A 72,089-nucleotide genomic window follows, 5' to 3' on the forward strand; every position below is an offset into this window, starting at 1 on the left:
TGCTCTAGAGTCCAGTGGCGGTGCTTTACACCACTGCATTTGACGCTTTGCATGGTGCTTGGTGATGTAAGGCTTGGATGCAGCTGCTCAACCATGGAAACCCATTCCATGAAGCTCTCTGTTCTTGAGCTAATCTGAACGAAACTGTAACGATTGACTCTGCAGAAAGTTGGTGACCTCTGCGCACTATGCCCCTCAGCATCTGCTGACCCCGCTCTGTCATTTTATGTGGCCGACCACTTTGTGGCTGAGTTGCTGTCGTTCCCAAACGTTTGTTATAATACCATTGACAGTTGACCGTGGAATATTTAGTAGTGAGGAAATTTCATGACTGGACTTGTTGCACAGGTGGCGTCCGATCACGGCACCATGTTGGAATTCACTGAGCTCCTGAGAGCGACTCATTCATTCACTAATGTTTGTAGAAGCAGTCTGCAGGCCTAGGGGCTCGGCTTTATACACCTGTGGCCATGGAAGTGATTGGAACACCTGAATTCAATGATTTGGATGGGTGACTGAATACTTTGCTGAAAACTTTATCCACAGCCCCCCTGCCTTACCTAATTTTTCTTTAAAAACTCTAAAAAAAAATGTACTAATTTTATTGACCTTAGTCTTTATATTACATTTATAATACCTATATTTTGCTATAGCACCATATTTTCTTACCTTTGATTGAGCATGCAACATGCTGTGAGTATGCACAACATGACTTCATATTACTATACTGTATTCAGCTGGCTAAATTTTTTAAATGTTTTTCAAAAGCAGCTGTCAGAGCAAAACTTTATAACTGGAAGGGTTACCGAATGGAATGTGTTCTAGCTTAATTCTGTCTGTTGCTTAAGAGCTTTGGCAGTGTTTGTAAACATCTGTATTATTTCTTGTAAAATCTCATTCTGAACTCTAGCAATATGGATCCAATCCTCCAACCATGCTAAAGATCTTGTAGTGTTTTTTAGGGGCTATATCTAGGTCTCTAAATATCTTCATCTTTTTCAGGGTCATTCTGGTTTACTTTTCTTGGTCTTGTAGGTTTCTAGCTGCAACAACGATGAAGAGACAAGTCAAGTCAATTCAAAGTTCATTTACACAGCACTTTTTACACCAGGCGTTGTCACAAATCAGCTTTACAGAAAAATTCAGGCCCAACACCCATGAGCAAGTCAGTGGCGTCAGTGGCAAGGAAAAACTCCCTACAAGCAAGAGGAAGACACCTCAAGAGGAACCAAGAGTGAAAAGGGGAACTCATCCTTGTCTGGCTGACACTGGTTAGCAAACAATGCTGGTATAAAATATTAAAATACAGAAACGGGGAAAAACGCGTAAAGCAATAGTTATAATTAGTTTGAGTCTGTGCAGCAGCAGCATCATCAGAAAGACTAGCGATAGGAGAGCACAGTCAGAGTTGCAGCTTGCCTATGAAAATGCTGGCAGGTATTCTTAATGACGCAACTGAATACTATGAACTGATGCGATCGGAGCTGAATAAAAGCAGAAGGCATTTTACCAGTGAAACTTGCACATTATTTAATTATAGCACTGGTGCTCACTGTGCCAGTTAGAGATATTCTGCTGCAACTCAAGCCTCTAACTGGCACAGTGAACACCAGCGCTTAAACAGCTAACTTGCATGTATCAGCAGTACCTGGTTAACTAATTGTGTGCAGCGTGCAGCACTGAAAGAAATACTTCGTCTAAAGCAGTTACCAGCCTTGGTTACACTATAGCCTTGATGAAAATTCATCTGATGACCAGGTGGTGCAATGGCCAAAAGTTACAACCGACTTTATGATCAGACATAAGCCCTATTGGTGCAATCAGTTCTGTGTAGTGCAATATTCCTGATTCCTGATATTCCTTTCACAGTCTTTCACATTTTTTTTGTGCTGTTCTGAAGACCAGAGTACATGCAACACTAGCATGAAAGTTTGGGCTGTACTCATACCTCAACCATGTGATGTCCCTCTGCATATATAGACACAGATGGTCTTATCATCTGTCACAATCTCATGTCTTTAGCCAGTGAGAAGGTCAGTTTCTAATGCATGCTCATTAATATAGATGACAATGCCATCTGAACAGATAGTGATACACAGTCCAGCTCAGAGGCGCTGGGAGCATCACAACTTCAAATTAATATTGTAATGATAGTGATTTTGTTAACTATCTATTTGTGTTGTGTTATTGTGTTTTTTTATGACGTGTTCTACGTATGAATCCTTCATTAGCCAATAGCATGGTTACACGTTTCTTTGAGGGGAAGAGTTTTCTTTTTCAGTTAGTTGAGTGCTCGTATTCCTCGGTGCGGTTGGGTTAGCCGATCCTGCTGCACCGAGAAAGAGCATTTACCTATTTTTGTATTGTAGCGTCGGCCCAAAGGGGGACGGTGCTACTTCCCATGAGCCCCTGCGGCTCCGGTATTGGTTCCTGTTATGTGTAATGTTGGCGCATGTATTTATTAGTTATGTGTTTGGTTATGTGTGTTATGTAGCTTGAGTCTTCCCTTACCGGTTTATGTAGTTGTAATGTATAAGTTGTCACCTGCCGTGTGCGTGTGTTGTATTGTTGTTGATGTCATTCCCTCGTGTGCTGCGTGGGAGAGAGGTCCATTTACCCATTTGGGTGATTACGTGCTAAGGCATCGAATTAAAAGAGCCTTTTTCTGTCAAAATGGATCGGTTCACTGTCTCCCCCTTCTCCACCACGCCACAATTGGTGTCGGAAGTGGTCCTGCGAGACGAAATAAGACGCATCTCGGAGGAACTCGAACGGCTGAGGAGAGAGACGGAGAAACCGGGCGGTGCGACAAGGAAGAGGCAACAACTGGACGGCCCGAATGACAGCGACCTACAGCGCTCAGCACGGCGGGCGACAGAGGCGGTGACCCCGCCCACTCCTCACGCGCAGGCAACGGGAACGGCGACTAGCACGGCGGCTAGCACGACGCGACGGCTTAGCCTTCCTTGCTACAACGGCGACGCCGACTGGGTGGCTTTCGAGGCCCAACTGGAGGTCGTGGCGAGCTGCGAGGGGTGGTCCGACGCGGAGACGGCGGCACAGCTCTGCTTGGCGCTTCAGGGGCCGGCGCTCAGGGTCCTGGTGGAATTACCTGCTGAGTGTCGGCGCGAGCTCGCGCCGCTGAAAAGAGCACTGATGACGCGCTTCAGGAGACAGCCTGATGAGTCGGCGGCGAAACTGCTACTTGCCAACCGGAGACGGAACCGGGGCGAGCGGATAGGCGTCTTGGCCTCTGAAGTGGCACTGCTGGTGCGGCAGGCCTACCCGTCCTTCCCCCGGGAGGCCCAACAACAGCTCTCCCTCGATCACTTTGTACGCGCGCTGGAGCCAGGTGAACTGCGGATGCACGTCCGGCTGGCGAACCCAATCACCATCAACGCTGCAGTGGACGAGGCGACCAGAGCTGAGACGATACTCTCCGGAAAAGGCGACGGGTGGGACACGATGGCGCGACCTCGGGTCGGACCTCCTGACAAGAAGCTAACCTGCTGGAGATGTGGCGAGATCGGTCACAAAGCAAACACGTGTAAGTCGTCGGGAAACGAGACGGGAGCCGCCCGGTGAGGGGCGCGGCGACTCCACGACGTCTCACGGAACCCCCCAGCATTATCTCACGAGTTACGGGGCTGCCGGGCTTCTACATAAAATGTGAGTTGAACGGTAATTCTTTTCTTGCGCTTATCGATTCGGGGTCGTCGGTCTCTCTGCTTAGGCCTGACCTGTTGCCGGATGACGTGGGGGAGGCCTTAGCACTTTCGGGTAGGCGCACTGAGTTGACTACGGTGACGGGTAACCGATTTGAGCTTGTCGGGTGCGTTTCCGTGACGCTCGATTTCGGACACGGGCCGTGGACTCAGTCCTTCTGGGTTGGGGGCATCATGGACGCATGCATTTTAGGCGGCGATTTCCTGGAACGAGTGGGGGCGGTGTTTGATTTCGGCAGCGGTAGCCTGACTCTAAATGGCCGCAGGGTCGCCGTTCACGGGGGTACTGAGATGGCAGGAACGCCGTGTAATGTAGCCGTGCGTCAGGCGGGGAGTGACACAACAGCGCCGTTTAGTGTGGACCCGGTTCGCGATCTGTGGGAGCGTAGCCGCGCAGGGCTGTCTGAAGGGCAGGGCCAGTTGCTGTGGGCGCTACTCGACCGGTTTAGAGGGGTTTTTGCGGTCAGTGAGAGTGAGTGCTCGAGGACGGGACTCGCGGTTCATGCGATTGACACGGGAGACGCGTTACCTGTTCGGCTGAGGCCGCACCGTCTTCCGCTCGCCAAGCGCTTGGCAGCGGAGCAACAGATTAACGAGATGGCCGCCGCGGGGGTAATAGAGCCGTCGAGCAGTTCGTGGTCCGCGCCGGTTGTGCTGGCCAAGAAAAAGGATGGCAGCTGGCGGTTTTGCGTTGACTACCGTCGGTTGAACGCGGTGACGAGGGCTGATTCGTACCCCATGCCGAGGGTTGACGACACCTTGGAACGGCTAGCAGGTTCGGACTGGTTCAGTTCGTTAGATCTCCGCAGTGGGTACTGGCAGGTTCCCTTGGCGGATACTGCGAAAGAGAAGACGGCCTTCTCCATCGGCACGGGCCTGTGGCAGTTCACCGTCTTGCCCTTCGGGCTCTGCAACGCACCGGCGACCTTTGAGCGCCTCATGGAGCGTGTTTTAGTGGGGGTCGCTAGGGAAAAGTGCGTTGTTTATTTGGACGATGTGCTGGTACACGCTGCCGGGTTTGAGGCTGCGTTGGCCAATCTGGAGCTGGTGTTGGGCCTTATTAAAGAGGCGAGTCTCTCGCTTAACCCAGCCAAGTGTAACCTGCTCCAACGACGGGTTAGTTTCCTTGGGCACGTAGTGAGCGGGGAGGGCATCGCCACTGACCCAGACAAAACGGCTGCGGTTCGCGACTGGCCCACTCCCCGCACGATACGTCAGGTACGCAGTTTTTTGGGGTTCGCGTCGTACTACAGGCGGTTTGTGAAGGGCTTTGCGGAGATTGCTGCGCCGTTGCATCGCTTGACGGGTGGCAGTGGTACCAGGCTTCGTTGGTCCGACGAGGCGGATAGAGCTTTCCTCACACTGAAGGAAAAATTGTGCAGCACGCCGGTCTTAGCCTACCCCATACCGTCGGGGCAATTCGTGGTTGACACTGACGCCAGTGATCACGGGTTGGGCGCTGTACTGTCACAGATGCAGGATGGGTCGGAACGGGTGATTGCTTACTTTAGCAGGCGGCTAGATAAGGCGGAGCGCAATTACTGTGTGACGCGGCGGGAGCTGTTAGCAGTCGTGGAAGGACTTCGCCATTTTCGGACGTATGTCTACGGTGTCCCGTTTAAACTGCGCACTGTTCATGCGTCGCTGCTTTGGCTAATGCGGTTTCGAGAACCGGAGGGGCAGCTCGCGAGGTGGCTCACGAGACTGCAGGAGTTTGATTACACGGCTGAGCATCGTCCGGGTCGTAGCCATGGGAACGCTGACGCCTTGTCCCGTCGTCCGTGTACAGAGTTGAGCTGCGTGTACTGCCAGCGCGCCGAGAGTAGAACTGTGGAGGTAGGGCGTTGCGCGGCGGTTGGTCAGGCCCCCTTCGCCCCACCAACGCTGTCGTGCGTCTCCGGGGAAGAGCTGTCTGCGGCTCAGAAAGGGGATCCCGAGTTGGAGTGGGCGCTACGCGGTGTTGAGACGGGTTTATTACCGGACTGGGACGTTGCAGTGCGGTTGGGCCCCATGGCCAAAGCCATTCGGTCAAGCTGGAGCAACATGAGGGTCGTGAGGGGCATCCTTTGCCGCGTGTGGGAAGACCCGAGCAACGGGCGTACGCTAACTCAGGCGGTAGTGCCGCGATGCCTCCGTGACGCGGTGCTGCAGGCGGTTCATGGGTTGCCGGGCTCGGGGCACTTCGGAATAACAAAGACGCTGGGAAGGTTACGGCAGCGCTTCTGGTGGCCGGGATGCCGTGCTGACGTGGAGCTCCACGTTCACTGCTGTGACATCTGCGCCGCGAAGAAGGGCCCTGCAAAGGCCGCACGCGCTCCTCTTCAACCGATGCAGTCTGGGTCCCCCATGGAGAGGGTGGCGGTGGACGTCCTGGGCCCATTCCCCGTCACGGATGCGGGGAACCGTTTCATCATTGTAGCTATGGACTATTTTACCAAATGGCCGGAAGCCTACGCTGTACCGGACCAGAGTGCAGTTACGACAGCTGAGGCCCTGGTTGACAATTTCTTCTGCAGGTTCGGTGTTCCTGAGGTCCTGCACAGTGATCAGGGCAGGAACTTTGAGTCTGAGGTGATGGGGGAAGTCTGCAGACTCATGGGCGTCCACAAGACACGCACGACCCCCCTTCACCCGCAGTGTGATGGGCTGGTCGAACGATTTAATCGGACCCTGGCCGCCCAGCTAGCCATTGCTACACAAGGACACCAGCACGACTGGGACAAGCGGCTGCCTGTTGTACTGTTGGCCTGCCGCTCGGCAGTGCAGGAGACCTCTGGTTTCACGCCGGCCATGCTTATGTTCGGGCGGGAGCTGCGGTCTCCCATCGAGCTGGCCTTCGGCGCCCCTCCGGATAGCGAGGACGACACATCACCCGGACCCCCATTTGTCAGGGGCTTGCTGAACCGGCTGCGTGATGTGCACAAACGGACCCGGGAGAACCAGTCCGCGGCTGGAAACAGGCAGAGGCGCGCATATGACATGCGTTGCTACGGCGCGTCTCTGCCTGTGGACTCGGATGTCTGGCTGTACAACCCCCAAAGAAAAAAGGGACTGTGCCCCAAGCTTCAGTCGGCATGGGTTGGGCCGTGCAGGGTCCTCTCCCGAATAGGAGAGGTTGTTTATCGCATCCGTTGGGGTCGGCGGCGCTTGGTGGTGCACCGCGACCGCCTGGCGCCGTACCGGCCTAAACTTATGGGTGCTGGACGTCGCCCGGACTCTCCTGCTCCCATTTCCCCCAGTGTTTCCCCTAATACTGCTCCCTCTGTACCCCCCGTGGCCAGACCGCAGCGCACGCGGAGGATGCCGCGCCGGCTGCAGGACTGCGTTGGACTATCGTTATGCTTATGCCGTTGTGTGGGCCTTGTGGGTTCCTGTGGGGTTATTATGGGGTGTGATATGTTCTGTGTTTTAGGTGTTCAAAAAAAAAAAAAAATAAAATAATAATAATTTTTTTTGGTGTTCTGTTATTCTGGATCTTATGTCACTCTGAGATGCCTCGTGCGCTGTACTTGTTACTGTCGTGTGACTGCTGCGATGCCGTGCCCTAGTGGGGTCACCGAGGACGGCTGACCTCTTAGGGGGGGGCTGTGTAGCGTCGGCCCAAAGGGGGACGGTGCTACTTCCCATGAGCCCCTGCGGCTCCGGTATTGGTTACTGTTATGTGTAATGTTGGCGCATGTATTTATTAGTTATGTGTTTGGTTATGTGTGTTATGTAGCTTGAGTCTTCCCTTACCGGTTTATGTAGTTGTAATGTATAAGTTGTCACCTGCCGTGTGCGTGTGTTGTATTGTTGTTGATGTCATTCCCTCGTGTGCTGCGTGGGAGAGAGGTCCATTTACCCATTTGGGTGATTACGTGCTAAGGCATCGAATTAAAAGAGCCTTTTTCTGTCAAAATGGATCGGTTCACTGTCTCCCCCTTCTCCACCACGCCACAGTATACTGCTTGTTGCAAGCTGTCAAGAACAAGTAAATCCGCCATCCGACTGAAAGTTCGACGTTGTTGTGTGAGTCTTTCCACGCCTCCACTGACACTGATAGACGAACGCGACAAGTGTTGTCAATGCAGGATAACAGACAAGCGACCAAGGTAGCCTGCTATCTGCGGAGCAACGAGAGCAGCCTGCCGCCCTGACGTGCGAGAGAGGGAAGTAGCCGGCTATTTATATATAGTGCTGTAGTTGTGTATTAAGGCGTGATTAGTGGAACTGACTGTTACTAACTCCGTTCTTTACGACACATTTAACAAGCGAGAAAGCGAAAGTTAGTTACGGTGCGAATCACCACATGTGCTGCCCATGTGCTCGCTTGCTGTAGCAACTACGGGGCTAACAACGCAGACCTGCAGGGCAGCTGTTACTCAGCGGCAGAATAGTTCCATTGGACGCTGCGCCAGCGCAGCTCAGCGAATCCTCTGAGCGCTACGTTTAAAAAAAAAAGGCGTAAATTCCTTCTTGCAGCCTGTATTAAACAGAAATTCACTTCAAACCTGAAAGCGTCAATACTGAACTGCTAACACCATTAATAAGGCAGTTTAATTGCAAAATAAATAAATAAAGACATGAGCAACACAGATTTGGAGTTGGGGGCCACAGCACCACCTGAGTCAGACTTACCCCCAAAATGGCTCCAAGCTATATTTGATCAACAAGGTAAACAGATGCAGCAACTCCTAAGCCCATTAGTACAGAGGCTAGAAGCAGCAGAGGCAGGTTTACTTACCCTGGGACAGCAATTTCCAGTCACCCCTGTAAGGGAAGATTCACACTCTTATCATCGCACTGAACCAGTGATTCCAGCCACTATTGCACCTGAAGTTGGTGCTGAAAGCCTGTCGGCTGCTGAACACCTTTTTGCTGCAGAACTTGCAGTAATCAATCGTCACTCACGTGGCACAAGCACTTCTACTCCAGACCCAGTTGTGAGACCCCGAAGTAGAGATCGTACAGCACACCACATAGGAGCTAGCCCGAACACTTACCGCCATGATAGCAGTGCACGTGCAGTTTCACACGCCTTTTCTGATACTCAGAATAACCCTACTCCTCGTGTCAGAGCACCTGAAGGACCAAAGGCTAAACTCAATACATACGATGGTAAAGAGGACTGGGATTCTTTCATCATTCCCTTTGAGCGCCAGGCTACTATATATAGATGGAGTAGTGCCGATCGAGTTGATAAATTGCATGAATGTCTACGTGGAGTAGCTGTCCGGTACTTGTGTTCCCTTCCTGAGCATGTTGGTGAGGATTACTTCCTACTGAAAGAACAACTGGCTCTCCGGTTTGGGCAGAAGGAACCTCCAACTACAGCTCGAAGACGGCTCGGAGAACTACGGCAATCTAAAGAAACAGTCATGGAGTTTGCAGAGGAGGTCTGTAAGCTTATTATGCTGGCTTATCCAGGCGTTGGCATGGACCTCAAAGAACAGATAGCTGCTGATGCTTTTCTTAAAGGCCTCCGAAATCAAAAGATTGCATACGAAGTGATGAACCGTGACCCAACAACGTTAGATGAAGCTCAGAGATTGGTAGCTACCTATGAACATAACTTCAGGCCAACCTTGGGCCGTGATCTGGATCCGCGTGGGAGAACACGACGGGTCTCTTGGGCTGACCAAGACACAGAATTAGTGGATGAGGACTTACCTATGCAGTCACGAAGAGTTCAAGCTCCCACTTATGTTACACAGAACCAGCTACAAACACTCATCGACAAGGTCAATAAACTACAGCTCGTGTTAGGTTGCCTGCCGTCACCCTCTTCAAATGCCATCCTGCCCCCTCCAACTGTATCTCCTCATCAAGAGGAAGCTCATGGAGCTGCTGGGCATGAAGGTGGGAACACCAAGCAGCCCTACTGTGGTATGAATAAAACCAGACTACAGTCCCCTAGTCCAACAAGAAGAAACAAGGGTCCATGTTTTCTGTGTGGGGAGGAAGGACACTTTAGGAGGAACTGCTCACGCTCGCCTAGCCCCTCTTCGACTTCACAGCCAGTGAAAGCAGTACAACCAAAAGTGGTTGACTCTGTACAGCATCAGCTGTCCTGCCTAAAGCCAGGAGACAATGTCTCTGGAGAAAATGTTATCCACGTTGGACGGGTTGAGAGCAGGGGCCCCAGCCTGCTCATTGTAGTAAGTGTGGACGGCATACAGGTGAATGCAGTTATTGATACGGGGGCAGAGGCTAAAATTATGTCAGAGGAAACCTTCAACACACTTCCAGTTAAGAATCACACAAGCCTAAAGAAAGTGTTGCTTAGCAATGCAGAGACAGGCAAGGAGATGATAGCCACAGGTGGTGTTACGGAGGAGTTTAAGATTGGAACAAAAACACTACAGTGGGACATATGTGTTGCACCCATTCATGATGCACTCCTGCTGGGCTTGGACTTCCTCAAGGCTGCTGACTTTACTATACATGCCTCCGGTAAGGTGTTCATTGGGGCAGAGCCTATACCTGCTTATCTAACAGAAGGAAGTGGACCTGAATATGCAATTTCAAGAGTAGCGCTAGAGAGAGATACCACAGTTCCTCCAGAGTGTGAATACCTGGTGTGGGGGGTAGTGGATAACCCGAAACCAGAAGTCCCCGCGGTTTTGGAGCCTGTTTGCCTGGCCGATGGACTCTCCTCTGGAAGTGTTATGATTAAGATGGAACACCGGATTCCAGTACGGCTGTGTAATGTGTCTGCTTCTAGCAAAACCCTGGCAAGAGGAACCTTTTTGGGGCTGCTGGTGGAGGCCTACCCTGATGCAAGTCAGAGTAAGGAGGAAAGTTGCATGGTGTCCATTGAGAGCCAGCCCTACATAGGAAGTAACGAATTGCTGCTCAGCCAGCCCGGTCTGATACATGAGACAGATGGAGATACCCAGTACCCAAGTCATGAGGTCATGGATGAGCACAGCATTAGACGAGTAATGACTATAAGTGCTCTTGATCTTCCTGAGCACCTCAAGGAGCTGTATACTGCCTCCAGTGAAGCTCTAACGGAAACACAGCAACAGAAGTTAATTAATTTACTAATAGAGCATCAGTCTGTTTTTGCAGCCACAAATGATGATCTGGGAACATTCTCAGCAATTGCCACCCCAGGAGTGAAGGAACCACCAGCGTTTGTGGAGGAACTTCAGTCCAACCTCCAGCAAGTTAACCATCTGGCACGAACTTCTCAAATTTATCAGAAGAAGGTCTATGACTTGCGTGCAAAAGAAAAGTCGTATTGTGTGGGTGATCTAGTCTATGTCAAGGTCAACAGCCGGAAAAAGGGCTACAGTCCTAAGCTCCAAGCTCCATGGCGAGGTCCCTGCATCATCACTGCCTGTCTTGGGCCTGTCCTGTACAAGGTTGGAGATCGTCGAGGTGAGCGAGTATTGCACCATGATCGTCTACAGCCATATCTCAGTGATGACATACCATCGTGGGTGCAACGCCTCAGACATAAGTACACCCATCTCGACCATAAGTCTTCAGACTCTACTCAAAAAGAACAGCTTGATGCAGTGGAACAGATTCCAGCTCAGCAGATGATAAGCAAGAAGAAAAGGCAGCTGACAGCACGGCGCCGACGTCAAAAATGTTGCAATACTTAGAAGGGGGACAGTGTAATGATAGTGATTTTGTTAACTATCTATCGACAGAGCGGGGTCAGCGGATGCTGAGGTGCATAGTGCACAGAGGTCGCCGACTTTCTGCAAAGTCAATCGCTACAGACCTCCAGACTTCATGTGGCCTTCAGATCAGCTCAAGAACAGCGTAGAGAGCTTCATGGAATGGGTTTCCATGGCCGAGCAGCATCCAAGTCTTACATCACCAAGCGCAATGCAAAGCGTCGAATGCAGTGGTGTAAAGTGCCGCCACTGGACTCTAGAGCAGTGGAGACGTGTACGCTGGAGTGACGAATCACGATTCTCTGTCTGGCAATCTGATGGATGAGTCTGGGTTTGGCAGTTGCCACAAGAACGGTACTTGTCTGACTGCTTTGGCTAAGTGTAAAGTTTGGTGGAGGGGGGATTATGGTGTGGTGTTGTTTTCTAGAAGTTGGGCTCGGACCCTTACTTCCAGTGAAAGGAACTATTAATGCTTCAGCAGACTAAGATATTCTGGACAATTTCATGCTCCCAACTTTGTGGGAACAGTTTGGGGACGGCCCCTTCCTGTTCCAACATGACTGCGCACCAGTGCACAAAGCAAGGACCATAAAGACACGGATGAGCGAGTTTGGTGTGGAAGAACTTGAGTGGCCTGCACAGAATCCTGACCTCCACCCGACAGAACACGTTTTGGATGAATTAGAGCGGAGACTGCGAGCCAAGCCTTCTCATCCAACATCAGTGTCTGACCTCACAAATGTGCTTCTGGAAGAACGGTCAAAAATTCCCATAAACACACTCCTAAACCTTGTGGAAAACCTTCCCAGAACAGTTGAAGCTGTTATAGCTGCAAAAGGTGGGCCGACATATATTAAACCCTATGGATTAAAAATGGAATGTCACTCAAGTTCATATGCGTGTGAAGGCAGATGACCAAATATTTTTGGAAATACAGTGTATTTTGCTTGTATGCTGCAATAAGCAAACTGTGAGATGAGAGGTGTGACCTACATGCCACTGCTCTCTCTATTTAGTGGACTGGATGAATTCCTAAAATACAAATGAATTGTTCTTGTAATTTTTAATACATATCTCCACATTAAATATATACTACTGTTATCCACATGCCCAGATAGGCTGTCTAACCAGACGGAAACGCTGGACTAATGTACACTTGTCATTTTCTTTATGATGGCATATGCCAGATTAGCTTCTTAAACTTGTTATAAAATTTATGAAAAAGTGAGAAATTTCATTACGTTTCAAGCCAGGGATCGACAGCTAAAAGAGACGCTGGAGGGAGAACCGAGCAAAACAACCTTGAACATTTTTATTCAATTTAATCATATATAATCACATACCAGGGTGAGGGTCTTATAGGAGTGACTTCGACCTGTGCTGCTTATGCTACAGTACTGATTTTTTCTCTTATTGCCAAAGTGCCTGTACTCCAACGATATGCAAATTACTTGTAATGAAGTTTTGCTTCTAATAATAATACTATGGACCTATGTCAAATGTAATTTAATGAAGTCCTGTCATTTGGGAAGGTGTTTAGGAGTGAATGAGCAAAATTTATTGTTTAATGGGATGTTTTGGCCTTTTTTCCTGAGAACTAAGGTACAATATAAATAATATAGAATAGCATTCAATAACAATAAGTTACCTTAATCATAATTAATCAATTATTGACTCTTATAATAACAAATTATTTTAATCAATAAATTATTTGAATCATAATTAATCACATTATACTAAAGCTGTATTGTATGTCTTTTTCTCATAGTATGTTAGTACTGTGTGTGTGTCTGTCTCTCTCTCTCTGTGTGTGCCAAGTAAAATTTTCCCAGGGGAGGCACACGCTTGGGATGACACCTGCTTCTTCTTTATCAGTATTCAAGATATCCGTATATTCTCCAAGGATGTCTCCAAGGGGGAGAACACACATACATAGACAGAATAAGTTGTAAGGTCAAGGCCTATTTTTTAAAAAATGTTACTTTTGCATTTGGAAATATTGGTGGCATATCAGAAAAAGCGATGACATAATTGGGAGTAGCGAGGGAGCGCTTGCACCTGGAGAAAGAATAAAAATGAACGCTTGTCTGTTGGAGAGCCTTAGTCTTAATAAAGAAATTGTGCCTTTCCTGCCAATCCAAGTTTTACATTTTACAGCATTTGACAGATTCTCTTATCCAGAGCGACTTCCAATTTGATCAGTTTACACAGGTGGGCGAAGGTGGTGTTAGGAGTCTTGCCCAATGACTCTTATTGGTATAGCGTAGGGAGCTCAGCCAGGCTGGGATTGAACCTCAGTCTACAGAGTAGAAGGCAGAGGTGTTACCCACTACACTATCCAACCACTATCATAAGTTTTCACTGTAACTTGCCTACTTTTCTGTCTAGGACAGAATCATTATTCTGTGCTGGCTACAGATTATGTTGCATTCATACAGTCATCAATTTTCTAACATTAGAAAATCAAGATTTACTTACACTTAGAAAGTCATTGGCAATTCAGTGGTCAAGTTGCAGAAGGACCTGAATAAACAGGCTAAGCTTAAACTTTTTCCCATTATCCTTCATGAACCAGGTGGAAAGGTGCTAAGTATGTTTTTTTCACCTTGTACTTGTAGAGTAAGGGGGAAAACAGCCACCCTGCTGGACCAATCTAGTGTAAGATGCTAATTGTTAGCCAATATATACTTTTTTATATACACGTTACACATCTACCACACCTCAGTAGGGGAAGAAAGTAGACAGGGGAGAGGAAAGTAGACTCACGCATTTTATTTTTTCCCTATCTTACCCTTCATGGCTCCCATATATATCACATCAGCCACATGTAAACCCTGAGCCCACTACAATGGTGGTCAGCACATGCAGGGGCACATCCACAGCTCTCCACTCTGGCTAGAAAGTACCTAGCAAGCCCTGCCACTTCTGTCCCATGTGTGAGGGGGTTCTCACCTGCTGGGAACATCATCCAGAAGAAAAGAGCAGCCTTAAGCTCTGAACATGTGAACAGGCTCGTTTGTCTCAGTAACTGGCTCAAGGAGAAAAAGTAGCCTCAGTGTTTTATGTTTTGGTTGTACAAAAATATTGCAGGTTGAATATTGTGTTAAATTCTATGCTCTTAAATGCAATATGTAGTTTTGCCATAATTCTGTTGTTACTTTAGAAATGGCACTTTAATTTTTGTTTACACCAGATGTTAAACTCTCACGAGTTGTAATATTGTATAGTTGTTTTATTTATTTTTAATTTTTACAGTTCTGTACACGAAATGGTGCTATGATTATTGTCTAATGTGCTGTTTACATTTCTTTATTTATTTTTCAAATAAGTTAAACAATCAGGGGTTCCTGAAATACTTGAAATCTGAATAAGTATGATAGCACCAACACAACTGTTGGTTTAATAACAATAAAAAAGAACCATTTCAAAAAGCAATAAACATGTTTGTTGTTAAGAATATATGTGTGTTCATTCAAAATTTTAGTAGCAAAATAATTTTTGTAATTAATTGTGATTAATTAATTTCAGACCCTGTAATTAACTCGATTCAAATTTTTAATCAAGTCCCATCACTAGTATGAACATCTTTGTTTTTTGTAATTCAGACTCTTCAATTAACTAAATTGGGTGATCAGCCAAGGTGCTGGACAGCACTGGGGGAAAATCCAGGAAATTCCATGACTTTTACTGGACTTATTTTCTGGAACTTTTCAAGGCCTGGAAAAATGAATTTCTACGTATATTCCATGATTTTTCCAGGAGAGTACGAACCCTGTATGGCCCGGAAAGGATGTGTATCTGTCAAGAAGCCCTTCCTGAGAAGAGAATAACACAAAAATGTGCATAATAAAGAATCTGATTGTCTTACTGGAAATTAGGACATGCATGGCAGGTTTTTTAATGATTTTGCTGTGGGTTTGCGTAGCATGTGGTGAGTACACTACTCTTTGGGTGTTGAGCAACGTATATGCATTGTGTTCTTGATGGAGTACGTCTACCACTGTGTTTGGAGGCATAATTTTTGGCTGTTTTTTTGTTCTTCAGCTGTTCAACACAGCCTTCAGTGTTTTGTTTTGCACACCTTTTCAGTGGGAGACAAGTCTAGCAGGCAGGCCAGTCTAGCACCTGCTCTTATCCATGGCCAGCCATGCTGTGGTAATGTGCAGATTATGGCTTGACATTCTCATGTTGAAATAAGCATGGATGTCCCTAAAAAAAGACGTCGTCTAAAAGGCAGCATAGGTTGCTCCAAAATGTGCTCAGTGTTAAGGAAGCTTTCACAGATGTGCAAGTGAGCGACTACTAGTACCTCGTATCAGATGTAACATGACAGATCCTGGCTTTTGCCTTTTATGCTGGTAGTAACCTGGATGGTCCTTTTATTCTTTGGCTCAGGGAACACGACGTCAGTATTTCCATAAATGATCTAAAGGTAAACTCTTCAGTCCACAATACGTTTCCACTGTGGATCAGTCTACTTTATATGACTTTTAGCCCAGAGAAGCTGCTGCGTTTCTGGACATTGTTGACATACTGTGCATCACACAGTCTCAACTTGTATTTGTCAGTGCAGTGATGGACAGTGTTTATTGACAGTGCTTTTTTAAAGCATTCTTGTTTAGATATCCATCACAGAGGCATGCCAGTTCTTAATGCAGGGCAATCTGAGGAATCGAAAGTCATTTGTGGTTTTCAGCCTTGTTGTTTAGGAGCACCGACAAAATCCATGCTGTCATTCTGAGGAATGTTATTTTTTAACCGTTGGATTATTTGCTGATGCATTTTGGCAAAGAGGTGAGCCTCAACCTGTCCTTGCTTTTAAAGGACTAGGTCTTTCCTAAATGCTCCTTTTATATATAACTATATTATATTATAGATTGCTTTTTGGTTCTCCAAAAAAAAGCCGTGGGTGCTCCTTAGCAGGGGGTTCCAATCCCAGTCCTGGTGATATTACGCACTTTTTGTGGTTTCTCTGCTTTACACACCTGAATCAGTCAACAAGGAGTTTTTTAATGAGCCAATAAGTTGAATCAGGTTAGTGCAATGAGACAAAGCACAAACATTTACTATAAAACAGACTATAACTATTTAAAACTGATTTTTAAACATTCTTAACCACATCGGTAGATCGCAAGTTCAATCAAGGCTGATGGCAGCGGCCAGGAGTGCAAGAGAGCACATTTGACCTTGCTCTCTCTGCTGAATCAAAATAACAGAAAATCGTTAATGTACATCTTATGTTGTGTTGTATGTCTTGTTGTTATGTCTTGTGTTGTATATATTTTTGAATATATTTTAAAAAAACAGGTTCAACACTTATGTTGTCTTTGTAGTTTTTAAATTAAATATAAGGTTTAAATAATTTGGACATCATTGCATTTTGTTTCATGTACATTTCTTACAGCGTCCCAACATTTCTGGACATGGATGGTGTAATTTGGTTTGGTTTTTTTACATTATCCTTGTACACCAAGTTGTTATCAGACTTTTTTACTTAGTGTTTCTTATATTGCTCAGTAGCAACAAATTCAGTCAACTGTCAAGCAAATGTATTAAAAAGGGTAAGGAATGGTCTGAAAAAGCAGACTTGAGTGGAACATATTATGGGAGTTGCACTAGGCTGGCACTAGAGGGCAGTAAGGAGGTCAGTTTGCCTTTAGAGTGGTGCTTTTGTAAAGTACAAGCTGCACTAGGGTGCCACTAGAGGGCAAGTAAAGAAGGGTGTTGTTTCTGAAGTACATTATGCATAATTCACATTAAAATCAATAAAACACCCTTATTCAGTTGGCACTTAAGCTGAGTTTTAATTCTGTATTTTAGTGCTGTGAAGTGTGGTGTAAGACTTCTACACAGAATATGAGTCATGCATTGAACAAGCACAGCTGTTTATAACCCTGTGCAATCCACCCCAAAAAACTGCACAATAATTAATCTGTTCTCACGCTTGTTAAAGAAACATCTTGCAAAATTTTGAACCTCATATCTTGATCACGTTTGTCTCTGAGTTTAGCACTTCTGCTCCAGTGAATCACCTGGTGGACAACAAGTTCCAAACGTGTTTGTGTCCAGTTGCACGGGTCATACACTATATAACCAAAAGTATGCAGACATCTGACCATCACACCTCTGTGAGCTTGGAAGGGCATTAATGTGGAGCGTCACTTTGACATTAATAGCACTTACGGTTGAGCAGGGCAGATCTAGCAGGGCAGAAATTTCAAGAACTGACTTGTCATAAAGGTGGCATCATAAGACAGTGCCAAGTTTAAACATGCACTAAATAGTCTAGTATAATCAGATTTGGGCAGTTATATGGTTATTCAAGTGGCCATATAAACAGTGTATTGCAATTTCTTAGTTTGGATAAAGGCCTAGAAAGCTAGATTTTGGCCCAGTAATCTGATTTTTCAGCACTTCAGTGATTTCAGTGTTGTTTGTCTGAGCATGTGCGAAGACAGATCGCTGTACCGGAAACAAGAACAGCACCCACAAGATTGCAACAAAACATCTGTTACCAATGGGTGTGGCTCAAGCACCTGAACTCTATAATTGGGAGGGGCCATATGTTCCAGTGTCCAGATCTCTACACTAATTTTCTTCTGTTTGCATGACCTGAAATAACTAACAAAGTGTAACTAACAGTTGTTCCAGAACTCAAATGTGCATGGTTTTCTCCCAAACCCCTAATGCAGTCAGTCAGCCTAGACATGTCTGGTGTCCAGACCATGCTTGTTTAGTTTTGTGTACTTTTGGTATAAAGTACAGTTTAACTTGGTAGTTAACATGCTAACATGAGAATCATTTACTCATGTCTGTCACACCAATATATGATGGTTAAGACTACTAAAGGGGGAGACTTCACCTGCTTGTGTTTATCACAGCTAAAATGAGAAGAATAAATGGGTTAAAATACAAAAATGAAGAGAACTGAGAAAAAATAAGAAACACAAGAATTTATTAACCAAAGTTATAATACTGTATGTCTATTCTCACCACTGCTCTAACAGACAGACAACACCCCTGAGGGGAACCAGTAGAAGAGTACAACATTTTTTAGTAATCAAGAATCATCAAACCAGAAGAAGCTCCAAAGTACTTGGTATTATAATGTTTAATGCATCATTAAATGCTAAGTTAATGCTAAAGACAGCATTTAAGCTAAAGACAGCAGAGAAAGGAGCTCTAAGCTGCGGTGGGCCGTGTGTGTGTGTGTGTGTCTGTGTGTGTGTGTGTGTGTGTGTGTGTGTGTTGGGGGGTTAGTATTTAACATGCTGGGTTCAAAAGCTTGTCAGGCAGTAACTGAGAGCTCAGGACTTGGCAAAGGGTCAATTACTCAAGTTCAGAAGTTCAGGTAGAATCAAAGTTTACTGTCTTTGCTGCACCTTAAAAAACATTGATAAGGTAAATGCTGTAGGACTAAACCAGCAGTGTAAAATATATATCATTCTAAAAGTATCCAAAAAAATCACTTTCTGCTGTTCACTCTCACGTAGGCTAAACTAAATCCTTTTCTCACAGATTCCAACTACAGGGTGATTACAGGGATAATCAGCCCAGGTTGATAAACGTTCAGATCCAGCACCTTTATAGCCAGTTATAGCACAGTCCTCATTTCCTCCATGATCATTGGGTTCCCCCTTCCACCAGAAGCTGAAACAAAGAGAATCAGATTATGTTCACTGTTACACCTCTAGACCGTCTTAGAATAAGTGAATAACTGCATCACAAGCAGAGTTCAGTTCAGTGGTCTCTTACACAGTGGTCAGTCTTGAGTTGTCCACCCATTTCCAGTCCCTTTCTTTCTCCATGTCCGTCAGACCAATCCAAGCTTCAGAGCTGCCAAATGCTTTGCTGATGAACTCCTGACATGGTACATATGGCACAATGTGAATATATACAGCTGAAGAACAGTAGTATCTCTCTCTCTCTCTCTCTCTCTCTCTCTCTCACCTGTTCTTCTCTGCTGTTTATGATCACCAGGTCTGCTCCTCTCTCTTTGCAGTCCTTTCTGCTCTCACTCCAGCTCTTCTTCTCAGTAGAGATGTAGTAGAAAGACCTCTGTTTTTGCTCTTTTCACAGAAAACGTCATGATTAGTAGATCAGGTCAATTAAAAGGGACTTCCATCTGATTCTTCAGAGTTTCTGCATAATTCTATCATTACGATGTTGATGCTCCATTCTTACGACGCATACAGAGGCAATTGTGTACAGTGGTGGTGACAGGAACCATGTTTAAAAGTCAGGAGCTCCAGAAGGCTGTTCACTGGCTCTTCATCTCAAAATAATAAAGATATTAATAGATGTATGAGGTGCCAGTAACCTAATTCTTCAAAAAAAAAAATAGGCCCACATGATGTTTACTCAATCATCCTATATTACTGTAAACACAGATAATAAAGATACACTTTCCAATAAAACTACTATTCTGAAGTGCCTCAGAGAAAAAGCCATCAGTGATGGAACTCCATATTAATGTCAATGGTTTTGGAATGAGATGTTCCACAAGATAATACAGGTATTGAGGCAACTTGCACTGCAAAGTTAGCACTGAAAATGTCACGTATAGCAGATAATCTAAGTTTAAATATGAACTAGTCATGTTGATAAGTTTTAAAACTGTCCTTCCTCAATTTATCAATCAGCCTATCCTCTGATTAGGTTCAATTATATGTATACCCCTTTTGAGGTGGTGATGGATTTTGCAGTGACAGTTTATTATAATGTGAAATGCACTGCCACACAAACCGCTCAACCCATTACATCAAAATGTAGCTTAAAATTGGTTGGATTGAGATATAATGCTTTAAGTCAGAGCAATGATTATTACTAATTATTAATGGGACAGTTTCTGCAGTATCTGAAGAACTGCCACTGACGAATTTGGTATTCAGGTCAATTGCAGCAGCTGCAGTCTGCTGTCACAGCGATGTGGCCCCTTTTTGAATATTCCGCTTTAATGTAATTTATCAATCTGAACGCTAAACACACATTTTCAGAAAAATGGAAGAAATTGCTAAATCAGTTTGGTTTTTTTAACAAATTTAGAGCACATGGAGCAGTCTACAGTTTCTCCAGCAGGTGTTAGCACACAAGCCACTTCTGTGTGTCTCCTTAAAAAGAGAAGAAACAGCCACAAATGCATTTATTTGCAGGCTCTTAAAATAAGAAATAAAACAACTTTCAAAAAGGTCAATTACTCAACGTTACATGTTTAATGTGATTATCATTCAATAGAGGAATTTAATTATTTAACCTTTTTTTTAAATATCATACTTATTATGTTTAGATATTGCCCAGGCCCAGAATACAGTAATAGACAGTTGAGTAATAGACAGATGAGTGCCACTCAGAGAAAATGAGCAGTGCTAGAAGTCTCTGACCACTTCTGGTGGTGTGTGTGTGTGTGTTTTCAGTTTTTGGGCTCTGTTAGTCTTCTGATTCCCGTGTAATGTGTCCATATCAGTGAGGAGGGAGCTCTTATGTCTTATTGTGACTCAAACATAGGGCTTTAAGCTTTATTTACTCACCTAATTCTGACAGTTTCTTCTGAAGTGTTTCCTTTTCTTTCTGTAATTGGCCCATCTCATTCTTCATGTTATCATTATTGGTCTGTAACTGGTCTCTCTCTGTAGTCAGGCTGGTGTAACTGGTGTGTAACTGGTCTCTCTCTATAGTCAGGCTGGTGTAACTGGTCTGTAACTGGTCTCTCTCTATAGTCAGGCTGGTGTAGCTGGTCTGTAACTGGTCTCTCTCTATAGTCAGGTTGGTGTAACTGGTCTGTAACTGGTCTCTCTGTACAGTCAGGTTGTTGAACTTGACCCACAGCACTGTGATGGCAGCCAGTAGGATAACACACAGCAGCCCCAGACACACTGCAGTCAGTCTGTAGTATCTTTTCATTGTCGTGTTGATTCTGGAAACTAGAAAGATGCACAATAAAACTCCAATTTTCACTTGACCTAAAAGCATGACATTTCTGTGATATAGAAAGTTGGCTGTTTTACATTTTTTCATTGTAGAGTTCTTTTGGGATATCATTCCACATTTATATCTATATTTATCAAGCCCTTCAATAATACACCTCCTTGCTCTACGCTCATTGTCCATCTTATCAGCTCCACTTACTATATAGGTGCACTATGTAGTTCTACAGTTACAGACTGTAGTCCGTCTGTTTCTCTGATACTTTGTTAGTCCCCTTTTACCCTGTTCTTCAGTGGTAATAGGAACAGGGTAAAAAGGGGCTAAAATAGTAAAAGGGTAAAATGGACCCTCACAGTGCAGGTCCTATTTGGGTGGTGGATCATTCTCAGCACTGCAATAACACTAATGTGGTGGTGGTGGTGGTGTGTTAGTGTGTGTTGTGCTGGTCTGAGTGAATCAGACACAGCAGTGCTGCTGGAGTTTTTTTAACACCTAAGCATCACTGCTGGACTGATAATAGTCCACCAACCAAAAATATCCAGCCAACAGTGTCCTGTGGGCAATGACCTGTGACCGCTGATGAAGGACTCAAGGATGACCAACACAAACTGTGCAGAGTGTCTAATAGAGTGGACAGTGAGCAGACACAATGTTTAAAAACACTGATCCACTCGGACCAGCACAACACACACTAACACCACCACCACATCAGTGTTATTGCAGTGCGGAGAATGATCCACCACTTAAATAGTACGTGCTTTGTGCATGGGGGTCCTGACCACTGAAGAACAGGGTAAAAGGGGGCTAACAAAGTGTGCAGAGAAACAGATGGACTACAGTCTGTAACTGTAGAACTACAAAGTGCAGCTATACACACTATGTTTCCAAAAGAATTCACTCTCCCATCCAAATCATTGAATTCAGGTGTTCCAATCACTTCCATGGCTACAGTGTATGAAACCAAGCACCTAGGCCTGCAGACTGCTGCTACAGACAGTGAAAGAATGGGTCGCTCTCAAGGGGCTCAGTGAATTCCAGCGTGGTACAGGGTTCAGATATCTCCTGTGCAACAAGTCCAGTCGTGAAATTTCCTCACTAATAAATATTCCACAGTCAACTGTCAGTGGTATTATAACAAAGTGGAAGCGATTGAGAATGACAGCCACTCAGCCACGAAGTGGTAGGCCAAGTAAAATGACAGAGCGGGGTTAGCGGATGCTGAGGGGCAGAGGTCGCCAACTTTCTGCAGAGTCAATCATTACAGACTTCCAAACTTCATGTAGCCTTCAGATTAGCTCAAGAACAGCGTAGAGAGCTTCATTGAATGAGTTTCCATGGTTGAGCAGCTGCATCCAAGCCTTTCATCACCAAGCGCAATGCAAAGCGTCAAATGCAGTGGTATAAAGTGCCGCTAGAGCAGTGGAGACGTGTTCTATTGAGTGACTAATCACACTTTTCTCCTGGCAATCCAATGGATGAGTCTGGGTTTGGCAGTTGTCAGGAGAACGGTACTTGTCTGACTGCATTGTGCCAAGTGTAAAGTTTGGTGGAGGGGGGATTATGGTGTTTTTCAGGAATTGGGCTTGGCCCCTCAGTTCCAGTGAAAGGAACTCTAAATGCTTCAGCAGACCCAGAGATTTTGGACAATTTCATGCTCCCAACTTTGTGGGAACAGTTTGGGGACAGCCCCTTCCTGTTCCAACATGACTGCACCCCAGTGCACAAAGCAAGGTCCATAAAGACATGGATGAGCGACAAAAGCAACCAAGAGTTGCTTTTTAACTACATATAATACTGGGCTTCCTCGAGGAGAGGTTTGAAAATGGTTAAACAAACACACGAACAATTTATTTAGTTTAGCCTCAATTGCCTTTTTTGTGTGACTGATTGGTGGAATTGAGACCAACAGCCTAATGTTATTATTATGTAGGTGTGGAAAAATGGAAAAAAATGGAATACCCTCAGGTTCCGTGGAACTCCCAGTTTGTTTCTGTGTCTGAGTTTGTATCTCCACTTCTGAGAACCCCCCTCGCTACAGTATTAGCGTGTGACAATACTCAGGAAAGTAGGAACCAATCAAAGTGAATTGGAAATTATGATGTGTAAGGTAGCAGCAAATTACCAACAGACTGGCACTTGTAGCTGAAATAAAAATCCACGTGCAAACAGCTTTTCCCTCGGCGTCAGCACCGCAGTTTCAGTCTCCTGCAGCATTTCAAACTCCTTCATGTCCTAAAGGTTAATTTTTCTCTTGTGCCTTCTTGCACGTCTTTTGTCATATTAGGTGCCACATACTCTCTGTTGCAGCCTTCCCTCTCTGTATTGTTCTCTCGCTCTCGTTATACACTCCCTGTTTGAGTGGAGCGACCGGCGATCTGTTCTTCTGTGAGTGTGAGTGACGAGATCAGTGGTGTTACTATACTGGCTCAGAGTGAACTCCCCTCTTTCTGTGCAATCTAACAAGCTTTAGCAGCGTTAAATCACAGTCCTCACAACTACAGTGCTCAAAAAGCCACATTTTAGTTTTAGTGCGTTCCCAAGAAACGAAGGCGAAAGAAAGAAGTGGGTTCATGTCCGTTACAGCCCTGATTTAAACGAAAGTAATCTGAGGAAGACTGAGGCACTGGAGAGCAAGAAAACACTAACTGTATTTCCAGGCTAGCTGTTTTAGCAGCTGGCTAATTTAAAGCAGCACTCCGTCACTCACAGAACACAGCGAACTGATGATACTGTACATCAAACATGACACAAAAGCACTAAACTACTACGATAGTACAGCGAAATCCAGTCGTCTGCTATCCGGCGTTTGTTGAGAAGCTAAACCGTTTAGCACTGTTGTTGGCCACTTGTTTAGCATTTGTAACGGCATAGCCGAGCACTCGTCACCAGAGCGCTAAAAACAATTGATTTTCTTTCTTACTATGACTATTACAAAACTGCGGCCGTGCTTTTCCAGCTGGTAAAACCAGCTCAGACACTTTCTCCCACTGTGCCAAGACTGATTTGTGAAATGTTCCATTGTTTGGTGAGTGCTTGTCGTGTTCTGACCATAAAGGATAGTTTAAAACAGCAATTAACCACCCAGGAGCAAAATTCAGCCTTCAAGCTTGAAAGAAATAATGAAGTGACATTTATTGCGGTATCAGTATCGAACGATATGAATTTTGTGTATCATGATACATTTTTTGCCATATCGCCCAGCTCCACTCTGAATATAAATACACATTTTGTAATGCATATTAATTAATGAGCAACAAGCAGAGCAATGTGGAGTGTCTGTTCACCCTGATTTGTCACTATTAGAACCTGTAAGAACTAGAACAGTGTATTGTCACACAGTACAAGAGGCTGAAGACCATAAGCTGTGTAAACTTTTTGAAGCATCATGAAGATAGGTGAGTGCGCATGTATATATACACACACATATATACATACATATAAATATATATATATATATATATATATATATATATATATATATATATATATCTGCGATGGACTGGCGACCTGTCCAGGGTGTATCCTGCCTTCCGCCCGAAGACTGCTGGGATAGGCTCCAGCATCCCCTCGCGACCCTGACGGAGAAGCGGCTTAGGAAATGGATGGATGGATATATATATATAGTACCTGAGGTCATAGTAGCTTTATGGCTTCTGGTCACACTCGTCTCTGGGACATCATCTTCATTGTCATAGATGTCCTCATAATCATGGCTGTCGTCTGAATGAGTTGATGTGTTTTCTATTGGAATTTCTGAATTTGCATATATATCCTCATTCATCTTCAGCTCTTTGATCTTCTGTAAACGTGTTGATGCCATTAAGTGGGTTTTTGCTGTATCTGCAGATGTGAAGTCTCCACTACAGTCTTCAGCTCTCAGAGTGACTCTGTCTGGGTGATACTGCTGAATACATACTTGCTCTCAGGACAGGAAGTTTAGGCATTTCTTTTTTTTTTTTCCAGCTTTGACACCCATGTCTGTCACCCCTCTCTGTCTCCAGGAACTGTTTTTTTTTTTTTTTTGGTTTCTAACTGCAGAGATCAGTTCCTGTTGTTTCTGCTCTGTTAAAGGTTAAAATAAAGTTGTCATGGTATATATCTTGTTAGAGTTTGCAATTTCTATAGATGTGAAGAAAAGTCATTGCTTAGATAGAGTGACATCTAGCACTGGGATTAATAACGGCATGCAAAACTGCATAGGTGTGTCATAAACGGGGTTAGAAGGAGGTTCAGAGGGCCTCGAGGAGCCCAAACCAACCACTGCCTCTGTCTTGGTCTGTGTACTACTATGTGTTCGGGTTCATCTGTATTAATGAAGCATTAAAAACTGATCTGTGAGCTCACTAAAGAAGTGAGACTGTGACAGAAAAGGCCCTCTGTGGTTGGTCTACAAGTCATGTGGTTGTACTTGCAGTGTAACATAACATGGTTAAAGTGTGAATTCAGCAGCACAAAGTTTCAAGCTAGTGTTGCACGTACTTTGGTCTTCATAACAGCACAAATTTGCCTGGCCAAGATGCTGGAATATCCAGGAATTTTGCGCCACATAGAAATGATTGGGGCCTTTTGCACCAATAGAGCTTATGCCTGGTTATAGACTTAGGCCCAATCCCATTTCTTTTTTACCCCTACCCCTTGATTCGAGTGTCGCCCTTGCCCATTGGAACTGAGTTACAAGGGGTAGTGCTTGAAATCTTCCCCTACGAAATGGGACAACCCTCAAATAAAAAAAAAACAAAAAACAAACATTGCTTCATTAACAGCTACTAGCGGTGCTCTGTGGGTGCCCCGGTCCGTCTTCAGTGACAGCAGAGAAAGGAAAAGTTTGGCTCCTCAGCTGGGCTTTAGTTACAGTTAGGGCACCATATGCTTTCAAAGAGGGGATATAAGACTATTATTATTATGATTATTATTATTATTATTATGATTATTATTATTATTATCACCCACTCCTAATTCTTTGGTGGTACGAAGCTGAAGTCCGCTGTTCACAAGCTTCTTGTTCGAATTTTCCATTCTACCTAAAATGGTGCAGCAGTTACAATCTGGAGCTTCTGGCTTCAGAACTGCTGGACAACTTAAGGTGGAATGGAAAAGTTAGCTAGCTCGCTACCTAGACAATAGCATACTATTAGTAATTTTTTTGCTTGTAATGTAGAAAACAACCATAATTCATTGACATGACATTCAACTAGCACAAAATGCTTATCAACGTTTTAAACAGAGAAAATACATTTGTGGGTTTATTTGGTCGCTCACGCAGCCATCTTGGCGTTTTTTTTTCCTTTTTTTTCTCATAACACTCCGTTTGGAGTTTAAGCAAGTTTTACTCAACTTGTAACTAATTTACAAAGTAATCTTAAACTGAATCTTTACTTGTGTGTAAAAGTGATTTCAGAGCCACTCGGTTCTCCTGATGGAAACTGTTTACCTTCAGTGTTTTGTGCTTATGATCATTTTAATAGACGTCAGCGTCACTAATTAATGACGTTCTATTTAAAGACTGGTTTACCAAGAGAGATGCTGGAGGACTTTCACCTGAAATGAGTTCATGAAGCGAGTCTTGTTATAAAAATGATAACAGGACATCAGAGCCAGAATTACTCTTTTAGTACTTTTACTTTTGATATTTAAGTACATTTGAAGGCAAATACACTGCTCAAAAAATAAAGGGAACACTTAAACATCACAGTATAACTCCAAGTAAATCAAACTTCTGTGAAATCAAACTGTCCACTTAGGAAGCAACACTGATTGACAATCAATTTCACAGCTGTTGTGCAAATGGAATAGACAACAGGTGGAAATCATTGGCAATTAGCAAGACACACTCAACAAAGGAGTGGTTCTGCAGGTGGGGACCACAGGCCACTTCTCAGTATCTTTCTGCTTTCTGGCTGATGTGTTGGTCACTTTTGAATGTTGGTGGTGCTTTCACAATCGTGGTAGCATGAGACGGACTCTACAACCCACACAAGTGGCTCAGGTAGTGCAGCTCATCCAGGATGGCGCATCAATGCAAGCTGTGGCAAGAAGGTTTGCTGTGTCTGTCAGCATAGTGTCCAGAGGCTGGAGGCGCTACCAGGAGACAGGACAGTACACCAGGAGACATGGAGGAGGCCGTAGGAGGGCAACAACCCAGCAGCAGGGCCACTACCTTCGCCTTTGTGCAAGGAGGAACAGGAGGAGCACTGCCAGAGCCCTGCAAAATGACCTCCAGCAGACCACAAATGTGCATGTGTCTGCACAAACGGTTAGAAACCGACTCCATGAGGATGGTATGAGGGCCCAACGTCCACAGTTGGGGTTGTGCTCACAGCCCAACACCGTGCAGGACGCTTGGCATTTGCCAGAGAACACCAGGATTGGCAAATTCGCCACTGGCGCCCTGTGCTCTTCACAGATGAAAGCAGGTTCACACTGAGCACATGTGACAGACGTGACAGAGTCTGGAGACGCCGTGGAGAACGATCTGCTGCCTGCAACATTCTTCAGCATGACCGGTTTGGCAGTAGGTCAGTAATGGTGTGGGGTGGCATTTCTTTGGAGGTTCCGCACAGCCCTCCATGTGCTCACCAGAGGTAGCCTGACTGCCATTAGGTACCGAGATGAGATCCTCAGACCCCTTGAGATCATATGCTGGTGCGGTTGGCCCTGGGTTCCTCCTAATGCAGGATAATGCTAGACCTCATGTGGCTGGAGTGTGTCAGCAGTTCCTGCAAGATGAAGGCATTGAAGCTATGGACTGGCCCACCTGTTCCCCAGACCTGAATCCGATTGAGCACATCTAGGACATCGTGTCTCGCTCCATCCACCAACACCACGTTGCACCACAGACTGTCCAGGAGTTGGCAGATGCTTTAGTCCAGGTCTGGGAGGGGATCCCTCAGGAGACCATCCGCCACCTCATTAGGAGCATGCCCAGGCATTGTAGGGAGGTCATACAGGCACGTGGAGGCAACACACAATACTGAGCCTCATTTTGACTTTTTTTTAAGGACATCACATCAAAGTTGGATCAGCCTGTAGTGTGTTTTTCCACTTTAATTTTGTGTGACTCCAAATCCAGGCCTCCACTGGTTAATAAATTTGATTTCCATTGATGATTTTTGTGTGATTTTGTTGTCAGCACATTCAGCTTTGTACAGAACAAAGTATTCAATGAGAATATTTAATTCATTCAGATCTAGGATGTGTTATTTGAGTGTTCCCTTTATTTTTTTTGAGCAGTGTACTTTTACTCAAGTTGAGGTCTAGAGTAAGGACTTCTACTTTTACTGGAGTAATATTTTACCTTGGGTATCTCTACTTTAACTCAAGTACGTGATTTGTGTACTTTGTCTACCTCTGCTGCCTACAGCTAAGCTAGCTACCTAAACAAAATGAATCTGAAGTGAATCAGTGCAGCTTGTTTACCCAAAATTCCAAAAGAGTGCATCATTTAAGAAGGTCAGTCCTGTGTTGATATTTAGTAAATTATCATTTCGCAGGAAACACTAACTTTCGTTCTTCTGGTAAATTGACCCCGACTTTTGCTGAAGTGAGGAAGACCAAGCAGATGGATATTTAGATTGGCAATTTTAGATAAAGTACACTAATAATACCTTGGTGGTGAATTTGAAGGTTCTTCCTTGTTCTGGCATACGCCTCTGTGTTAGGGTCATGGCCTAACCCTGTCGGTGCACTCATAGACAGCCATGTCCTCTAGTTCTCTCTTCAGCTTCACCAAGCAGTTCTTTAGAAACATTCTGAGATATCTCTTGAATCAGTAGAAGACAGAGGTGGTAGAGCAGCCATATTCAATTAACACCATGAAATAATGAAGTAGAAGTAGATCTGAAGTAAGAGCAGAACTCCAGTGGACACAGTAGCACTAATACATACGGCATGAACCAGCATGTGTTTAGCATGGAGCTTAAAGTATAAATGTTTCCTCACAAGTATAATTGAGCATATATGAAAGTAGTGTTTGAAAATACTCAAAAAATATAAATCTATCCAATTGTACAGGTAACTGAGTAAACTGGTTATAAATGTTCACCTCAGTTAGGAGAATGTAAAGAAGTGAACATGTCTCTGTCAAATCTGTGAAAACACTACTTCTTTACTCTATGCTTTAATGGCAGTTTAAGGGTTGTGTTCCTTTAGCAGTTTCTTTGGGCTTTAAAGAAATAACACTCTGTGGTTTAGGTGTGAATATGGCAGTGTAGCCAGTAGTGTGCTGGTTTGTTTCTACCATGTCAACATGCTAGAAATATTAACATAAAATCAATTTGTTAATGACCTGGTTTGTCAACATTACACACACAAACTATGTATCCATTGTTGAGCCATGTTTGTTTGTGTACATTATCTATTTCCTCTGAAGTTATTTTGGGACTTTTTACCCAGTGTTTCTTTGAATTGCTCAGTAGCAACAATTTGAGTCAAGTGTCAAGCAAATGAATTATAAAATGTAAGGAATAGTCTTAAAAAGACATTAGTGGAACATACTAAAGGATTTAGTTTCACTGGGGTGGCGCTAGAGGGCAGTAAGGAAGTCAGTTCACCTTGAAGATTTTGCTTCTGTAAAATTTAAGCTGCTTTATGGTTCCAGTACAAGACAATAAAGAAGGAAAGCTGGTTTTGTACATTGTGTACAGTAAGCATAATTTCCATTAAAACAATTAATTTCAATAAAGTACAACCTCCTTTTTAAATGTAAATAAAAACAGATTTAAAGTGATGTGCAAGCGCTATATTTAATTGAAAATAGGACAAAAACATCAACGGTCAAAGCTGCTTAAAAACAGTCTTAAAAGGTTCATTTTTTTAAATATACAGAATTTTCAGGAACTGTCTTGTGGCAAAGGTGACATACGATGACAGTGGCAGGTTTGACAGTAGTAACTAATGACAGTAGTAGTTAAACACAGCTAACATCAGAATCATGAATGTAGGTATGGGCTGTGTTAAAGACTTCCTAAAATCAACAACCATATCCTCTGTTTTCATAACATTCAGATGAAGAAATGACTAATTTCCCCATGACGCAGCGTCATGAACTACAGCTCCATTAGCATAAAAGATTAACCGTCCCTGTAGCCTGTGCCAGGCTCAAAAGCTTGTCAGGCAGTAACTGATTTGCTACTAAAGTTCACGCAGAATTCAAAAGTTTACTATTTTCTTTGATGCAAGTAAATCCATATTTTTTCAAAAATGTAAGATAAATGCTGTATGAGTGTAAAATATATTTCATATATAATCTTAAACATACAGACAAACTCAGGTCCTGCTGTTCACCCTCATGTAGACTAAACTAAAATCTTTTCTCACAGATTCCAACTGCAGGACGATCACAGGGATAATCAGCCCAGGTTGAGACTCGTTCAGATCCAGGATATTTATAGCCAGTTACAGCACAGTCCTCATTTCCTCCATAATCATTGGGTTCCCCTGTCCACCAGAACCTGAAACACAGAGAATCAGATTATCTTCACTATTACACCTCTAGACCTTCTTAGAGAGTGAATACAGCATCATGAGCAGAGCTCAGCTCAGTGGTCCTTTACTTAGCGGTCAGTGTTGATTTGTCCACCCAATTCCAGACCCCCTCTGTGTCAACATCAGTCAGACCAATCCAAGATTCAGAGCTGCCAAATGCTTCACTGATGAACTCCTGACATGGTACAGTATGGAATAATGTGATTAGATAACAGCTAAAGAGGTGTAGTGCACTGTATCTCTCTCTCTCTCTCACCTGTTCCTTTCTGCTGTTTATGATCACCAGGTCTGCTCCTCTCTCTCTGCAGAACTTTCTGCTCTCACTCCAGCTCTTCTTCTCAGTAGAGATGTAGTAGAAACTGGAAGTTTTCTTTTCTTGCTCTTTTCGTAGAGAAAGTCATGCATTAATAGGTCAGTTCATCTGAAGGGGAACTCGAGTGATTCTTCAGATTTTCTGCATAATTCAGTCATTAAGATGTTAATACTCTGTCTTTATTTAACGTACAGTCAGAATTAAGACTGCTAGTCTGCTATCACAGCAGTTGCTGTCTGCAGTCTTCAGTCACAGCTATCCCATCTTCCCTGTTGTTCCTCAGTGCTGTCGTGTGGCGCATTTTCAAATATCTGGCTTTTCAGCAGTTTATACATTACAAAATAGCATGAAACATTCAGGGAGTCATTAGTTGTTGCTCTTTCTTAAGAGACGATTAAAGCATCTTTAAATAAATGTGCTTTAATGTCGTTGCTGCAGACTTCAGAGTCACCAAGTGTTTCTGATGTGACAGCACAACAGTGTTTGTTAGTCTTAGCTCACCTGATGACATATTTGCATAAAAATGGAAAAATGGCTTTGACGTGTGGTCATTTAGAGGGGATTTATCAGTCTAGTTTCTCCAGCAGGGGGTGGTGTTTGCACAAAAGTGTCTCCTTAAATAGAGAAGAAACAGCCACAAATATTTCAAAAAGATGGTGACACTCAATGTTACATTATTTATGTGATTTTAATTTAATGGGGCACTTTATTGTTTAACACGTTTTTAAGTATCATATCAATATTTCGATTTTTCCCAGGCCTAGAATATAGTAATCGAGAGTTGAGTCATAGTTGAGTGGCACCCAGAGACGCTGAGCAGTGCACACCTGCTGTTGTGAGTGTCTTTATATAAAAACAACAATTTTCAGTTTTTAGGCTCTGTTTGCCTTGTGATTCCTGTATAATGTGTCCACATCAGTCGGGAGGGTGCTCCCATATATATCTTACTGCATTATATTGATTTTATGGATTTTATCTTGATCTTACGGCCCCCAGTCATGAGCTACTAAGAGTAGTTCTAGAGTAGTTCTAGTAGTTCTAGTTTCCTTCTGATCACTAACTTGAGCTTTATTTACTCACCTAATTCTGCCAAATTCTTCTGAAGCGTTTCCTTTTCTTTCTGTAATTGGCCCATCTCATTTGCCATGTTCTCATTATTGGTCTGTATCTGGTCTCTCTCTCTAGTCAGATTGATGTAGCTGGTCTGTATCTGGTCTCTCTCTGTAGTCAGGTTGTTGAACTTGATCCACAGCACTGTGATGGCAGTCAGCAGGAGAACACACAGCAGCCCCAGACACACTGCAGTCAGTCTGCAGTATCTTCTTTCTACCGTATTGACTCTGGAAACTAGAAAGATACACAATAATATTCACCAATTCAGTGTATTCACTTTACCTAAATGCATGACATTTCTGTGATAGATACTAGAATGTAACTGCTGCACCATTTAAGGTGGAACCAAAAATATTTGAACAACTCGTTGGCAAACAAGTAGGAAACCAGCTTCAGCCTCATTTGCCATTCTTGGTTTTGGCCATCTCTGAATGGTGGAGATGCAAAAATAAACTCTCTCATCAGTAGCTGGTGGTAAAGTATCTCCAGCTCTAATACAAGAAACAATAAACAATTAAAATGAACATTTCTGGCTCCATCGTTAAAGAACTTTAAAATAACTTAACAGGAGTGGTGTTCAAGGTGCAACGGTAAGGGCGGGAACAGCGATGCTGTGACGCAAACAGAAGATCCACGACAATGAGATTTCCTGTCATTTCTGTGGGAAAAGGCATGAAAGAAATAAAAAATGTCCAGCGTTTGGAAAGAAATGCATGAAATGTGGATGAGATAACCACTTTGCTGCAATGTGTAAAACTCGAGCGGAGACAAGTAAACAAAGGAAACCAGTGCATGCAGTAACAGAACTGGACGGTGAGACATATGAAGACATTCTGACAGTAACAGAGAACAAAAGAACAGTGCATCAGGTGAATGACAGTTTAAAGACAAAACAGCTTTATGCAGGAATGCTGATTGGCAACAAGCTGGTGAAATTTCAAATAGACTGTGGAGCGTCATGTAACATCATACCTGTACATCTCCTGAACCCTGATACACAGTTGGAACAGACTGACAAAGTGCTTGTGATGTATAACAAAACAGAAATGCACCCCATAGGTAAGTGCAAAGTCAAGGTGAGAAACCCCAGAAACTGTGCAGATTGGAATTTCAGGTGGTGGACCAGAAGTGTGGTATTCCCTTGCTGGGCAGAAACGCAAGTGAAGGAATGAAATTGATCAGAGTTCAGTATGAGAACATACTTGCTATAGACAGCATTGTGAAAAAAGAGGAGTCTGAGGGAGGACAGTGGACACTGGAGGAAATAATGATGGAATTTAAAGATGCGTTCACAGGAGATGGCTGTCTTCAAGGCGAATACGTCATTGAGATTGCCAAGACAGTAGAGCCAGTTAAGCTCCCAAACACAGAGTACCAGTTGCAATGATGAAACCACTTAAAGAAGAACTTGCAGATCTGGAGCGATGACAAATAATAGCTCCTGTTGAATGCAGTACAGATTGGATCAGCAGTATGGTAGTTGTACAAAAACCATCAGGTAAATTAAGAATATGCATTGATCCAAAGCCTTTGATTAGAGCACTCAAGCGCAGCCATTTTCCACTTCCTACCATTGATGACATTTTACCAGACTTGTCAAACACAAAAGTATTCACAGTCTGTGATGTGAAGCAAGGGTTCTGGCATGTGAAACTGGAAGAGGAATCAAGCTATCTTACCACATTCTCCACACCCTTTGGCAGATTTAGATGGCTGAGAATGCCAATGGGTATCAGCCCTGCACCAGAGATCTTCCAGAGGAAGCTAATGCAGGCACTTGAGGGCCTGCCAAGTATCTACATCATTGCTGATGATGTTCTCATTACAGGAGAGGGAGAAACTGTGGAAAGTGCAACCGAAGACCATGATGAGAAACTGAGACACTTTTTGAACAGATGTCAAAAACAAAATATCAAACTCAATGCAGACCAGTTCAAACTGAGAAAAGAGGAAGTTCCTTATATTGGTCATTTGCTGACATCAGAAGGACTGAAAATAGACTCAGAAAAGGTTCGAGCGGTCACCAAAATGCCAAGGCCAACGGATGTAAAAGCAGTTCAACGCCTTGTAGGTATGGTGAATTATCTGTCCAAGTTTTATGCTCACCTATCAGATGATTGTGAGATACTGAGACAACTCACTCACAAAGACAGCATATGGGACTGGGCTCCGATGCATGAGAAAGCATTTGTGAGGCTAAAGACTAATATAGCCAAGACTCCAGTTTTGAGATACTACAGCCCTAAAGAGGAATTGACACTGCAATTTGATACATCAGAAGCAGGATTAGGAGCTGCTTTGACTCAAAATGGTAAGCCAGTAGCTTTCACAAGTAGAGCACTATCATCTACAGAAAGAGGCTATGCCCAAATAGAAAAAGAGTGTCTGGCGATAGTTTTTGGAATGGAGAAGTTCCATCAGTACACCTATGGTCAACAGGTAACAGTACAGAGTGATCATAAGCCACTGGAAAACATTCTCAAAAAGCCATTACTCAGCGCTCCAAAACGACTTCAAAGAATGTTACTTAGATTACAGAAGTACAGTGTTCAAGTGACCTATGTGCCAGGCCGGGATATGCTGCTTGCTGATACTTTAAGTAGAGCATACTTACCTGAAAGTGCCACTGGCACAGTGGAAGCAGAGATTGAAACTGTAAATCTCAACAAAGAGGATGAAAGTTCTACGTTCTGCAACACAGACTGATGTGAAATTGCAAAAATTGATCCAGGTAATCCAATCGGGATGGCCAGAAAACAAAACGAATATACTCCCAGAAGTGGCACAATACTACAACTTACAAGACGAACTGATCTACCAGGATGGAATAATCTTTAGAGGAGAACGAGAACTCATTCCAGACACACTCAGAGAAGACATTATGCACAGAATACACTCCTCACACCTAGGAGTTGAGGGATGTCTCAGACGAGCAAGAGAATGTGTATATTGGCCAGGTATGAGCGAGCATATCAAAACCTATGTAGCCAAGTGTGACACATGTAGAGCAATGGATATCCGGCAGCAAAAAGAATTTTCAGATATGGCAACTAACCTCACATGACTGGTTATAAAAAGAACAATTTAGAGCCACAGTCTCTCAGAAGCATAGATGGGCAGAGGTTCACCAATCTGCGAAAAACTGTGCCTAAAAATTGTGGAACACTTCAGAAAAATGTTCCTCAACATGAGATTGCGAAGACTTTGGATATCCCACCATCTGCAGTACATAATACCAGGGACAAGGCAGACGGTTAATATTGGAAGCCTGTGATCTTCAATCCCTTAGGCAGCACTGCATGGAAAACAGGCATTCTGTACTGGAATTTACTGCATGCACTCAGGAACACTTCCAGAATTCATTGTCTGTGAACATTATGTTTGCCATGCAATCCGTAAATGCAAGTTAAAGTTGTATTACGCAAAGAAGAAGCCATGTGTCAACATGATCCAGAAACACTGACATCTTCTCTGGGCCAAAGCTTATTCAAAATAGACTTAGGCAGAATGGAAAACTGTTCTGTGGTCAGATTAATCAAAACTGGAAACCATGGATGCTGTCCTGCAGACTGGAAAGAAGAGGGACCACCCAGTTGAAAAGCCAGTAGCTCTGATGGTATAGGGTTGCATTAGTGCCTATCATCAAGGCACCATCAATGCTGAACAGTACATAGAGGTTTTAGAACAACATACAGTATGCTCCCATCCAGACAACGTCTCTATCAGGGAAGGCCTTGCATATTTCAGCAAGACACATAGTGCATCCATCACAACAGCATGGCTTCGGCAGAGTCCGGGTTGCTGAACTGGCAATACCAATAGAACCAATAGAAAACATTTGGCACTAATGTATTTAAGTAGAGATAAAAGTATTGTTATATGCCTAGTTCTTTCAGTTAATTTAGTCAATCGGTTTAGTAGCAATTATTTAGACTTTTGTTGCTGGGAATTTTGAGGGGAAGGACTAATTGCTTAGGAAAACGGCATAAGCCTAGCAGTAAACAGAGTAGCCCCAGAAAACTTGTAGAAAGAATTACCACTCTGTAATGTCTTCTGGATTTCTGGAACACTAGCGGGCGCTCTAGAGAGAGTCCAAAATTAAGATGGACCATTTCAGCAAATCCACAGTTTATACACGTTATACAGTTTAAACACTAGAATGTTTTTAATGTGAAGAAAATATTCATTTCCTAAACACAGAACAGCATAAAACATTTTAACCTGCAGCTCCAGTAGCCCATCCAGCTAGCAGTAGAGCCGAGTGCTATCCTGAGACACAGCACCGTTTCCCCCTTGGTTTTGTATGCCATTCCTGAGTTATTCATTTAAGCTAAGTTGGACTGTGATCTCGTCTCTGCGAACCCAGTATTAAAATTTTTAAATACTCAGGAAAGTAGGAACCCATCAAAAGTGCATTTGAAACTATGATGTATGAGTGTCAGTTACTTCTGCTTAATTACCAGCAGACTGACTGTTGTAGCTGAATAAAGAGCCCTTTGCAAACCGCCTCTCTCACGACCAAACTTTCTCTCGTATACGTGACCTCAGTCGCACAGTTTCAATCTCAGATTTCAAAGGGTTCATTTTCTCTCGTGTCCTCTTTTATATTAGGCGTTATACCCTCCCTCTCTCTCTCTCTCTCTCTCTCTGTTTGCTGAGTGGGTGAACATTCCCCTGTTTAACTGTTGCAAGGATGAACGGCGGTGGAGTGGACAGAGAGATGTAGTGAAGCTTCTTTCCCGTTTTATTTATCAATTTTTTTCTCTTTTCTAAAACTTTTCATCAAACAAAGCAATTACAGTGCAACAGGCTTCAAGTTTGCCAGATTAAGTCAAATGAATGACCCTGAACACAACTACTTTACACAGCCAAGACACAGTACCTTCTCCCAAAGCATGTACACCCAAATAGCCTTCCGCTCTGGAGCCTCTACTGGGCTTATATACCCGTAGCCCCTCCCCACAGATGAGCCCAATTGCACAAGTAAATCAATCAACTAAATAACAACATTCTAAATGAAAAATAACAACAGAAAAGAATAAACACAAAATACATAAACACCCAAAATAATTTTCACTAAACAAAAATCCCCACTACACATTATCAAATACATTTTCCCCAAACTCAGTAAAACACCCCCGCTAAAATAGTCTGCGCCGCCTGGAGCGCACCGACTCCCCCACAATGATTGTAGAATGGACCAGTCCCTCGGTTTCGTCTGAGGGAAAGAAAGCGTTTGGCATGCTGGCAAACCCACCGAACCCGTGGTATTTGTAGAGATCACTACAACCATTAAACTCAAAAAACGGACTAAACTCTATGACAGTAACCTTATAAGGTTTCAGGCTGCTTAACAAACATTTGGGGCTACAACCCCGGAAGGCCACTTTTCAGATGTGCAACTGAATTGGAGTTCTTGCGTGACCATTTGACGTCACACAACTCCATCTGAAATGCTTTAAAACCTCCCTTGACCCCTAGATCTGCATGTTGTTGTCAGCAAATTCCTTTCTTGGAGGAGGATCACAGGGTGCTTTTTGGTATAGGCCTTGTGTGCGTGTGTGTGTGTGTGTGTGTGTGTACCTGAGGTCATAGTTCCTTTATGGCTTCTGGTGACACTCGTCTCTGCGACATCATCTTCATTGGCGTAGATGTCCTCATAATCATTGCTGTTGTCTGTAATTCCTGAATTTGCATATATATCCTCATTCATCTTCAGCTCTTTGATCTTCTGTAAACGTGTTGATGCCATTAAGAGGGTTTTTGCTGTTTCTGCAGATGTGAAGTCTCCACTGCAGTCTTCAGCTCTCAGAGTGACTCTGTCTGGGTGATACTGCTGAATACATACTTGCTCTCAGGACAGGAAGTTTAGGTGTTTCATATCAGCTTTGACACCCATCTGTGGCACTGCTCTCTGTCTCCTGGATCTATTTTTATTTTTTATTTTTTTTGGTTTCTAACTGACGAGATCACTTTCTTTGGACTGTGGTCTGTGTCACCATCTGTGTCTGTGGTTGTTGTATCCGCAGAAGAACTTCACGTGGCTGAAGTATGAACTTAATGCATCACAGACTTTCATGCTAGTGTGGCACATACTTTGGTTTGCAAAGTATGCCTAGCCAAGATGCTGGAATATCTAGGAATATTTCCTGGCACAGAAATGATTGGGGCATTTTGCACCAATAGGGCTTATGCCTGGTCAGTCATAAAACTCTGGGCATAATTTTTAGACCATTGCACCAACTGGCCATCAAATGAATTTTCACCAAGACTGGGGTGTATCTTTTATGCCTAGCTGGGAGCAGATGCAAAGCCAATTTCTAGACTTTTTCTAGGCTGATAACTACTTTAGGCAACCTTAGAACTTATATCTAAGCAAAAGTTGAAGTATGACTTCCTTTTTTGCTCAGTGTAAAAAAACATGCTTATAAATAAATTTAAAAAGTGAAAGTATTTCTTTAAAATCGTTTTTATTCAATGTTTTAAAGAAGATATCTTTTTTATTGAGGGTTTGAGGTGAACATCATCAAACTAAGCATATATATGTGAGGGTCCAGCCTGTGCCGCTGGCCGCCAGCAGAGGGCAACAGTGGAGAGGCGCCAACAGTTCAGCGAACTCCAATTCCCAGAAGCCCTTAGGACCAACCTGGCATACCTTTGGACTCCTCTACTTAAGACCGCAGGAAACAGCAGCACTTTGTCACACCTTTGTAGAGGAGTGACTACGGCACTTAGCCCAGGCAGGTATTTAAAAGGGACTGAAAAAAAGAGCTGCAAAAACCAAATTGCCCCAAAAATACTTAATAGACAAAAAGAAGGCCTAAACAAGAAACGGCTCCAAGCCAAACAAAAAGTGTTCTACAAAGAACAAACAGGTGAAACATAAAGCTTATCTTCCTCTCATGATCACAGAGGACGTGCCTTTGGTTTTCTGATTACTGAACTTTTCTTGCTCAGCCTTCGTTTGAGCTCGCTGCTTCCAGCGTCCCTTTTGTCTGCCCTTTCCTGACGTTTTTCATTCCCATACGTTGATGTGGTTTTTCCTGTTTTCGCTTGTGCTTCCCGGTGGCACAGCGGTATCTCCTCGGATTCAGTACAGCAGCGGTTCGAGTCTGGCTCTGAGCCACCTCAACCCCAACGTGCAGAATCACTCCATTTGCACTTCATCACCTCATTCATTTATTTAAGACCCTTTATCACAGGTTCTCCTCTCTGCACTTGGGTCCGCCTCTCTGCCATTCCGTAACACTATAATGGTTTATGCTAGAACTCATAGAGCACCCATACACTTTTGGATGTTGACATGGATTTTTATTTTGGCAGTAAAAACAGGACACCAGGTAAAATGGAAAGAGCTGTCGGATGTCCACAAATATTCCCATATTTTTAGAACCAGAGTCGGTAGCTGTTGTTTTTCTTCTTTATTTAGGATTTTCAATTGTACTGTGTTCTGTTCTTTCAAACTCTCCCATACTGACCCTTTTCTCATTTTTAACTTAAGCTGACTTTTAGACTTTTTCTTATTAAATGAACATGGAAGTGTCAATGTTGGAGAAATGCTTGTTTTTTTTGTGCCGCTTCATTCCATTCATTTACGTCATTAAGAACGCCCCAATGCCGTGTTGGAAGCCAATTCTGAAAATGCTCTGATATTGCTCATCTCATTACTGTTGCTGCAGCTACACCCCCAAAGGTGGAGCCGGAACCTTTGTATTCGCGTGTTCTAGCACGCTTGTAAATCTGATGCACAAGCGACATCCGTAAACAACAACGATGGACGACGAAGCCGCTTCTCTTGGTCCACTGAGGGACTTTCGCTTTAAAAAACGTCCTGATGGGACTTTCCAAAAGACTGCTGTTGTATGCAAGTTGTGCAAAAAGGCGTTTGCTGCTCACCGAAGCTACTCAAGCCTAAAATACCATCTCAATGCCAAACATGTCGCGGCGAGCGGAGCCGCCCCCGCAGCTGCTTTCAGCGGTAAATAACCGGCCCAGCCGGCCCGCACTGGACCAGGCGACCGGGTTCAGGGCCGAAATAAGGAAGTCTGGGTCTGAAACAACTCCCCGGCTAAATGGATCGCAGCAGACTGCAGACCGCTGTCGGTGGTCGAGGACAGGGGGCTACAGTCTGTGTTAGACCGCGACACCGGACCTGCTCACGAACTCCCGTGTAGGAAAACCATGGCGAGGAAGATCAGGCAGCTTAATGGAGACGAAAAGCAGCCAAAACACGACCTGCTGAATGCAGGTGATCGCATCTTTCGCCTTCACTGTAGAGAAAGCCAACAACAGACATCATGCAGGAAACTGCGCAGACCTTTTTTCTGTAGTTCTGGAAAATTGAGCTAAATGTGACAACAATTGGCGCCGATTGTGCAGAAACATGATGGCAGCAGCGAGACGGCTCCCATTTCAGCAGATGCCGTGTGCTGCGCATGTTAGTCAGAGATCCGTCACTGTGCGCCTGGACAGTTGTGGATTTAATGATGTTCCAGCAAAGTGCCGCAAGATTGTGGGTCATTTCAGACGCAGTCCAGCCACCACAGTGGAACTGTATAAAGAGTAAAGGGCACCAGGAAAATGACCCCTAATCCAGGATGTTTCCACAAGGTGTTCCACACTGTTTATGATCCGTCGTCTTGGAAACAGCCGTCTTTGAACCATGCAGGTAAATGGAACAGTGTAAAATATTTTCTAAATGATTATCGCCTAAATTGATCACTGTAATTGATGAACTAATTTATTTTTATTTCTTTCTCACTGCAGACATGTGACTGATCTTCTTGGTGGAGAGACTTGCGTCTCATGTTCTGCAGTCTTGCCTGTCCTGTGATTCCTGGACCACACTATGAAGGTCTCTGATGAGGATTCTGCCTACATTGTGAAATTCAAGACCGCCTTCATGAAGGACAAGAGACAAGTTATTTTATTTGTACAAAAAAATTTTTGTAATTAATTGCGATTAATTAATTTCAGACCCTGTAATTAATGCGATTCACATTTTTTATCAAGTCCCATCACTAGTATGAACATCTTTGTTTTTTGTAACTCAGACTCTTCAATTAACTAAATTGAAAGGTGCAAAGGTGCTGGACAGCACTGGGGGAAAATCCAGGAAATTCCATGACTTTTACTGGACTTATTTTCTGGAACTTTTCAAGGCCTGGAAAAATGAATTTCTATGTATATTCCATGATTTTTCCAGGAGAGTATGAACCCTGTATGGCCCGGAAAGGATGTGTATCTGTCAAGAAGCCCTTCCTGAGAAGGGAATAACACAAAAATGTGCATAATAAAGAATCTGATTGTTTTGCTGGAAATTAGGACATGCATGGCAGTTTAGGTTTTTAATGATTGTGCTGTGGGTTTGTGTAGCATGTGGTGAGTACTCTACTCTTTGGGTGTTGAGCAACGTATATGCATTGTGTTCTTGATGGAGCCTGGCTAGAACACACTTTTCACACTAGAGAAGATTTCACTTTTAACAAAACACACTTCTGCACATTTTCTGCACTTTTGCTGTTTATTTGCTGAGAGTAACATATTGGGTTAAAAAAATAAAAGTCCATAGCTTTTGCACAGGCCATGTTTTATATTTTATATTCTCCCTACACCCCCCAAATATCTTAGACTCAGCAAATAAATTTCAGCACTACAATCTGCAGAAAACGTCTCATTTTAGTTTGTTCCCAGTATAGAATGTGTTATTTACACATTGAAAATAATAATAATAATTAGACCAGAAGCATTCAAGCTTTCTCATACTACTGCATACATTCATACATAATTATCATACTTATGTTTAATTATTCAAACAAGTTGCTTGTGAACACAGACTCTGTTAGGACAAATAGTAAGTGAAATGAGACAGAAACACAATATGTTATGTTGTACCTTATTAACATCATATGGTCATTTCAAATTTAATGCATGCAACATGTTCCAAAAAGGTTGGCACAGGAGTGTGTCTACCACTATGTTACAGAACTTTCCTTTTAACAACACTTAATAAAACGTTTGGGGGCCGAAGACGGGTCCAGCTTTGGAGGCATAATTTTTGGCTGTTTTTTTGTTACATTCTTCAGCTGTTCAACACAGCCTTCAGTGTTTTGTTTTGCACACCTTTTCAGTGGGAGACAAGTCTAGCAGGCAGGCCAGTCTAGCACCTGCTCTTATCCAGCCATGCTGTGGTAACGTGCAGATTATGGCTTGACATTCTCATGTTGAAATAAGCATGGATGTCCCTAAAAAAGACGTCGTCTAAAAATTCAAACTCCAAATTGTGCTCAGTGTTAAGGAAGCTTTCACAGATGCGCAAGTGAGCCACTACTAGTACCTCGTATCAGACGTAACATGACAGATCCTGGCTTTTGCCTTTTATGCTGGTAGTAACCTGGATGGTCCTTTTATTCTTTGGCTCAGGGAACACAATGTCAGTATTTCTAGAAATGATCTAAAGGAAACTCCACAATACGTTTCCACTGTGGATCAGTCTACTTTAGATGACTTTTAGCCCAGAGAAGCTGCTGCGTTTCTGGACATTGTTGACATACTGTGCATTACACAGTCTCAACTTGTATTTGTCAGTGCAGTGATGGACAGTGTTTATTGACAGTGCTTTTTTAAAGCATTCTTGTTTAGATATCCATCACAGGTGATATTATGCTTTTTGTGGTTTCTCTGCTTTACACGCCTGAATCAGCCAACAAGGAGGTTTTTAATGAGGTTTTTAATAAGTTGGATCAGGTTAGTGTAATGAGACAAAGCACAAACATTTACTATAAAACAGACTATAACTATTTAAAACTGATTTTTAAACATTCTTAACCACATCGGTAGATCGCAAGTTTAATCGAGGCTGATGACAGCGGCCAGGAGTGCAAGAGAGCACATTTGACCTTGCTCTCTCTGCTGAATCAAAATAACAGAAAATCGTTCATGTACGTCTTGTTATTATGTATATATTTATATGTTGTATATATTTTTCGCATATATTTAAAAAAAAATCAGGTTCAACACTTATGTTGTCTTTGTAGTTTTTAAATTAAATATAGGGTTTAAATAATTTGGACATCATTGCATTTTGTTTCATGTACATTTCTTACAGCGTCCCAACGTTTTTGGACATGGATGGTGTAATTTGGTTTGGTTTTTTTACATTATCCTTGTACACCAAGTTGTTATTAGACTTTTTTACTTAGTGTTTCTTATATTGCTCAGCAGCAACAATTTCAGTCAACTGTCAAGCAAATGTATTAAAAAGGGTAAGGAATGGTCTGAAAAAGCAGACTTGAGTGGAACATATTATGGGAGTTGCACTAGGCTGGCACTAGAGGGCAGTAAGGAGGTGAGTTTGCCTTTAGAGTGGTGCTTTTGTAAAGTACAAGCTGCACTAGGGTGCCACTAGAGGGCAAGTAAAGAAGGGTGTTGTTTCTGAAGTACATTATGCATAATTCACATTAAAATCAATAAAACACCCTTATTCAGTTGGCAGTTAAGCTGAGTTTTAATTCTGTATTTTAGTGCTGTGAAGTGTGGTGTAAGACTTCTACACAGAATATGAGTCATGTATTGAACAAGCACAGCTGTTTATAACCCTGTGCAATCCACCCCAAAAAACTGCACAATAATTAATCTGTTCTCACGCTTGTTAAAGAAGCATCTTGCAAAATTTTGATCCTCATATCTTGATCACGTTTGTCTTTGAGTTTAGCACTTCTGCTCCAGTGAATCACCTGGTGGACAACAAGTTCAAAACGTGTTTGTGTCCAGTTGCATGGGTCATACACTATATAACCAAAAGTATGCAGACATCTGACCATCACACCTCTGTGAGCTTGGAAGGGCATTAATGTGGAGCGTCACTTTGACAATAATAGCACTTACGGTTGAGCAGGGCAGATCTAGCAGGGCAGAAATTTCAAGAACTGACTTGTGGCATCATAAGACAGTGCCAAGTTTAAACATGCACTAAATAGTCTAGTATGATCAGATTTGGGCAGTTATATGGTTATTCAAGTGGCCATATAAACAGTGTACTGCAATTTCTTAGTTTGGATAAAGGCCTAGAAAGCTAGATTTTGGCCCAATAATCTGATTTTTCAGCACTTCAGCGATTTCAGTGTTGTTTGTCTGAGCATGTGCGAAGACAGATCGCTGTACCGGAAACAAGAACAGCACCCACAAGATTGCAACAAAACATCTGTTACCAATGGGTGTGGCTCAAGCACCTGAACTCTATAATTGGGAGGGGCCATATGTTCCAGTGTCCCCATCTCTACACTAATTTTCTTCTGTTTGCATGACCTGAAATAACTAACAAAGTGTAACTAACAATTGTTCCAGAACTCAAATGTGCATGGTTTTCTCCCAAACCCCTAATGCAGTCAGTCAGCCTAGACATGTCTGGTGTCCAGACCATGCTTGTTTAGTTTTGTGTACTTTTGGTATAAAGTACAGTTTAACTTGGTAGTTAACATGCTAACATGAGAATCATTTACTCATGTCTGTCACAGCAATATATGATGGTTAAGTCTACTAAAGGGGGAGACTTCACCTGCTTGTGTTTATCACAGCTAAAATGAGAAGAATAAATGGGTTAAAATACAAAAATGAAGAGAACTGAGAAAAAATAAGAAACACAAGAATTTATTAACCAAAGTTATAATACTGTATGTCTATTCTCACCACTGCTCTAACAGACAGACAACACCTCTGAGGGGAACCAGTAGAAGAGTACAACATTTTTTAGTAATCAAGAATCATCAAACCAGAAGAAGCTCCAAAGTACTTGGTATTATAATGTTTAATGCATCATTAAATGCTAAGTTAATGCTAAAGACAGCATTTAAGCTAAAGACAGCAGAGAAAGGAGCTCTAAGCTGCGGTGGGCTGTGTGTGTGTGTGTGTGTGTGTGTGTGTGTGTGTGTTGGGGGGTTAGTATTTAACATGCTGGGTTCAAAAGCTTGTCAGGCAGTAACTGAGAGCTCAGGACTTGGCAAAGGGTCAATTACTCAAGTTCAGAAGTTCAGGTAGAATCAAAGTTTACTGTCTTTGCTGCACCTTAAAAAACATTGATAAGGTAAATGCTGTAGGACTAAACCAGCAGTGTAAAATATATATCATTCTAAAAGTATCCAAAAAAATCACTTTCTGCTGTTCACTCTCACGTAGGCTAAACTAAATCCTTTTCTCACAGATTCCAACTACAGGGTGATCACAGGGATAATCAGCCCAGGTTGATAAACGTTCAGATCCGGCACCTTTATAGCCAGTTATAGCACAGTCCTCATTTCCTCCATGATCATTGGGTTCCCCTGTCCACCAGAACCTGAAACACAGAGAATCAGATTATGTTCACTGTTACACCTCTAGACCGTCTTAGAATAAGTGAATAACTGCATCACAAGCAGAGTTCAGTTCAGTTAAGTGGTCTCTTACACAGTGGTCAGTCTTGAGTTGTCCACCCATTTCCAGACCCCTTCTTCCTCCGTGTCCGTCAGACCAATCCAAGCTTCAGAGCTGCCAAATGCTTTGCTGATGAACTCCTGACATGGTACATATGGCATAATGTGAATATACACAGCTGAAGAACAGTAGTATCTCTCTCTCTCTCTCTCTCTCTCTCTCTCTCTCTCTCTCTCTCTCTCACCTGTTCTTCTCTGCTGTTTATGATCACCAGGTCTGCTCCTCTCTCTTTGCAGTCCTTTCTGCTCTCAGTCCAGCTCTTCTTCTCAGTAGAGATGTAGTAGAAAGACCTCTGTTTTTGCTCTTTTCACAGAAAACGTCATGCATTAGTAGATCAGGTCAATTAAAAGGGACTTCCATCTGATTCTTCAGAGTTTCTGCATAATTCTATCATTACGATGTTGATGCTCCATTCTTATGACGCATACAGAGGCAATTGTGTACAGTGGTGGTGACAGGAACCAAAACCATGTTTAAGGCTGTTCACTGGCTCTTCATCTCAAAATAATAAAGATAATAATAGATGTATGAGGTGCCAGTAGCCTAATTCCTCAAAAAAAATAGGCCCACATGATGTTTACTCTAAATCATCCTATTTTACTGTAAACACAGATAATAAAGATACACTTTCCAATAAAACTACTGTTCTGAAGTGCCTCAGAGAAAAAGCCATCAGTGATGGAACTCCATATTAATGTCAATGGATTTGGAATGAGATGTCCCCCAAGATAATACAGGTATTGAGGCAACTTGCACTGCAAAGTTAGCACTGAAAATGTCATGTATATCAGATAATCTAAGTATAAATATGAACTAGTCATGTTGATAAGTTTTAAAACTGTCTTTCCTCAATTTATCAATCAGCCTATCCTCTGATTAGGTTCAATTATATGTATACCCCTTTTGAGGTGGTGATGGATTTTGCAGTGACGGTTTATTATAATGTGAAATGCACTGCCACACAAACCCCTCAACCCATTACATCAAAATGTAGCTCAGGCCGTCATATTCTTAAGGCAGCTCTCAGATTTAAAACTGGTTGGATTGAGATATAATGCTTTAAGTCAGAGCAATGATTATTACTAATTATTAAAGGGACAGTTTCTGCAGTATCTGAAGAACTGCCACTGACGAATTTGGTATTCAGGTCAATTGCAGCAGCTGCAGTCTGCTATCACAGCGATGTGGCCCCTTTTTGAATATTCTGCTTTAACGTAATTTATCAATCTGAAAGCTCAACACCCATTTTCAGAAAAATGGAAGAAATTGCTAAATCAGTTGAGCACTTGGAGCAGTCTACAGTTTCTCCAGCAGGTGTTAGCACACAAGCCACTTCTGTGTGTCTCCTTAAAAAGAGAAGAAACAGCCACAAATGCATTTATTTGCAGGCTCTTAAAATAAGAAATAAAACAACTTTCAAAAAGGTGAATTACTCAATGTTACATGTTTAATGTGATTTTCATTCAATAGAGGAATTTAATTATTTAACCTTTTTTTAAAATATCATACTTATTATGTTTACTTATTATATTGCCCAAGCCCAGAATGCAGTAATAGACAGTTGAGTAATAGACAGATGAGTGGCACTCAGAGAAAATGAGCAGTGCTAGAAGTCTCTGACCACTTCTGGTGGTGTGTGTGTGTGTGTGTGTGTGTGTGTGTGTGTTTTCAGTTTGTGGGCTCTGTTAGTCTTGTGATTGCCGTGTAATGTGTCCATATCAGTGAGGAGGGAGCTCTTATGTCTTATTGCGACTCAAACATAGGGCTTTAAGCTTTATTCACTCACCTAATTCTGACAGTTTCTTCTGAAGTGTTTCCATTTCTTTCTGTAATTGGCCCATCTCATTCTTCATGTTGTCATTATTGGTCTGTAACTGGTCTCTCTCTGTAGTCAGGCTGGTGTAACTGGTCTGTAACTGGTCTCTCTCTGTAGTCAGGCTGGTGTAACTGGTCTGTAACTGGTCTCTCTCTATAGTCAGGCTGGTGTAGCTGGTCTGTAACTGGTCTCTCTCTATAGTCAGGCTGGTGTAGCTGGTCTGTAACTGGTCTCTCTCTATAGTCAGGTTGGTGTAACTGGTCTGTAACTGGTCTCTCTGTACAGTCAGGTTGTTGAACTTGACCCACAGCACTGTGATGGCAGCCAGTAGGATAACACACAGCAGCCCCAGACACACTGCAGTCAGTCTGTAGTATCTTCTCATTGTCGTGTTGATTCTGAAAACTAGAAAGATGCACAATAAAACTCCAATTCAGTCTTTTCACTTGACCTAAAAGCATGACATTTCTGTGATATAGAATTTTGGCTGTTTTACATTTTTTCATTGTAGAGTTCTTTTGGGATATCATTCCACATTTATATCTATATTTATCAAGCTCTTCAATAATACACCTCCTTGCTCTACGCTCATTGTCCATCTTATCAGCTCCACTTATTATATATAGTCGCGCTTTGTAGTTCTACAGTTACAGACTGTAGTCCGTCTGTTTCTCTGATACTTTGTTAGTCCCCTTTTACCCTGTTCTTCAGTGGTAATAGCAACAGGGTAAAAAGGGGCTAAAATAGTAAAAGGGTAAAATGGACCCTCACAGTGCAGGGTGGTGGATCATTCTCAGCACTGCAATAACACTAATGTGGTGGTGGTGGTGGTGTGTTAGTGTGTGTTGTGCTGGTCTGAGTGAATCAGACACAGCAGTGCTGCTGGAGTTTTTTCTAACACCTAAGCATCACTGCTGGACTGATAATAGTCCACCAACCAAAAATATCCAGCCAACAGTGTCCTGTGGGCAATGTCCTGTGACCACTGATGAAGGACTCAAGGATGACCAACACAAACTGCAGAGTGTCTAATAGAGTGGACAGTGAGCAGACACAATGTTTAAAAACTCTGATCCACTCGGACCAGCACAACACACACTAACACACCACCACATCAGTGTTATTGCAGTGCGGAGAATGATCCACCACTTAAATAGTACGTGCTTTGTGCATGGGGGTCCTGACCACTGAAGAACAGGGTAAAAGGGGGATAAAGTGTGCAGAGAAACAGATGGACTACAGTCTGTAACTGTAGAACTACAAAGTGCAGCTATACACACTATGTTTCCAAAAGAATTCACTCTCCCATCCAAATTATTGAATTCAGGTGTTCCAATCACTTCCATGGCTGCAGTATGAAACCGAGCACCTAGGCCTGCAGACTGCTTCTACAGACAGTGAAAGAATGGGTCGCTCTCAGGAGCTCAGTGAATTCCAGCGTGGTACTGGGTTCAGATGCCAGTGAAATTTCCTCACTACTAAATATTCCACAGTGAACTGTCAGTGGTATTATAAAGTGGAAGCGATTAAGAATGACAGCCACTCAGCCACGAGGTGGTAGGCCAAGTAAAATGACAGAGCGGGGTCAGCGGATGCTGAGGGGCATAGTGTGCAGAGGTCACCAACTTTCTGCAGAGTCAATCACTACAGACCTCCAAACTTCATGTAGCCTTCAGATTAGCTCAAGAACAGCGTAGAGAGCTTCATTGAATGAGTTTCCATGGTTGAGCAGCTGCATCCAAGCCTTTCATCACCAAGTGCAATGCAAAGCGTCAAATGCAGTGGTATAAAGTGCCGCTAGAGCAGTGGAGATGTGTTCTATTGAGTGAGTAATCACACTTTTCTCCTGGCAATACGATGGATGAGTCTGGGTTTGGCGGTTGTCAGGAGAACGGTACTTGTCTGACTGCATTGTGCCAAGTGTAAAGTTTGGTGGAGGGGGGATTATGGTGCGGGGTTGTTTTTCAGGAATTGGGCTTGGCCCCTCAGTTCCAGTGAAAGGAACTCTAAATGCTTCAGCAGACCCAGAGATTTTGGACAATTTCATGCTCCCAACTTTGTGGGAACAGTTTGGGGACGGCCCCTTCCTGTTCCAACATGACTGCACCCCAGTGCACAAAGCAAGGTCCATAAAGACATAGATGAGCGAGAAAAGCAACCAAGAGTTGCTTTTTAACTACATATAATACTGGGCTTCCTCGAGGAGAGGTTTGAAAATGGTTAAACAAACACACGAACAATTTATTTAGTTTAGCCTCAATTGCCTTTTGTGTGTGACTGATTGATGGAATTGAGACCAACAGCCTAATGTTATTATTATGTAGGTGTGGAAAAATGGGAAAAAACTGGAATCCCCTCAGGTTCTGTGGAACTCCCAGTTTGTTTCTGTGTCTGAGTTTGTACCTCCACTTCTGAGAACCCCCCTCCTACAGTATTAGTGTGTGACAATACTCAGGAAAGTAGGAACCAATCAAAGTGCATTGGAAATTATGATGTGTAAGGTAGCAGGAAATTACTAACTATTACTGTTGCAGCCTTCCCTCTCTGTCTTATACACTCTGTTATACACTCCCTGTTTGAGTGGAGCGACCGGCGATCTGTTCTTCTGTGAGTGTGAGTGACGAGATCAGTGGTGTTACTATACTGGCTCAGAGTGAACTCCCCTCTTTCTGTGCAATCTAACAAGCTTTAGCAGCGTTAAATCACAGTCCTCACAACTACAGCGCTCAAAAAGCCATATTTTAGTTTTAGTGCGTTCCCAAGAAACGAAGGTGAAAAAAAGAAGTGGGTTCATGTCCGTTACAGCCCTGATTTAAACGAAAGTAATCTGAGGAAGACTGAGGCACTGGAGAGCAAGAAAACACTAACTGTATTTCCAGGCTAGCTGTTTTAGCAACTGGCTAATTTAAAGCAGCACTCCGTCACTCGCAGAACACAGCGAACTGATGATACTGTACATTAAACATGACACAAAAGCACTTAAACTACTACGATAGTACAGCGAAATCCAGTCGTCTGCTATCCGGCGTTTGTTGAGAAGCTAAACCGTTTAGCACTGTTGTTGGCCACTTGTTTAGCATTTGTAACGGCATAGCCGAGCACTCGTCACCAGAGCGCTAAAAACAATCGATTTTCTTTCTTACTATGACTATTACAAAACTGCGGCCGTGCTTTTCCAGCTGGTAAAACCAGCTCAGACATTTTCTCCCACTGTGCCAAGACTGATTTGTGAAATGTTCCATTGTTTGGTGAGTGCTTGTCGTGTTCTGACCATAAAGGATAGTTTAAAACAGCAATTAACCACCCAGGAGCAAAATTCAGCCTTCAAGCTTGAAAGAAATAATGAAGTGACATTTATTGAGGTATCAGTATCGAACGATATGAATTTTGTGTATCATGATACATTTTTTTGCCATATCGCCCAGCTCCACTCTGAATATAAATACACATTTTGTAATGCATATTAATTAATGAGCAACAAGCAGAGCAATGTGGAGTGTCTGTTCACCCTGATTTGTCACTATTAGAACCTGTAAGAACTAGAACAGTGTATTGTCACACAGTACAAGAGGCTGAAGACCATAAGCTGTGTAAACTTTTTGAAGCATCATGAAGATAGGTGAGTGCGCATGTATGTATATACACACACACACATACATATATATATATATATATATATATATATATATATATATATATATATATATATATATATATATACATATATATATATATATCCCTGCGATGGTCTGGCGACCTGTCCAGGGTGTATCCTGCCTTCCGCCCGAAGACTGCTGGGATAGGCTCCAGCATCCCCTCGCGACCCTGACGGAGAAGCAGCTTAGAAAATGGATGGATGGATGGATGGATGGATATGTATGTGTGTGTGTGTGTGTGTGTGAGTACCTGAGGTCATAGTCGCTTTACGGCTTCTGGTCACACTCGTCTCTGGGACATCATCTTCATTGGCGTAGATGTCCTTATAATCATGGCTGTGGTCTGAATGAGTTGATGTGTTTTCTATTGGAATTTCTGAATTTGCATATATATCCTCATTCATCTTCAGCTCTTTGATCTTCTGTAAATGTGTTGATGCCATTAAGTGGGTTTTTGCTGTATCTGCAGATGTGAAGTCTCCACTACAGTCTTCAGCTCTCAGAGTGACTCTGTCTGGGTGATACTGCTGAATACATACTTGCTCTCAGGACAGGAAGTTTAGGCATTTTTTTTCCCAGCTTTGACACCCATGTCTGTCACCCCTCTCTGTCTCCAGGAACTGTTTTTTTTTTTTTTTGGTTTCTAACTGCAGAGATCAGTTCCTGTTGTTTCTGCTCTGTTAAAGGTTAAAATAAAGTTGTCATGGTATATATCTTGTTAGAGTTTGCAATTTCTATAGATGTGAAGAAAAGTCATTGCTTAGATACAGTGACCTCTAGCACTGGGATTAATAACGGCATGCAAAACTGCATAGGTGTGTCATAAACGGGGTTAGAAGGAGGTTCAGAGGGCCTCGAGGAGCCCAAACCAACCACTGCCTCTGTCTTGGTCTGTGTACTACTATGTGTTCGGGTTCATCTTTATTAATGAAGCATTAAAAACTGATCTGTGAGCTCACTAAAGAAGTGAGACTGTGACAGAAAAGGCCCTCTGTGGTTGGTCTACAAGTAATGTGGTTGTACTTGCAGTGTAACATAACATGGTTAAAGTGTGAATTCAGCAGCACAAAGTTTCAAGCTAGTGTTGCACGTACTTTGGTCTTCATAACAGCACAAATTTACTTGGCCAAGATGCTGGAATATCCAGGAATATTGCGCCACATAGAAATGATTGGGGCCTTTTGCACCAATAGAGCTTATGCCTGGTTATAGACTTAGGCCCAATCCCATTTCTTTTTTTACCCCTACCCCTTGATTCGAGTGTCGCCCTTGCCCATTGGAACTGAGTTACAAGGGGTAGTGCTTGAAATCTTCCCCTATTAAATGGGACAACCCTCAAATTAAAAAAACAAAAACAAACATTGCTTCATTAACAGCCACTAGCGGTGCTCTGTGGGTGCCCCGGTCCGTCTTCAGTGACAGCAGAGGAAGGAAAAGTTTGGCTTCTCAGCTGGGCTTTAGTTACATTTAGGGCACCATATGCTTTCAAAGAGGGGATATAAGACGATTATTATTATTATTATTATTATTATTATTATTATTATTATTATTATTATCACCCACTCCTAATTCTTTGGTTGTACGAAGCTGAAGTCCACTGTTCACAAGCTTCTTGTTCGAATTTTCCCAAAATGGTGCAGCAGTTACAATCTGGAGCTTCTGGCGTCAGAACTGCTGGACAACTTAAGGTGGAATGGAAAAGTTAGCTAGCTCGCTACCTAGACAATAGCATACTATTAGCAATTTTTATGCTTGTAATGTAGAAAACAACCATAATTCATTGACATGACATTCAACTAGCACAAAATGCTTATCGACGTTTTAAACAGAGAAAATACTCACATTTGTGGGTTTATTTGGTCGCTCACGCAGCCATCTTGGCGTTTTTTTTTTCCTTTTTTTTTCTCATAACACTCTGTTTGGAGTTTAAGCAAGTTTTGCTCAACTTGTAACTAATTTACAAAGTAATCTTAAACTGAAACTTTACTTGTGTGTAAAAGTGATTTCAGAGCCACTCGGTTCTCCCTGATGGAAACTGTTTACCTTCAGTGTTTTGTGCTTATGATCATTTTAATAGACGTCAGCGTCACTAATTAATGACGTTCTATTAAAAGACTGGTTTACCAAGAGAGACGCTGGAGGACTTGCACCTGAAATGAGTTCATGAAGCGAGTCTTCTAATAAAAATGATAACAGGACATCAGAGCCATAATTAATCTTTTAGTACTTTTACTTTTGATATTTAAGTACATTTGAAGGCAAATACACTGCTCAAAAAATAAAGGGAACACTTAAACAACACAATATAACTCCACGTAAATCAAACTTCTGTGAAATCAAACTGTCCACTTAGGAAGCAACACTGATTGACAATCAATTTCACAGCTGTTGTGCAAATGGAATAGACAACAGGTGGAAATTACTGGCAATTAGCAAGACACACTCAATAAAGGAGTGGTTCTGCAGGTGGGGACCACAGACCACTTCTCAGTACCTTTCTGCTTTCTGGCTGATGTTTTGGTCACTTTTGAATTTTGGTGGTGCTTTCACACTCGTGGTAGCATGAGACGGACTCTACAACCCACACAAGTGGCTCAGGTAGTGCAGCTCATCCAGGATGGCGCATCAATGCAAGATGTGGCAAGAAGGTTTGCTGTGTCTGTCAGCGTAGTGTCCAGAGGCTGGAGGCGCTACCAGGAGACAGGCCAGTACACCAGGAGACGAGGAGGAGGCCGTAGGAGGGCAACAACCCAGCAGCAGGACAGCTACCTCCGCCTTTGTGCAAGGAGGAACAGGAGGAGCACTGCCAGAGCCCTGCAAAATGACCTCCAGCAGGCCACAAATGTGCATGTGTCTGCACAAACGGTTAGAAACCGACTCCATGAGGATGGTATGAGGGCCCAACGTCCACAGTTGGGGTCGTGCTCACAGCCCAACACCGTGCAGGACGCTTGGCATTTGCCAGAGAACACCAGGATTGGCAAATTCGCCACTGGCGCCCTGTGCTCTTCACAGATGAAAGCAGGTTCACACTGAGCACATGTGACAGACGTGACAGAGTCTGGAGACGCCGTGGAGAGCGATCTGCTGCCTGCAACATCCTTCAGCATGACCGGTTTGGCAGTGGGTCAGTAATGGTGTGGGGTGGCGTTTCTTTGGAGGGCCGCACAGCCCTCCATGTGCTCGCCAGAGGTAGCCTGACTGCCATTAGGTTCCAAGATGAGATCCTCAGACCCCTTGTGAGACCATATGCTGGTGTGGTTGGCCCTGGGTTCCTCCTAATGCAGGACAATGCTAGACCTCATGTGGCTGGAGTGTGTCAGCAGTTCCTGCAAGATGAAGGCATTGAAGCTATGGACTGGCCTGCCCGTTCCCCAGACCTGAATCCAATTGAGCACATCTAGGACATCGTGTCTCGCTCCATCCACCACAGACTGTCCAGGAGTTGGCAGATGCTTTAGTCCAGGTCTGGGAGGCGATCCCTCAGGAGACCATCTGCCACCTCATCTGGAGCATGCCCAGGCGTTGTAGGGAGGTCATACAGGCACGTGGAGGCCACACACAATACTGAGCCTCATTTTGACTTGTTTTAAAGACATTACATCAAAGTTGGATCAGCCTGTAGTGTGTTTTTCCACTTTAATTTTGTGTGTGACTCCAAATCCAGGCCTCCATTGGTTAATAAATTTGATTTCCATTTATTTTTGTGTGATTTTGTTGTCAGCACATTCAACTTTGTACAGGACAAAGAATTCAATGAGGATATTTCATTCATTCAGATCTAGGATGTGTTATTTGAGTGTTCCCTTTATTTTTTTGAGCAGTGTACTTTTACTCAAGTTGAGGTCTAGAGTAAGGACTTCTACTTTTACTGGAGTAATATTTTACCTTGGGTATCTCTACTTTAACTCAAGTATGTGATTTGTGTACTTTGTCCACCTCTGCTGCCTACAGCTAAGCTAGCTACCTAAACAAAATGAATCTGTAGTGAATCAGTGCAGCTTGTTTACCCAAAATTCCAAAAGAGTGCATCATTTAAGAAGGTCAGTCCTGTGTTGATATTTAGTAAATTATCATTTCGCAGGAAACACTAACTTTCGTTCTTCTGGTAAATTGACCCCGACTTTTGCTGAAGTGAGGAAGACCAAGCAGATGGATATTTAGATTGGCAATTTTAGATAAAGTACACTAATGATACCTTGGTGGTGAATTTGAAGGTTCTTCCTTGTTCTGGCGTACTCCTCTGTGTTAGGGTCATGGCCTAACCCTGTCGGTGCACTCATAGACAGCCATGTCCTCTAGTTCTTCTCTCTTCAGCTTCACCAAGCAGTTCTTTAGAAACATTCTGAGACATCTCTTGAATCAGTAGAAGACAGAGGTGGTAGAGCAGCCATATTCAATTAACACCATGAAATAATGAAGTAGAAGTAGATCTGAAGTAAGAGTAGAACTCCAGTGGACACAGTAGCACTAATACATACGGCATGAACCAGCATGTGTTTAGCATGGAGCTTAAAGTATAAATGAGTAAAAAATGGACTTCTTTCCTCACAAGTATAATTGAGCATATATGAAAGTAGTGTTTGAAAATACTCAAAAAATATAAATCTATCCAATTGTACAGGTAACTGAGTAAACTGGTTATAACTGTTCACCTCTGTTAGGAGAATGTAAAGAAGTGAACATGTCTCTGTCAAATCTGTGAAAACACTACTTCTTTACTCTATGCTTTAATGGCAGTTTAAGGGTTGTGTTCCTTGGGCTTTAAAGAAATAACACTGTGGTTTAGGTGTGAATATGGCAGTGTAGCCAGTATTGTGCTGGTTTGTTTCTACCATGTCAACATGCTAGAAATATTAACATAAAATCAATTTGTTAATGACCTGGTTTGTCAACATTACACACACACACACACACTATGTATCCATTGTTGAGCCATGTTTGTTTGTGTACATTATCTATTTCCTCTGAAGTTATTTTGGGACTTTTTACCCAGTGTTTCTTTGAATTGCTCAGTAGCAACAATTTGAGTCAAGTGTCAAGCAAATGAATTATAAAATGTAAGGAATAGTCTTAAAAAGACATTAGTGGAACATACTAAAGGATTGAGTTTCACTAGGGTGGCACTAGAGGGCAGTAAGGAAGTCAGTTCACCTTGAAGATTTTGCTTCTGTAAAATTCAAGCTGCTTTATGGTGCCAGTACAAGACAATAAAGAAGGAAAGCTGGTTTTGTACATTGTGTACAGTAAGCATAATTTCCATTAAAACAATTCATTTCAATAAAGTACAACCTCCTTTTTAAATGTAAATAAAAACAGATTTAAAGTGATGTGCAAGCGCTATATTTAATTGAAAATAGGACAAAAACATCAATGGTCAAAGCTGCTTAAAAACAGGCTTAAAAGGTTCATTTTCTTAAATATACAGAACTTTCAGGAACTGTCTTGTGGCAAAGATGGCATCCTATGACAGTGGCAGGTTTGACAGTAGTAACTAATGACAGTAGTAGTTAAACACAGCTAACATCAGAATCATGAATGTAGGTATGGGCTGTGTTAAAGACTTCCTAAAATCAACAACCATATCCTCTGTTTTCATAACATTCAGATGAAGAAATGACTAATTTCACCATGAAGCAGCGTCATGAACTACAGCTCCATTAGCATAAAAGATTAGACTGTGTGTGTGTGTTGGGGGTAAGTTCCAGGCTCAAAAGCTTGTCAGGCAGTAACTGATTTGCTACAAAAGTTCAGGCAGAATTCAAAAGTTTACTATTTTCTTTGCTGCAAGTAAATCCATATTTTTTAAAAAATGTAAGATAAATGCTGTACGAGTGTAAAATATATCCTATATAATCTTAAACGTACAGACAAACTCAGGTCCTGCTGTTCACCCTCATGTAGACTAAACTAAAATCTTTTCTCACAGATTCCAACTGCAGGACGATCACAGGAATAATCAGCCCAGGTTGATACATGTTCAGATCCAGCACCTTCATAGCCAGTTATAGCACAGTCCTCATTTCCTCCATAATCATTGGGTTCCCCTGTCCACCAGAACCTGAAACACAGAGAATCAGATTGTCTTCACTATTACACCTCTAGACCTTCTTAGAGAGTGAATACAGCATCATAAGCAGAGCTCAGCTCAGTGGTCCTTTACTTAGCGGTCAGTGTTGATTTGTCCACCCATTTCCAGACCCCCTCTGTGTCAACATCCGTCAGACCAATCCAAGCTTCAGAGCTGCCAAATGCTTCACTGATGAACTCCTGACATGGTACAGTATGGAATAATGTGATTAGATAACAGCTAAAGAGGTGTAGTGCACTGTATCTCTCTCTCTCTCTCTCTCTCTCTCACCTGTTCCTTTCTGCTGTTTATGATCACCAGGTCTGCTCCTCTCTCTCTGCAGAACTTTCTGCTCTCACTCCAGCTCTTCTTCTCAGTAGAGATGTAGTAGAAACTGGAAGTGTTCTTTTCTTGCTCTTTTCGTAGAGAAAGTCATGCATTAATAGGTCAGTTCATTTGAAGGGGAACTCGAGTGATTCTTTAGATTTTCTGCTTAATTCAGTCATTAAGATGTTAATACTCTGTCTTTATTTAACGTACAGTCAGAATTAAGACTGCTAGTCTGCTATCACAGCAGTTGCTGTCTGCAGTCTTCAGTCACAGCTATCCCATCTTCCCTGTTGTTCCTCAGTGCTGTCGTGTGGCGCATTTTCAAATATCTGGCTTTTCAGCAGTTTATACATTTCAAAATAGCATGAAACATTCAGGGAGTCATTAGTTGTTGCTCTTTCTTAAGAGACGATTAAAGCATCTTTAAATAAATGTGCTTTAATGTCGTTGCTGCAGACTTCAGAGTCACCAAGTGTCTCTAATGTGACAGCACAACAGTGTTTGTTAGTCTTAGCTCACCTGATGACATATTTGCATAAAAATGGAAAAATGGCTTTGACGCGTGGTCATTTAGAGGGGATTTATCAGTCTACAGTTTCTCCAGCAGGGGGTGCTGTTTGCACAAAAGTGTCTCCTTAAATAGAGAAGAAACAGCCACAAATATTTCAAAAAGATGGTGACACTCAGTGTTACATTATTTATGTGATTTTAATTTAATGGGGCACTTTATTGTTTAACACGTTTTTAAGTATCATATCAATATTTCGATTTTTCCCAGGCCTAGAATATAGTAATAGAGAGTTGAGTCATAGTTGAGTGGCACCCAGAGAGGCTGAGCAGTGCACACCTGCTGTTGTGAGTGTCTTTATATAAAAACAACAATTTTCAGTTTTTAGGCTCTGTTTGCCTTGTGATTCCTGTATAATGTGTCCACATCAGTCGGGAGGGTGCTCCCATATATCTTACTGCATTATATTGATTTTATGGATTTTATCTTGATCTTACGGCCCCCAGTCATGAGCTACTAAGAGTAGTTCTAGTAGTTCTAGTTTCCTTCTGATCACTAACTTGAGCTTTATTTACTCACCTAATTCTGCCAAATTCTTCTGAAGTGTTTCTTTTTCTTTCTGTAATTGGCCCATCTCATTTGTCATGTTCTCATTATTGGTCTGTATCTGGTCTCTCTCTGTAGTCAGGTTGATGAACTTGATACACAGCACTGTGATGGCAGTCAGCAGGAGAACACACAGCAGCCCCAGACACACTGCAGTCAGTCTGCAGTATCTTCTTTCTACCGTATTGACTCTGGAAACTAGAAAGATACACAATAATATTCACCAATTCAGTGTATTCACTTTACCTAAATGCATGACATTTCTGTGATAGATACTAGAATGTAACTGCTGCACCATTTAAGGTGGAACCAAAAATATTTAAACAACTCGTTGGCAAACAAGTAGGAAACCAGCTTCAGCCTCATTTGCCATTCTTGGTATTGGCCATCTCTGAATGGTGGAGATGCAAGAATAAACTCTCTCATCAGTAGCTGGTGGTAAAGTATCTCCAGCTCTAATACAAGAAACAATAAACAATTAAAATGAACGTTTCTGGCTCCATCTTTAAAGAACTTTAAAATAACTTAACAGGAGTGGTGTTCAAGGTGCAACGGTAAGGGCGGGGACAGCGGTGCTGTGAAACAGAAGATCCACGACAATGAGACTTCCTGTCAATTCTGTGGGAAAAGGCATGAAAGAAATAAGAAAAAATGTCCAGCGTTTGGACATTTCCAGAGGAAGCTAATGCAGGCACTTGAGGGCCTGCCAGGTATCTACATCATTGCTGATGATGTTCTCATTACAGGAGAGGGAGAAACTGTGGAAAGTGCAACCAAAGACCATGATGAGAAACTGAGACACTTTTTGAACAGATGTCAAAAACAAAATATCAAACTCAATGCAGACAAGTTCAAACTGAGAAAAGAGGAAGTTCCTTATATTGGTCATTTGCTGACATCAGAAGGACTGAAAATAGACTCAGAAAAGGTGCGAGCGGTCACCAAAATGCCAAGGCCAACGGATGTAAAAGCAGTTCAACGCCTTGTAGGTATGGTGAATTATCTGTCCAAGTTTTATGCTCACCTATCAGATGATTGTGAGATACTGAGACAACTCACTCACAAAGACAGCGTATGGGACTGGGCTCCGATGCATGAGAAAGCATTTGTGAGGCTAAAGACTAATATAGCCAAGACTCCAGTTTTGAGATACTACAGCCCTAAAGAGGAATTGACACTGCAATGTGATACATCAGAAGCAGGATTAGGAGCTGCTTTGACTCAAAATGGTAAGCCAGTAGCTTTCACAAGTAGAGCACTATCATCTACAGAAAGAGGCTATGCCCAAATAGAAAAAGAGTGTCTGGCAATAGTTTTTGGGATGGAGAAGTTCCATCAGTACACCTATGGTCGACAGGTAACAGTACAGAGTGATCATAAGCCACTGGAAAACATTCTCAAAAAGCCATTACTCAGCGCTCCAAAACGACTTCAAAGAATGTTACTTAGATTACAGAAGTACAGTGTTCAAGTGACCTATGTGCCAGGCCGGGATATGCTGCTTGCTGATACTTTAAGTAGAGCATACTTACCTGAAGGTGCCACTGGCACAGTGGAAGCAGAGATTGAAACTGTAAATCTCAACAGAGGTTGAAAGTGAGACGTTCTGCAACACAGACTGATGTGAAATTGCAGAAATTGAGCCAGGTAAGGGCGGCACGGTGGCGTGGTGGGTAGCGCTGTCGCCTCACAGCGAAGAGGGCCTGGGTTCGATTCCTTGGCCGGGCAGCCAGGGTCCTCTCTGTGTGGAGTTTGCATGTTCTGTCTGTGTGGGTTTCCTCCGGGTTCTCCGGTTTCCTCCCACAGTCCAAAGACATGCAGTCAGGCCAATTGGACATGCTAAATTGCCCCTAGGTGTGAGTGAGTGACTGTCTGTCTGCCCTGCGATGGACTGGCGACCTGTCCAGGGTGTATCCTGCCTTCCGCCCGAAGACTGCTGGGATAGGCTCCAGCATCCCCCGCGACCCTGACGGAGAAGCGGCTTAGAAAATGGATGGATGGATGTATGGATGGATTACTACTCCAATTTTTGGGAAGTAGACTACTTACCAGATATTACATCCAGTACGGTAATAAGAAAGCTAAAAGCTCATTTTGCGAGACATGGGATACCGGATGTCATATGTTCAGGCAGAGTCTGCTGTTAAAATGGCTAAGAGGATAATGAAGAAAGCAAAAGCATCAGGTCGTGACCTCTACCTAGCTATACTAAACCACCGGAACACATCAAGCCAAGGTCTCAACACAAGCTCAGTCTAAAGACTTTTCAGTAGGAGAACAAGGACTCTTTTACCAATTACTGACAATCTTCTAAAGCCAGAGATACGACAGAACGCACAAGGAGTGAGAAACAACCAGCAATGACGGATTAAATACTATAACCGAACAGCAAAGGATTTGCAGCCTCTGAAACAGGGAGACAGAGTAAGAGTTTTGAGCCACAGACAGTCTGGAAGCCAACTACAGTAATCAGACCAATTGATCACAGATCCTATGAAATCAAACTGGAAAATGGAGGAGTTTTACGGCGGAACCGACGACACCTTCGAAAAGAAAACAGGACATCACCAGTGACTGTTCCAAGACACACACACACTGAATGTCAACAAGGAGGTGTTACTAGGTTTGGACGTGCAATAGTCAGACCTTGTTATCTCAGAGACTACACAACTTAGGGACTGAAGTAAAGGAAGAAAAAAAAAAAGGGGGGGGGGGGGGGTAATATAATAAGCCAAGTTGACCAGAGACTGTTTTGTGATTTTGAATGTTACTAAACGGTGTAAAGGAGCCGACTCAAAACAAAACAAAAAGGGGTGTAACCATATGATTGTCAATGAACAGTGGTTCACATTTCAATAGGGACCTGTTTGAGTGACGCACACAACTCTGCCCAAAGGAGTGTGGGTTTATAGAGCCGCAGCAGTAGTCACACACCACAGTTTCAGGATGTTGTAGTTCTACCAAATAAATATAAAGGAAGCTAAGACATTGCCTTAACCGTCCATTCTGTTTACTGTCAGTGTACGAGAGAAAGAGAACAGAAGGAAACAGACACTAGAAAGTTTTTAATGTAAAGAAAATATTCATTTCCTGAACACAGAACAGCATAAAACATTTTAACCTGCAGCTCCAGTAGCCCATCCAGCTAGCAGTAGAGCCGACTGCTATCCTGAGACACAGCACCGTTTCCCCCTTGGTTTTGTATGCCACTCCTGAGTTATTCATTTAAGCTAAGTTGGACTGTGATCTCGTCTCTGCTCGTCTCTGAGAACCCAGTATTAAAATTTTAAAATACTCAGGAAAGTAGGAGCCCATCAAAAGTGCATTTGAAACTATGATGTATGAGTGTCAGTTACTTCTGCTTAATTACCAGCAGACTGACTGTTGTAGCTGAATAAAGAGCCCTTTGCAAACCGCCTCCCTCAAGACCAAACTTTCTCTCGTACACGTGACCTCAATCGCAGAGTTTCAATCTCAGATTTCAAAGGGTTCATTTTCTCTCGCGTCCTCTTTTATCATATTAGGCGTTATACCCTCTATTGCAGCCCTCTCTCTCTCTGTCTCTCTCTTTCTCATGCACTCTCTTCCTCTTTCTCTCCGAGTTTGCTGAGTGGGTGAACATTCCCCTGTGTAACCTTATAAGGTTTGAGGCAGCTTTAACATTTGGGCCTACAACCCCGGAAGGCCAGGCAATGTTTATAAGCAACACTCTATTCAACACTAAATTCATTAATGAGCAACAAGATTAATGTGGAATGTCTGTTCTCCCTGATTTTTCACTGTTAATACACTGATCTAGTTCTTACAGGTTCTGTCACACAGTACAAGAGGCTGAAGACCATAAGCTGTGTAAACGTTTTAAAGCGTGATGAAGATTGTGGGTGAGTGGGCGTGTATATTTATATTTGTATATTACAGTGTTACACAGATACACATTCAAACTGCTCACCTTGAGAAATATGAGTGAATATTTGATGAAACTCAGCACCAAACACTTTTCAGATGTGTAACTGAATTGGAGTTAGTCTTGCGTGACCATGTTGTGACGTCACACAACTCCATCTGAAATGCTTTAAAACCTCCCTTGACCCCTAGATCTGCATGTTGTTGTCAGCAAATTCCTTTCTTGGAGGAGGATCACAGGGTGCTTTTTGGTATAGGCCTTGTGTGTGTGTGTGTGTGTGTGTGTGTGTGTGTGTGTACCTGAGGTCATATTTCCTTTACGGCTTCTGGTCACACTCGTCTCTGGAACATCTTCATTGGCGTAGATGTCCTCATAATCATTGCTGTTGTTTGAATGAGTTGATGTGTTGTCTGTAATTCCTGAATTTGCATATATATCCTCATTCATCTTCAGCTCTTTGATCTTCTGTAAACGTGTTGATGCCATTAAGAGGGTTTTTGCTGTATCTGCAGATGTGAAGTCTCCACTGCAGTCTTCAGCTCTCAGAGTGACTCTGTCTGGGTGATACTGCTGAATACATACTTGCTCTCAGGACAGCAAGTTTAGGTGTTTCATACCAGCTTTGACACCCATCTGTGGCACTGCTCTCTGTCTCTTGGATCTATTTTTATTTTTTTGGTTTCTAACTGACGAGATCACTTTCTGTGGACTGTGGTCTGTGTGTCACCATGTCTTTTACTATTTCTGAGTATAGACATAAAGACTATAAAGTCATAGCTCAAATACACACACCGCTAGTACTGGGATTAATCACACAGAACTGCATAGGTGATTAGGATGAGGGCCTCAGGGAGCCTAAAATACCGACCAGTGCCTCTGTGCTGGTCTGTGTACCACCATGTGTTCAGGTGGCTTCATCTCGTATTAATGAGAGATCTTTAGAAACTGACCTGTGAGCTCACTAAAGAAGTCAGATTGTGACAGATAAGACACAAGTCTGCACTGTGTTTACCAGTCACGTGGTTGTTGTATATGCAGAAGAACTTCACGTGGCTGAAGTGTGAACTCAATGCATCGCAGACTTTCATGCTAGTGTGGCACATACTATGGTTTGCAAAGTATGCCTAGCCAAGATGCTGGAATATCTAGGAATATTTCCTGGCACAGAAATGATTGGGGCCTTTTGCACCAATAGGGCTTATGCCTGGTCAGTCATAAAACTCTGGGCATAATTTTTAGACCATTGCACCAACTGGCCGTCAAATGAATTTTCACCAAGGCTGGGGTGTATCTTTTATGCCTAGCTGGGAGCAGATGCAAAGCCAATTTCTAGACTTTTTCTAGGCTGATAACTACTTTAGGCAACCTTAGAACTTATATCTAAGCAAAAGTTGATGTATGACTTTATTTTTTACTCAGTGTAAAAAAACATGCTTATAAATAAATTTAAAAAGCGAAAGTATTTCTTTAAAATCGTTTTTATTCAATGTTTTAAACAAGATATCTTTTTTATTGAGGGTTTGAGGTGAACATCATCAAACTAAGCATATATATGTGAGGGTCCAGCCTGTGCCGCTGGCCGCCAGCAGAGGGCAACAGTGGAGAGGCGCCAACAGTTCAGCGAACTCCAATTCCCAGAAGCCCTTAGGACCAACCTGGCACACCTGTGGACTCCTCTACTTAAGACCGCAGGAAACAGCAGCACTTTGTCACACCTTTGTAGAGGAGTGACTACGGCACTTAGCCCTGGCAGGTATTTAAAAGGGACTGAACAAAAGAGCTGCAAAAACCAAATTGCCCCAAAAATACTTAATAGACAAAAAGAAGGCCTAAACAAGAAACGGCTCCAAGCCAAACAAAAAGTGTTCTACAAAGAACAAACAGGTGAAACATAAAGCTTATCTTCCTCTCATGATCACAGAGGACGTGCCTTTGGTTTTCTGATTACTGAACTTTTCTTGCTCAGCCTTCGTTTGAGCTCGCTGCTTCCAGCGTCCCCTTTGTCTGCCCTTTCCTGACGTTTTTCATTCCCATACGTTGATGTGTTTTTTCCTGTTTTCGCTTGTGCTTCCCGGTGGCACAGCGGTATCTCCTCGGATTCAGTACATCAGCGGTTCGAGCCTGGCTCTGAGCCACCTCAACCCCAACGTGCAGAATCACTCCATTTGCACTTCATCACCTCATTCATTTATTTAAGACCCTTTATCACAGGTTCTCCTCTCTGCACTTGGGTCCGCCTCTCTGCCATTCCGTAACACTATAATGGTTTATGCTAGAACTCATAGAGCACCCATACACTTTTGGATGTTTGACTTCCTTTACAAGAATTTAAGATGGATGTTGATGGAATCTGTACTTAGAAAAAAAAACATGTTTTTTATTTTGGCAGTAAAAACAGGACACCAGGTAAAATGGAAAGAGCTGTCGGATGTCCACAAATATTCCCATATTTTCAGAACCCGAGTCGGTAGTTGTTGTTTTTCTTCTTTATTTAGGATTTTCAATTGTACTGTGTTCTGTTCTTTCAAACTCTCCCATACTGACCCTTTTCACGTTTTTAACTTAAGCTGACTTTTAGACTTTTTCTTATTAAATGAACATGGAAGTGTCAATGTTGGAGAAATGCTTCTTTGTTTTTTGTTTTTTTTTTGTGCCGCTTCATTCCATTCATTTACATCATTAAGAACGCCCCAATGCCGTTTTGGAAGCCAATTCTGAATATGCTCTGATATTGCTCATCTCATTACTGTTGCTGCAGCTACAACCCCAAAGATGGATGAAGACCAAACAAAGTAGACAAAGTACAAATGGATGAAGATGATTATATAGACATCTAGATACAGCCTGTAGAAGACCCTATGATAAGATCAGTCCCGTTGTGGGACTAATAAGGGTCACTTAATCTTAGCCAAACCTCCTGTGAACATAAACTTTAGCTATGATGGGATGAAATGTAGACCAGAAAACTGTTCCTCACACCATCATACTGCACCACCTGCATGTATTGTTGACCAAGCCAGATGTTGCTTGCATCAAATTCTGATCCCTCCATCAACACGACGCAAGAGAAACCTGAGGAATCATTGATCAATCGTGCAAACACACATTTTCATGCATAAACCTCACATACATGTTTTTAGGCATAGATTTTTATGTCTGTCAAAATATTTGTATACTTAGAACTACTCATAACCATGTGTGTGCAGAAACCCCTAGTGATAGAATAGTGTAATTGCAGGTAAACCTGCTATGAGATGTAGACTCTCTCTCTCTCTCTCTCTCTCTCTCTCTCTCCCTCTCTCTCTCAATATGTTATTCAAATGCAAAGGCTGCTGATCAGTACCTGATCAGAGTTGCTCTGATTATTAACACATTTTTTTTGTTAAACTATGATTTTAAAAACTCTAACGTTCTCAAAAGAGGCTTGATGAGAGACCAGTTGGGTTGTTTTAAATTCTGAAGCTTGTCTGCCCATTGTAGCCACTTTCAACAGTGGACGGGTTAGCACTCTGACCGCTTTGTGGCTGTGTAGCCCCACAAGCAGAAGGGTGCAATGCATCAGTGTAAATTTATAAGACTTGTGCTACAGTAGCCCTTTTGATGAGCCTTGGATGCCTGACACGCTGTTGTCAGTTTATGGTCTGTCTCTCCTCAAACTGTTGATAGTTACTCACTACCTCTGACCAGGAGCACCCCACAAACCTTCCTGTTCTGGAGATGTTCCAACCCAGTTGTCTGGCTATGACGATTTAGCCCTTGTCGGATTGGTTGGGTCTTCATGCCTGCCTATTTCTCCCACATGCAGAATCAACTGTTCACTTTCTGCCTACTACATCCCAGACCATGTGTGCTGAAATGATTCATGAAGAAACTTGAGTAACTCAATTACTAAAAATCATCTATGCATGTTCTTTGCATAAAAAGTGGGGCCACTGTGCAAAATATAAGTACAAACAAAATGCAATAATGTGCAAATCATTTAAACCTATATTTAATTGAAAATGGTACAAAGACAACATATCAAATGTTGAAACTGAGAATTTGTATTGTTCTGTGAAAAATATGCCCATTTTGAATTTGATGCCAACAAGTTCCAAAAAAGTTGGGACAGGGGCAACAAAAGGCTGGTCAAGTTGTGTAATGCTTAAAAAACACCTGGTGGTTAATTGGTAACATGTCAGTAACTTGATTGAGTATAAAAAGAGCATCCCAGAGAGGCGGAGTCTCTCAGAAGTTAAGATGAGGAGGAGTTCACCACTCTGTAGAAAACTGCATGATAAATAGTGCAACAAATTCAAGAGAATGTTTCTCAACATAAAATAGGACCTGGGGACTTCATCATCTACAGTAAACAATTTTATTAAAATATTTAGAGAATCTGGAAAGGCCAAAAACCAGTATTTGCTGTCAATGATCACTGGGCATTGCATTTAAAAACAGACATGATTCTGTAGTGGAAATCACTGCATGGGTTCAGAAACCCTTCTGAAAACCGTTGTCTGTGAACACAGTTTGTCACTGCATCCACAAATGCAGGCTAAAACTCTAAAATGCAAAGAAGAAACCGTATGTGAACAGGATCCAGAAATGCTGCCACCTTCTCGGGGCCTGAGCTCATTTAAAATGGACTGAGGGCGAGTGAAAAAGTGTCCTGTGGTCTGTCAAATCAAAATTTTAAATTCTTTGAAATCTGTGTCCTCTGGGCTAAAGACCACTCAGCTTTTTTTTAATCAGTGCAAAGCTCAAAAGCCAGTATTCATGATGATATAGGGGTGCATTAGTGCACATCTGTGAAAGCACCATTAATGCTGAACTATATATACATACTTTGGCAACATGTTGCCACCTAGACCCCGTCATTTTCAGGGAAGGCATTGCTTATTTCAGCAAGACAATGTAAAACCATTCTGCATGTATTACATTATTTATTAAGAGTCTGGCTGCTAAACTGACCTGCCTGCAGTCCAGACCTGTCGCCACTGAAAACATTTGCCACATTATGACAGTAAAAATATGGCAAAGGAAACCCCGAACTGTTGAGCATGTGAAATCCTAGATCATCGAAGAACAGGAAAACATTTCCCTTTCAAAATGACAGCAATTGGTGTCCTTAGTTCCCAAATGCTTACAGTGTTGTTAGAAGGAGGTGATGAAACACAGTGGTAAACATGCCCCCATCCCAACTTTTTTGGAGCGTGTGGGCGTTAAATTCAAAATTTTTCAGAAAACAATTTTATTTCCCAGTTTCAACATATGGTTTACTAGATTTGCATATCATTGCATTCTGTGCACATTCTTGCGCAAGTCCAGCTGTTTATAACTGTGTACAACCCAACCAAAAAAAACTCTGTTAGAGAAGCATCTTTTATTTGCAGAATTTTGATCCTCATATCTTGATCACATGTTTGTCTTTGAGTTTAGCTGCTGCAGTGAATCACCTGGTGGACATTTTGGATCATAGTATAATTCAAAACATGTTTGTGTCCACTTGCATGAGTCTACACTGTATAACCAAAGGTATGAGGACATCTGACCATCACACCTCTATGAACTTGGTAAGCATTAATATGGAGCTTCAATTTGACCATAACATCACTTACAGTTGACCAGGGCAGATCTAGCAGGGCAGAAATTTCAAGAACTGAACTGTCATAAAGGTGACATCATAAGACAGTGCCAAGTTTAAAGTCACTGAGTGTTAACCTACACTAAATAATCCAATATAATCAGATTTTGGCAGTTATCTAATTATTCAAGTGGCCATGTAAACAGTATACTGCAGTTTCTTAGATTAGATAAAGGCCTAGGAATCAAGTGTACAAATCTGAAAAAGAGAGCTATATTTTGGCCCAGTAATCGGGTTTTCCAGAGCATGTCTACCTTTCCTCTGCCTTCTTTCAGTTTTCTCCGTCTGCACCCACAAAATAGCAACAAAACACTTTTGGAGCGAAGCTAAAACCAACTATATACTTCACAAAATAAAAGATTTTAATATTCATCTTCTGGATTATGTTCGTTGATATTTTCTGAAAACGTCAGTGGCATAACATTTGTGTTTGTCAGTCTTATTCTTGAGTTTACTGGCTGGGTGTAAAGCAGAAATCAAATTATTCCCTGACTTCTGCGTATCCGGAGTTTTCTTATTATCCGATTACTCAAGAATCATAAGACAACATTTAAGCTACAGACAGCAAAGAAAGGAGCTCTAAGCTGCAGTGGGGTGTGTGTGTGTGTGTGTGTGTGTGTGTGTGTGTGTGTGTGTGTGTGTGTGTGTGTGTGTGTGTGTGTGTGTGTGTGTGTGTGTGTGTGTGTGTTGGGGGGTTAGTATTTAACATGCTGGGTTCAAAAGCTTGTCAAGCAGTAACTGAGAGCTCAGGACTTGGCAAAGGGTCAATTGTTTAAGTTCAAAAGTTCAGGTAGAATCAAAGTTTACTATCTTAGCTGCACCTGAATCCATATTCTTTTAGAAAACATTGATAAGGTAAGTGCTGTAGGACTAAACCAGCAGTGTAAAATATATATCATTCAAAAAGTATCCAAAAAAATCACTTTCGGCTGTTCACTCTCACGTAGGCTAAACTAAATCCTTTTCTCACAGATTCCAACTACAGGGTGATCACAGGGATAATCAGCCCAGGTTGATAAACGTTCAGATCCAGCACCTCTATAGCCAGTTATAGCACAGTCCTCATTTCTATCATAATCATTGGGTTCCCCTGTCCACCAGAACCTGAAACACAGAGAATCAGATTATGTTCACTGTTACACCTCTAGACCATCTTAGAATAAGTGAATAACTGCATCACAAGCAGAGTTCAGTTCAGTTAAGTGGTCTCTTACTCATTGGTCAGTGTTGAGTTGTCCACCCATTTCCAGTCCCCTTCTTTCTCTGTGTCCGTCAGACCAATCCAAGCTTCAGAGCTGCCAAATGCTTCACTGATGAACTCCTGACATGGTACAGTATGGAATAATGTGATTAGATAACAGCTAAAGAGGTGTAGTGCACTGTATCTCTCTCTCTCTCTCTCTCTCTCTCTCACCTGTTCCTTTCTGCTGTTTATGATCACCAGGTCTGCTCCTCTCTCTCTGCAGAACTTTCTGCTCTCACTCCAGCTCTTCTTCTCAGTAGAAATGTGGTAGAAACCGGAAGTGTTCTTTTCTTGCTCTTTTCGTAGAGAAAGTCATGCATTAATAGGTCAGTTCATTTGAAGGGGAACTCGAGTGATTCTTTAGATTTTCTGCATAATTCAGTCATTAAGATGTTAATACTCTGTCTTTATTTAACGTACAGTCAGAATTAAGACTGCTAGTCTGCTATCACAGCAGTTGCTGTCTGCAGTCTTCAGTCACAGCTATCCCATCTTCCCTGTTGTTCCTCAGTGCTGTCGTGTGGCGCATTTTCAAATATCTGGCTTTTCAGCAGTTTATACATTTCAAAATAGCATGAAACATTCAGGGAGTCATTAGTTGTTGCTCTTTCTTAAGAGACGATTAAAGCATCTTTAAATAAATGTGCTTTAATGTCGTTGCTGCAGACTTCAGAGTCACCAAGTGTCTCTAATGTGACAGCACAACAGTGTTTGTTAGTCTTAGCTCACCTGAAGACATATTTGCATAAAAATGGAAAAATGGCTTTGACGCGTGGTCATTTAGAGGGGATTTATCAGTCTACAGTTTCTCCAGCAGGGGGTGGTGTTTGCACAAAAATGTCTCCTTAAATAGAGAACACAAATATTTCAAAAAGATGGTGACACTCAATGTTACATTATTTATGTGATTTTAATTTAATGGGGCACTTTATTGTTTAACACGTTTTTAAGTATCATATCAATATTTTGATTTTTCCCATGCCTAGAATATAGTAATAGAGAGTTGAGTCATAGTTGAGTGGCACCCAGAGAGGCTGAGCAGTGCACACCTGCTGTTGTGAGTGTCTTTATATAAAAACAACAATTTTCAGTTTTTAGGCTCTGTTTGCCTTGTGATTCCTGTATAATGTGTCCACATCAGTTGGGAAGGTGCTCCGATATATCTTACTGCATTATATTGATTTTATGGATTTTATCTTGATCTTACGGCCCCCAGTCATGAGCCTCTAAGAGTAGTTCTAGTAGTTCTAGTTTCCTTCTGATCACTTGAGCTTTATTTACTCACCTAATTCTACCAAATTCTTCTGAAGTGTTTCTTTTTCTTTCTGTAATTGGCCCATCTCATTTGCCATGTTCTCATTATTGGTCTGTAACTGGTCTCTCTCTCTAGTCAGGTTGATATAGCTGGTCTGTATCTGGTCTCTCTCTGCAGTCAGGTTCATGAACTTGATCCACAGCACTGTGATGGCAGTCAGCAGGAGAACACACAGCAGCCCCAGACACACTGCAGTCAGTGTGCAGTATCTTCTTTCTACCGTATTGACTCTGGAAACTAGAAAGATACACAATAATATTCACCAATTCAGTGTATTCACTTTACCTAAATGCATGACATTTCTGTGATAGATACTAGAATGTAACTGCTGCACCATTTAAGGTCGGACCAAAAATATTTGAACAACTCCTTGGCAAACAAGTAGGAAACCAGCTTCACCCTCATTTGCCATTCTTCGTATTGGCCATATCTGAATGGTGGAGATGCAAAAATAAACTCTCTCATCAGTAGCTGGTGGTAAAGTATCTCCAGCTCTAATACAAGAAAAAAACAATTAAAATGAACGTTTCTGGCTCCATCTTTAAAGAACTTTAAAATAACTTAACAGCAGTGGTGTTCAAGGTGCAACGGTAAGGGCGGGAACAGCGGTGCTGTGACGCAAACAGAAGATCAACCGTAGGGCAGACCATCTCATTTCGGTTCAGCCTTCACGGGCCTACATGCCTTCATAGACTGCGTCCTCCAAAGGATCCAGCCTCTGAACTGGGACACACTGTCTGACAGGTGTGTGATGGAGACAGGGTCACATGATCACCCAAAGAGTTCTGGGAATTGGAGTCCATGCTGGTGGACTGCGTGATACCTACACATACACATTTTGTACAACATTAAGTTGGGGTGGGTAATATATATGTTCACCAACTAAAATATCCAGCCAACAGCATCCTGTGACCACTGATGAAGTGCTGCTGTGACTGATCCATTAGTACCAGTTCAACTTACCACCACCACGTCAGTATAAATGCAGTGCTGAGAGTGATTCACCACCCACATAATACCTGCTCAGTGGTGGTCCTGTGGGGGTCATGACCATTAAAGAACAGGGTAAAAGGGGGCTCATTTTCTCTCTCGATCGCACCTCTCTCTCATTCTCACGCATTATTTAAGGTCTAGGATGCATCACGTTAAGTCAGTGTTGTGCAGGGCTGCATTAGGTCCCAGTCTAACAACTATTGTCACAGTCTACTTTAGGCTGGCATTGGTTGCAGTGGAGTTAATGCGGCCCTGCACAGCGCTGACATAACGTGATGCATGCTGGTAGCAGTGTAATTGCTAATCATTCTAGAACCTGAGTCAGCTTTTATAGTCAAACATAATAATATAGTCAAAAATAAGTTTATTCTAGCCTTAATTGGG

The 72,089-nt window shown here is 42.6% G+C and overlaps 1 protein-coding gene and 2 long non-coding RNA genes across 3 annotated transcripts; 1 reads left to right on the top strand and 2 right to left on the bottom strand.

Annotated features, from left to right (window-relative positions):
* Window positions 1-30,024: 30,024 nt before the first annotated feature.
* On the bottom strand, window positions 30,025-37,971 carry LOC108413889 (CD209 antigen-like protein E). The gene is made up of 5 exons (XM_037532780.1): window positions 37,755-37,971; window positions 32,139-32,405; window positions 31,002-31,126; window positions 30,814-30,920; window positions 30,025-30,711 (listed from the first exon to the last, which is right to left on the bottom strand). Exons 1-5 carry the CDS (start codon window positions 37,921-37,923, stop codon window positions 30,561-30,563), a joined length of 819 nt encoding a protein of 272 aa, XP_037388677.1. The 5' UTR covers window positions 37,924-37,971; the 3' UTR covers window positions 30,025-30,560.
* A 1,924-nt stretch (window positions 37,972-39,895) lies between these two features.
* Window positions 39,896-42,202, top strand: LOC108413888. The gene is made up of 2 exons (XR_001856808.2): window positions 39,896-40,839; window positions 40,938-42,202. It is a non-coding gene; the product is annotated as an uncharacterized LOC108413888 (long non-coding RNA).
* Window positions 42,203-57,139: 14,937 nt separating this feature from the next.
* On the bottom strand, window positions 57,140-57,567 carry LOC119262016. Its single transcript, XR_005129358.1, has 3 exons — window positions 57,472-57,567; window positions 57,274-57,380; window positions 57,140-57,171 (listed from the first exon to the last, which is right to left on the bottom strand). It is a non-coding gene; the product is annotated as an uncharacterized LOC119262016 (long non-coding RNA).
* Window positions 57,568-72,089: the final 14,522 nt, after the last annotated feature.

Source organism: Pygocentrus nattereri, chromosome 22 (genome assembly GCF_015220715.1).
Source record: "Pygocentrus nattereri isolate fPygNat1 chromosome 22, fPygNat1.pri, whole genome shotgun sequence".
In the NCBI taxonomy this organism is placed as follows: domain Eukaryota; kingdom Metazoa; phylum Chordata; class Actinopteri; order Characiformes; family Serrasalmidae; genus Pygocentrus; species Pygocentrus nattereri.

Bases quoted from the DNA above. Each gene is read 5' to 3' on its own strand.
- LOC108413889 (XM_037532780.1), bottom strand. From the start codon at position 37,923: ATGGCATCAACACGTTTACAGAAGATCAAAGAGCTGAAGATGAATGAG. The intron at 32,406-37,754 runs GTACACACACAC...GTATCTTTCTAG, and splicing joins TAAAGGAACTATGACCTCAG to TTTCCAGAGTCAATACGGTA. The intron at 30,712-30,813 runs GTAAAGGACCAC...TCTGTGTTTCAG, and splicing joins AAATCAACACTGACCGCTAA to GTTCTGGTGGACAGGGGAAC.